At 40.6% G+C, this 71,438-nt stretch overlaps 6 protein-coding genes, 1 long non-coding RNA gene and 2 pseudogenes across 8 annotated transcripts in view; 3 read left to right on the top strand and 6 right to left on the bottom strand.

Annotated features, from left to right (window-relative positions):
• Nucleotides 1–8,685: 8,685 nt before the first annotated feature.
• LOC137769886 (interferon alpha-1-like) lies at nt 8,686–9,255 on the bottom strand. The gene has a single exon (XM_068551971.1). The coding sequence runs from the start codon at nt 9,253–9,255 to the stop codon at nt 8,686–8,688; it is 570 nt and encodes a 189-aa protein (XP_068408072.1).
• Nucleotides 9,256–16,003: 6,748 nt separating this feature from the next.
• LOC137770957 (interferon omega-2-like) lies at nt 16,004–16,971 on the bottom strand (annotated as a pseudogene).
• Nucleotides 16,972–20,979: 4,008 nt separating this feature from the next.
• On the bottom strand, nt 20,980–21,549 carry LOC137769898 (interferon alpha-1-like). The gene has a single exon (XM_068551995.1). The coding sequence runs from the start codon at nt 21,547–21,549 to the stop codon at nt 20,980–20,982; it is 570 nt and encodes a 189-aa protein (XP_068408096.1).
• Nucleotides 21,550–24,467: 2,918 nt separating this feature from the next.
• Nucleotides 24,468–24,680, top strand: LOC137770732 (NADH dehydrogenase [ubiquinone] 1 alpha subcomplex subunit 1-like). The gene has a single exon (XM_068553604.1). The coding sequence runs from the start codon at nt 24,468–24,470 to the stop codon at nt 24,678–24,680; it is 213 nt and encodes a 70-aa protein (XP_068409705.1).
• A 5,675-nt stretch (nt 24,681–30,355) lies between these two features.
• Nucleotides 30,356–30,866, bottom strand: LOC137770956 (interferon alpha-H-like; annotated as a pseudogene).
• Nucleotides 30,867–39,112: 8,246 nt separating this feature from the next.
• LOC137769899 (interferon alpha-1-like) lies at nt 39,113–39,682 on the bottom strand. The gene has a single exon (XM_068551996.1). It carries the CDS (start codon nt 39,680–39,682, stop codon nt 39,113–39,115), a length of 570 nt encoding a protein of 189 aa, XP_068408097.1.
• Nucleotides 39,683–44,685: 5,003 nt separating this feature from the next.
• LOC137770477 (interferon alpha-13-like) lies at nt 44,686–45,198 on the bottom strand. The gene has a single exon (XM_068553185.1). The coding sequence runs from the start codon at nt 45,196–45,198 to the stop codon at nt 44,686–44,688; it is 513 nt and encodes a 170-aa protein (XP_068409286.1).
• A 5,465-nt stretch (nt 45,199–50,663) lies between these two features.
• On the top strand, nt 50,664–60,034 carry LOC137770361 (uncharacterized). Its single transcript, XR_011075164.1, has 4 exons — nt 50,664–50,731; nt 51,378–51,463; nt 59,009–59,085; nt 59,928–60,034. It is a non-coding gene; the product is annotated as an uncharacterized lncRNA (long non-coding RNA).
• An 8,374-nt stretch (nt 60,035–68,408) lies between these two features.
• The window catches only part of KLHL9 (kelch like family member 9), a 19,361-nt gene continuing 16,331 nt past the window's right edge, over nt 68,409–71,438 (top strand). For both annotated transcript variants that reach the window (XM_068553006.1, XM_068553005.1), the window contains exon 1: nt 68,409–70,898. In XM_068553006.1, the coding sequence (XP_068409107.1) occupies nt 68,945–70,798 (1,854 nt within the window). In that variant the 5' untranslated portion in view covers nt 68,409–68,944 and the 3' untranslated portion in view covers nt 70,799–70,898. The remainder of the gene's footprint in view (nt 70,899–71,438) is intronic.

Here is a 71,438-nt window from a genome sequence, read left to right as displayed (position 1 = left end):
GAGGAAATTGGTGGCCAGAACCATAAAGGAACAGGAAACAGCTGTATGAATGGCTTGTGCAGGTGAAGGAGGAGTGAATGAGGGGAGCATACTGCGAATTTCTACATTGGAGAGGAAGTACAGGCATACTTTGCTTTATCGCACTTCACAGATAATTGCACTTTTTACTAATTGAAGGTTTATGACAACCCTATGTCAAGCAAGTCTATCAGTGCCATTTTCTAACGGCTTTTGCATACTCCATGTCTCTGTGTCACATCGCCTTAATTTTCAGGATTGTTCCAACCTTCACCGGCAAAAAAATTCTGACTTGCTGAAGGCCCAGATGACCATTAGTAGTTTATAGCAATAAAGTGTTTTTTAAATTAACGTATGTATGTGTGTGGTCAGGCCACTCAAGATGGCTGCTCTCTTGCTCTCTGTACATCCCCTGCCCCACCAGTGCCTGCTTCTTCACCTACACCCTATGCACATGACTGACCTTCTTATGTACTTGCACCAGGCCCCAGCTAGTTAGTTATCAAAGGGGCGGTGAGGGGCGTGCCCCTCTACTGGTTTCCCTGGTAACTAATGAGCCCACCTGATGTCAATTCCCCTAGAACTGGCAATCTCCCCTTTGTTAGGGGAACCACTGACCAAAACTGCCCACCCTGGCCAGGCAAGATAGTAGCCACTTGCATGAGTTATCTTACAACAGCAGGTCCTGGTAAGGAATGTGGAACTAACAAGCTACGACCAGCCAGAAGATTTTCGGAAAGGTCAAAAAGAGAGAGGAAACGCCAGTCCATATGTCCTACCGACCTCCCAGAATCCTTCTTACTGGAATCCATCTTGGCTGAACGATGGGCGCGCCACCAGGAAGGACCCTGAGTCAGAATGATTGCTCAGAGACAACCTGGAAACTAACCCCGTTACCATAAAACCTGAGACTGTGAGCCACGTGGCAGTTCTCCTGGGTTCCCTTACCCTGCTGCTCTCCTTCCGAGCACCCCTCCCCAATAAAGTCTCTTGCTTTGTCAGCACGTGTGTCTCCTTGGACAATTCACTTCCAAGCGTTAGACAAGAGCCCACTCTCAGGCCCTGGAAGGGGTCCCCCTTCCTGGAACACCTTCCCCCCACAGGATCGAAGACTGCCACCAAGTCTGGCCCACTGCGCACCGCACACGGTGGAGTGTCACTCCAGGACCTTGCTTCAGACGTGTAAGCTTCCCCGTCCATTAAACCATAGATGTCTCTGTTGCTGACTCTGGGCTCTTCAGTCTTGAAGCTGGACAAGCACAGGACTTGTAGGCCTGTGGGGTGCAGCCCAACAATTGGCAGACCAGCCAGGAGCCGGAGGAAACTGCCATGAGCACAGAGATGTTGGAAAATACAGGAAGGGTAATGGAAAGTTGCAGAGGCTGTCCACTAGCATGCGGGGCCCGAAAGTTGCAGGGGTAATCCTGTGCTGGCTGTCTACTAGTTTGTGGTGGCTGTCCTTGGTTAATGGGGGCTGCCAAGAGATCTGGAGAACAATGGTCTCTAATGGCTCCGCTGTTGTATCTAAGTGAGCCTTTTGTAATTGGTTAAGCCAGCTTTCTAGAAGGAATTGGTATTTCTCTTATGCCTCTGAGATGTAAATGATCTACCTGGGATCTCTAATCTTCTAATCTCTCTAATCATCTGTGATCTCTAAGAGTAAAGGAGAAAGAAGAGCTTTTAGGTAAACTCTGTAGAAATAAATTATGTTTGGGGAATGTCTATCTAAAATAGTCTCTCCAGATTTTGGTAACTTGAAACTAAACGAAGTTGAATGAAGAGAATTCATTGACTATCTAGGTCATTTCAAATAGGATAAAATATTGAAACATTAATTGCTGGGCGGGCCTAAGTTTACCTACCCTTGCCTTCTTAGGAGAGAAAGACTAAAGTGTAAGTTTCCAATCAGGAAATGCACAATTACTTGCTTCTTGGTTTTTGCCAAAGATTAAGATTTTTAAGGGTTAAGATTATAATCGGTTATAATTCTAGTTATTGTAACCAAGTTTCTTTATGGATTACATTGTAACCAGGTGCTTAACCATGCCTTTTTAAGTCCTCTGTCATTTATAGACAATGTTTGTTGTACTCTGATGCGTTTGCAAAAGTGCTTCATCTTCAAGAAGATTCATAGGAAGGACCTTTTGACAATAACAGGTCTCTGATAAATGTCAGATTATACTGCTGAACAGGGTAAGAAATTAAGGTATCCTAATGGAAAACCTGATGGCTTCATAAAAAGAAAACAAAAAGATTGGTTACTGAGTGAACTGGTGAATATGGTTATAATTTTTATGGGTTTTGTCTGGAAAGTTACTAGTTTTTATGTGTGTTTTCCAGATAGAGGGAAGCCCTTCCCCTCAAGTTGGTTATGATTTACAGCAATTTTGGTGAACTACACCTGTGGGTAGAATTAAAACATTTTTCTTTTCTCTCTGCCCGGTCCCTCCAGAAATTGGGGACTCTTGGGTTCTGAGCAGACTTATCAGGTGAATGGGAAAGACTGTCTCCTGGCATGTGCAAGAATCTCAATATTTTGAGGACTAAGAAATCCACTGAGGCAGAGCCTGATGGCAGGCCTTGGGCATGACTTTCCTGGCGTTGAGAAGCCTGTTGGGAATTCAGTCTGAGACTCCTTCTGAGGAGTTCTACCTCAGCCAGTTTGGAGGAGCCTATATGATCAATTGACCAGACTTGTTTTGCAGACAAATTAGTCTTGATTTGGCTGTGTTTAGTGGAGATGAGGGTAATTTTAGAGAGAAAAATATATGTTTCAGTGGATGTTAAATTCTAGTTCTGCTAATTGAGGTCTAGATAGATTTATTGTGGTGGTCTGGAACTGAACCTACAATACCCTGAGCTATGCCTGTAAGTAACTGTGGTATGTATGAAAATAAAAGAATGTGATTCAGAAAAGCAAGGAGGGGAGGGCAAAAGGAGCCAGATATCAAAATCTGCAAATTAATACTATACATATTTCACTTCAGTTTAGAAAACTAACTTCTCTTCCAGATATTTATGCCGCCATTTAGGAACTGAAAATATAAATGTTACTGTGGCTATAAATGTGGCTACTATCTTGCCTGGCCAGGGTGGGCAGTTTTGGTCAGTGGTTCCCCTAACAAAGGGGAGATTGCCAGTTCTAGGGGAATTGACATCAGGTGGGCTCATTTAGGCCGCCATTTTGGAACTGAAAATATAAATGTTACCTTTGATGTGAAGAGTGACTATATTTTAGTCTTCTCCAGAACACTTCACAGAATTCCATTTTTCAGACTGTCATGTTTTTGCAGGTATTGAGAAAGAGGTGGGAGACTTCACTATTCTGATAGATATCTATATGAAAAAATAAGAAAATAGTTACCATATTTAAGCCCTAACTCTGTGGAAAATAGCCTACGAAGTGTTTTAAAATGTGTTAGTTTAGTACAATAATTCTTAGAATATTTTCACCTTATTGTACGTTTGAGAAAACTGAGACTCAGAGAAGTTAGGTGAATTTTCTAGGATCACACATAATTGCTGGCAGAATCAAGATTCAATACAGAACTCTATATTGCATATTATAGGCAATTGAAAAAGTTTCATGTTTTAGAATTCTATTAAGTTTTAAAATATGCTTTGATCCCAAAATTAAATAAACGTCTTGCTTCCTTGTTTTCTTTTTATTGGTACATACTATTTTATTTCTTTTTTGCTGGTTTCCACCTGTTCTTTACCTTAGATATTGTGGAAGAGAACTTCCTTGATCCAGTTTCAGTCTTCCATCTTATAAAGGAATTGTCCCAGGCTATTATACTCATTGCAGTTTGGTTATCTGTGCATCCCCAGGAGCCTGTGATTTTCATAAAATTGATGCTCCACATTGAGGATGAAATATAAATTTAATCAGGGAGAATGCAAATAATGTTAAAGAATAGAAGAATTCTTAGCATACCTATCTTTTCTAGAAAATGAAATGAGGTTATAGTAATAATACTAAAAACAGTGTGATAAAGAGAGGAATTAGGTAAACAGATTATTTCAATTCTGAAATTGAATTATCAGTATTAATTAGATTTAAGATAAAAGGTATTTCTGATGTTAACATGATGGAAAAACATTTCAATAAATGGTTCTAGGATGATTAGTTAGCAATCTAGGAAGAAATCAAAATAAAATCTCATCCCATACCATATGTGATAGTAAAATCCTGATGGAATGGAGAATTGACAGTAAGATTAGATTTAAAAAGGAGAGAGGAGGCCCACGGTAACCTTGTAAGCTCATGAGAAATAGCTAACCTATAAAAAAAGGTGGTTATTTTTTAATATATACAAAATTTTAACTTCAGATGAAACAGGACATGGCTACAGAGACTTGCCTGGCAAGGTGGCTGAATGAAGCCTGATCTCAGAATTTCCTCGCCTAGAAGCCAACAAAATAAGGAAAATTAAGTAAAATATACAAAATACATAAGCAGCCATCAAAGAATGGAAGAGGAATAATATTTGAAAAGTGTTAAGACATGAATTAGGGAGGAACAATGTAATAGTTCATTTTATATGTCAACTTGGCTAGACCATGGTACTCAGATACTTGGTCAAACACTATTCTAGATGTTTCTGTGAAGGTAGGTTTTACATGAGATTATAGGAATTTGACATTTAAATCAGTAGACTTTAAGTAAAGCATATTACCCTCCATATTACAGGCGGCCCTCATCCAATCAGTTGAAGGCCTTAATAGAAAAAGACTGACCCTCCCAGGAATAAGAAGGAATTCTGCCAGATACTGCCTTTGGACTTGAACAGCAACTCTTCCCTGGGTTTCCAGCCTGCAGCCTACCCTGCAGATTTTGGACTTGCCAAGCCTCTGCAATCACCTAAGCAAATTCCTTAAAATATCAATATCTCTCTTTCTCTGGTTCCTGCTGGTTCTGTTTCTGGAAAACCCTGACCGATACAGGCTGGGAAGCCAAATGTTTCCAAGCCTTCTCCATCTGCTGAATGTTTCCATCTGCCCCTCCTCCAGAGGGGAGAACAAGACAGCAAAGGACAAAAGTCTGTTGAAATTTTACTAAGGCCCTGGCCAACTCCAAGTTGGAGAACAGCAAATCCAAATGTTGAGTGAGTAACCTCAGGAAAAGATTGGAGACACACACACAGTTGCAGGACCTCCCTGCTACCTCAGCAATTCACACATACTCCCCAGTGAAATACCTCAATGAAAATATTGATTACAGAAATTCCCCTCAACTTATACCAAAATTGATACATTTGAATTTTTAAAAATGTCACTAAGCTCTCAGATACTATTCATTCACACTTCTTAGCTTCTCTCTTTTGCTACCTAGGCAGAATTTTTACTACTGAGTACAATAGATGTCAAGATTGTTATTCAGAGTGACAATGAGAATATTTTTCTATTTAATAATAGTTGAAGTCTCATATTTGGAATAAATCTGTGAAACTAAAATTTTATTGTTGAGAGTTGTTTAATGCATTATAAACCTGAGGTTTTCCTGGTTATCATTGAATTCCATGTCCAGATTGGCAGCTCTGCCTGTTTTGTTGTACATGGAAGGAGTAATTCAAAGGGAGGCTCTGGTCTGCATAGTGGGTTGTAGGCAGGGGACACATCTTTGTCCCTTTGCCTGATCCCAAAGAGTCCATGCCCTGCCTGAAGCCAGAGACTCTGGAGACTCTTTCTCTTTGTAACAAAGAGTAAAGAAACAAGTTTATGACAGCATTAGAATTAATTGGTGCCAAGAAGAAGCCTTTTTGTAGCATGAAGGGACATCCCCAGGAAGTGGTAGGATTTCTGCATAGATCAGAGGCCTGTCCTCCAGTCTTGGTTGCTGCTCTTGTTGCACTTAGCCACCTGAGGGCTGTCTTCCCTGAGGGAGTTTCATCTTCCCACGCATAAGCTGGATCCTGCTTTGTTTCCTTTTAGCTACAGCTACTATTACATCATACTCAGCTGAAATTAAGGAAAGCCTCTCTTGCAGACGTTTCTGCAAAGCGTAGAAGTTTTATTTAACTTTTGCTTTCTTCTTGTGTTGTTCTGCTTTTTAGGAAAACCATTAAGCTGAAAAAACAGCAGAAGGGAGTTGTATGAATGGTGAAGAGGTAAAAAGTGAATAAGAAGGATGGTGTGAGAATTTCTACCTTGGAGGGGAAGGAAATATTGTGATATGGGAGTGTATCCTGGAATGCTGAGAGGGAGGGAATGTGCCAGGTGCCAGAAGCATTAAATAGACAGCATGTTCTTCTGCCCTTTATCTAAATATTTATTCCCGTCTCTCAGATATCAATACAAGCCACCATTTCATCTCTGAATGTAAACAAGACACTTCTTTGAAATGAGGAACGAAATGACAATTTTTCATCCTTCTGTAAAATTCATGACAGAATTCTGTTTTTTTTAGGCTGCCTCCTTTGGAGGTCAGTTACTGAAAAGTAGGTCACAGTTCCTGAGAATTTTATGGAAAGAGACATATAATATTCTCATATACAACTGTCTGAAGGAAAACAGGAAAATACCTAGTATATTTTAATTCCTTATTCTAATATATGATGCTAAATGCTTTAAAACGCATGAGTTCATTTAGTATTCATTAAAAAATCTATAAATATTTTGAACCCATTTTATTTATGGAAAAACTGAGGCTTAGATTATGTGGGTTTCGCGACATAACACGTGTACAAGCAGAATGGAATTTCAATGAAAAATTTTTCATTGTGAGTTACGGGTGATTATTTGAGCTTTGTATTCTGGATTTCTGTTATCATTGTTAAATCTGTTTTTACTCCTGAATTATACGCAACACTCTCTTGCTCTATGGATTTCCATGGTTCATGTTATATTTTCAGACGGTTTTGACTATTTTTTTTCCTTTACATTAAGTATTGAGAAAGAGGTTGCCTGATCCAGTTTCCCACTTCCCTTTTTGAAGGAAGTCTGTCAGTCTTTATGTTCAGTATAATTTTTGTTATTTTGGAATCCACAGAAGATTGTGATATTCATAAAATTAGGAAAAATTACCAAGTAGTAATATAAAAGAATTCTTTTCATATCTAGCTGTAATATAAAATGAAATGTGTGTAAAGTTGCTGTAGTAACCAGTGTCACAATGATGAAAGTTAAGTAATGTAACTAATAAAGCCAATAATTCCAGGAAACATTACATTATCAGTAGTAATTAGATTTTTTGATGAGGGATTGAATTAGTTAACTATTCCTGCCTAATGAATTTTTTTAAATGGTGAGCAGCTTACTGATATACAAAGTAGTATTAACTTAGATAAATTATCATTGTAAGTAATTAAGTCATGATTTAAAATAAATACAATATTAAACACATTAATATGCTTTGCCAGTACCTCGATTACATAAAATCATTTAGAAAAAAGATATACTACGTAAAAAGGAAAACTATGCACGGAAAAACTAACCGACATTATTTACCAGATCCCACACTATTTCCTTCTCCACCTCAGAGTCACTAACTTCTCTGATTTACGCTTCTGCCTACTCCATTGTGGTTTCCGCTTATTCACTCCACCAAGCCAAATCTCATTAAGGTTGCCAATGCCATCTGTATTCCTGGTGTACTGTGTAGTTTCAATCCACATCTTCCATGAATCCACTGATTTCTTCTAAGCACTTTATTTTCTTAAATACACTCTTATCACTGTTGTCTGTTATTGTCCTTGTAATGTATGGCCATTCCACCTCTGTTTCCTTTGTGGCTCTTCTCTCCCCTCCCTTTAAAGGTGAAAGATCCTCAGAATCAATTTTCAGTCTTTTTCTCACTCTTCACTATCTCCCCACACAACTACCTCCGTTTCCGGCTTTCATTTGCCAGATAAGGTACCTCCAGCTACAGCATTCCTTTTAAATTATAAACTCACATATCCAACTTGCAAATGACATTTGCACTTAAATGTCTTCCAGTCAACTAGAGAGGATATCTACTGCTTTTATTTTTATTTCCTGACATTCTCCACTCTTGCTTCTGGTGAGAGAATTCATTTGTTTTTCCGTCTTCTCATTATAGCATTAAGTATGGTTATTATTTTTAGATTTCTTTCCCTTCAAAAATCAAAGAAACCAGAGACCAAGAGCTATATTTGTTGTGTTCACTTTTATATCCTGAGGGCAACATCCAACCTGGCTTACAGAAAGTCAGTTGTTACTTTTAATTTGAATATAATGTGATGGGTAAATGAATTGTGACATCCATTTCTTTAATCAAGTTGCACAATCAGGCTTGGTGTTTCTTTTTAAAGAATAAACAAATACAAGAAGTTATCTATAATAAAAATTTAATAAACAAGACAAAATAAACTAATTATAAAGAACATATTATATTACACAAGGTAAAGGTACTCAAAATATTATAAAAATAAAAATACTTTAAATCTTATAAATAGTTAAATAAATATTAAAATAGATAAATAAATATTTAATGGATAAATAAATAGATCAGCATGGGCATCTGTGAGGGACTAGTGCCTGTAGAGTAGAACATCATGTTGCTTAATATTACTGAAAACACTTGACAAATTAATTCAATTTAGGGCGTGATGAGAGCAGAAATGAGAGTCTTTGACATGGCAGCACAGGTGGAAGTGTGGTCTTGTTAGGCAGTGAGAATCATTTCCGTGTTGAAGCAGGTGTGTGTCATTCCTTTCTCCTGAGTCTTTCTTGCAAGTTTGTTGATGAAGAGAAGGATCTCATAACTTCTCCTCTGACAATCTCCCAGGCACAAGGGCTGTATTTCTTCTCTTGCAGATAGACAGTGATTCTGTGGAAGTATTTCCTCACAGCCAGGATGGAGTCCTCCTTCAGCAGGGGAGTCCCTTCCAGCCCCGCCTCCTGCATCACACAGGCTTGCAGGTCAGTGAGCTGCTGAGAAAGTGCAGTGCAGAACTTGTCCAGGAGGGTCTCATCCCAAGCGGCAGCCGAGCCCTCCGTGCTGAAGAGCCGGAAGGTCTGCTGGATCGTCTCATGGACGACAGTGATGGCTTGAGCCTTCTGGAACTGGTTGCCTCCAAACGCCTCCTGGGGGAATCCAAAGTCATTTCTGTCCTTCAGGCAGGAGAAGGGGGAGATTCTCCTCATTTGTTGCAGGAGCATCAGGTTCCTCCTGCTAGCCAGGCTGTGGGTCTGAGGCAGGTCGCAGCCCAGAGAGCAGGAGGAGTTGCAGCTGAGCAGCACCAGGGCCAGGAGTAAGGACAAGGTTGGGGCCATCAGGGACCTTGTAGATGCTGCTGGCCTGGCTGAGGTGTGAACCCTTCTCTCTAGGTTCTCTGAAGACCTTCCTTCAGGCCTGGGTCTTAAATAGGGACATATTCATTTCCATTTTCTGAATGTTTCTTCTTACTTTCTACTTCTGTTTTTAGTTTTCATTTTGCACTCTCCAAATGGGTTAGAGCAGTGTTTCTCAACCATTTTTTTCCATTATTGACTCCTCCCCTACCCACAGAGCCTTTTTAGATATTATTTCCTAATTGCCCCCCCCATGAAATTTTGATAACATGTATATCCTGTGTATGTAGTTATGTACTCCATGGATATCTCTATTCTGTACATAGGAAAAGGAAGTGCAAAGTTTACTCTTTTTATTCAATGCAGGATTAAGAATGACTAAATAAAAATGTTAAGCTACAAGTTAAATTTAAAAACTATTGGCACAACTTTATAACTAAATTTGCTGAGTGACTTACAAGTTTGTTTAATTATATAAATTGTAATATAGAAAATTACATATGCAAGTTAACAGTTTCTAAAAATACATAGTAATTTTAATGTTATGAAATATTTTAAATTATTTAAAACTGCTAAGAGCAATTGAAAATTAAATTATTTTTAAATTTATTTTGGTATTTAACTTTTAATTTTAACTCATATGAGAAAATAATTAATTTCACCAGCTGCTAGATATTCATCAAGATATTGTCAACATTTTTTATCTGTTTAGCACTAGACATAATGATTGATGTGTTGAATAACTTTAATAGAATTAAATCATGGAATAGAAACTATTTGTATTTCATTCCCAAGGCCCACATCACACTCAGCAGTGATGAGGATTAAACGTAAACAACGTCCACAAGACAGCCAATGGCAGCAAGAAGTATGCACAGCCCACCTCTCACAGTACGACTAAGATGCAGGAAAGGATGGAGAGAAAGCCTCCAGTCACAGCCATCTGTTAGCTATAGGTTTGTAGCCCTGATCTTGCATATATTTTGTGTATCTCACAAGACAATGAGAGAAAAGAAATACTAAATAAGGTTTTAGACAAGGTTGAACTTTGGAGCTCCCCAAACCATTGTAATGTCTAAGATGTGTTCACACCCCCAAGAACTAATTTTCACACTCTTGGAAGCAGTGTTAACAAATGTTCCATCTGGTGAGGAATGTTGATGATGGGGTGACTATGCATATATAGGAGCAGGGAATATATGGGAAATCTCTCTACCTTCTGCTCAACCTGGCTGTGAACCTAACCACTCTTTTTTTTAAAAAAGTATATTTAAAAAAATATCTACTGCTTATATGTGGAATCTTTAAAAATGATACAAATGAACCTATTTACAGAACAGAAATAGAGTCACAGATGTAGAAAACAAACTTACGGTTACCAAGGGGAAGGTGGGGTAGGGATAAATTGGGAGATTGGGATTGACATATACACGCTACTATATATAAAATAGATAACTAATAAGAACCTACTGTACAGCACAGGGAACTCTACTCAATACTCTGTAATGACCTATATGGGAAAAGATTCTAAAAAAGAGTGGATATATGTATATGTATAACTGATTCACTTTTCTGTACAGCAGAAACTAATGCAACATTGTAAATCAACTATACTACAATAAAAATTTTTTTAAAAAGATCCATCATCAAAAATGTATATATTTAAAGGCTAACGAAGCAGGCTTCTTAGACTGATGGAGACAGTTCTTTCCAAGAAAAAGCGTTTCTAGCTCTGAAGAAAAATCTCCTGCTAGAGGACTAGACTTTGGCATAGAACAGAAGCCAGGTCTTCAGATTGGCTGCTGTCATTGTCCATCCTGGCCAATAGGGGGCACTCCTCCTTCATAAATATTTTAATAGCCCACAGAATGAAATGGATCCTGCTTTCTATTTCCTTTTCGCTACAGCTACTGTTACATCATTGTAACGGGGGCATTCGCTCATTTCCAAAAATATTCACCAGGAGAAAAAAAAAAGAAAAAGTCCTCTCATATAGGAGTTTCCAAGAAACCTAGAACTTCACACAACTTTTGCTTTCAATTGGTGGTTTTATACTCAAGTAAAATTGACAGCAAGAAACCACAAGGGAATAGGAAACAGCTGTATGAATGGGCATTACAGGTTAATGCAAAGTGAGTGAGGACAGCACACTGGGCATTTCTTCACTGGGAAGAAGGAAATGATTATGATATGGGAGTGAAAGAATGGGGTCCAGGAAAGTAGGGAGGAAAGGGGAAGTGTGCCAGGTATCAGAATCAGCAAATATCATATATATTTTTAATATGTTCTATACAATAATACATGCCATCATACATTATATACTATATATTATTCAAATATATATAATTTTTTCAACTTTCCTTTGGAGACTGATCTCTGTACCAGATATTTACAGGCCACCAATTTCTGATTGCATATACTTCAGACTTATCCCTGATATTAAGAGTGTCTAATTTCTTCAGGATACTTCCTAAATATGTTGTTTAGACTGTCAGTGTTTTGCAGTCAGTTACAGAGAGAGGGGTAGGAGATTTCACTACTCTCGTGTAGATCTATATGAAAACATAATAGCCACCATCTGTTAAGCTCTCACTCCGTGGAAGATACTCTGCTAAATGCTTTTAAATGTTCTTGTTTAATACTCAAAACAACTCTAGGAATATTTCCACCCTACTTTACATTTGGGAAAACTGATGGTCAGAGAAGTTAAATGAATTCCTCAAAACCAAACATCTCAATTCCTAACAGAATCTAGGTGTGATGCATAATCCTATTATCACATCATAAATAATTACTTACATTTTATATCTTGAAATTCTCATACATTTTCATGCCAAAATTACACACTTTCTTGCTCTCTGTATTTTGTTGATGGATGTTATTGTGTTTTTTCCTGGCTTTCACCTAATTTTGCTCTTTACTTTGGATATTGAGGTAGAGAAATTTTCAGTTTAATTTTTTCATCCTATGAAGAAAGTGTCTCTGACTATTATATTCATTGCAAATTGACTACTTATTAATCCCTTAAGAGCTTGTGAGTTTCCTGAAGTCATTGCCCTACATATAAATCAAATCTTAATTTAATCAGAAAGAAAGGAAGCAATAGAGTAGAAGTCTTGGCTATCAATCTCTACACAAAAAGAAGATGTGTTTTATAATAACAGAAAAAGCAATGTAACAAAGGGAAAAATTAGGTAGCCAGATTACTAAAACACATAAATTCTAAGACTCTTATATTGTTAGTAACAATTAGATTTAGGATAAAGGATGTATCTGATGTTCAAATGGTGGAATTAACTTTCAGTAAAATGATTCCAGAATGATTACCTGGCAATCTAAGCAGAAATCAGTGTAAACTCTTACGCTATATGATAGATGAAAATAAAATCCTGATGGAATACAGAATTGACATAAAATTAGATTTGTTAAAGGGAATTAGGACAGTTCAAGTTCCATTCATGATGTATAAGAAGGCTTGAACATGTCCTACTACCATCAACATCTAGAAAACTGGCTGTGATGCTGAGACAAGAAAAATATCTCCTTGAGCTATCTTGTCAACAGTTATCTTGACTCTCTTCCTGGAAGTATAGAGAAGTAAAGAAATGGAAGATACAAATAAAAACCAATATGAACTTTTAGAAATGAAAAACATAATAACTGAAATGAAAATTCAAGTACAGATGTAAAGATCAGTAACCTTAAAGACACAACAGTAGAATCTGTCCAAAAGGAAGCATGGAATGAGATAAGAGCTTCAGATGTTTGGAATGCCAGAAGGAAAAGAATGAGAAGAGTCAACCAAAATATCAGAAGAAATAATGGCAGATAATCTTTTGAATTAGATTAAAACAACAAATGTATGGATACAAGAAGCTCAGTGAATCCCCAGCAGCACACACACACACACACACACACACACACAGCCACAGCAAAGCACATTATAAAATTGCTGACAACAAGTAATAAAGAAAAAAATTTTAAAGCAGTTACGTATCAAAAGCGCATTACATTGCAAAGAAAGAAAAATAAGAATACTTTTGGATAGCTTATCAGAAATTATGCAAGGTAGATGTCAATTAAAAGACATATTTAACGGCAGAAGGGGAAAAAATAAACAACCTGGAATTTTAAATCCAGAAAATATATCCTTCCAACTGAGGCTAAAATAAAGACTTTTTCAGGGAAACAGAAGCTGAGAGAGTTCATCATGATCAGACCTGTCCTATAAGAATTGTTAAAGGACATTCTTCAAAGGAGAAAATGATACCAGATGGAAACTTTGAGCTACACAAAATAAGAAAAAGTGTTAGACAGTTTACTGCAAAAATAATAAAAATGTATCCAGCAGTTCAAAACACATGTAGCAGTAATAGGTATGGCAGAGTAGCCTAGGAGAGAAGGGTGACAAATGAAGCATACTAAAGATTCTTACAATATATGGAAAGCTCCACAAAAGGTAGAGTTTGATAACTTGAAATAATACATGGTAAACAGTATAGAGAAAACTAAAATTGAAACAGAAAGGAATAGTTATTAAGCCAATAATGGAGATAAAACAGAAAATAGAATCATATGAGAAAGGTCAATTAATCCAAGAGAAGACAGGGAATTAAGAAAGGAACAGTCACAAGAACAGTTAGACATAAAATAAATAGAAGGAAACAATAAGGAGAATAGCAAAAATCAAGGAAATAGAAAATCTATGAAGAAAATAAAAGAAACCAAGAATTTGTTTTAAAAGTTTAGTAATTTTATAGAACTCTAGCAAGACTGATCTAGGTAAAAAGAGGGAGGAAAAAATTTACCACACTACCATTATTCATCCTTCAGTCTACACCAGTCTGGTTTCTGGCCTACTTTTCTACCAAACCAGATCTTACTAAAATCACCAAAGACATCTGTGTTTCCAGATCCACTGGATAGTTTAGCCCTATCCTTCCCTAAATGTACTGCTCAATCTTTACACCCTTTGTTTTCTTCTTCAATACTTTCTGAAGATCATTCTTCCCTGATTGTCTCCTGACTGCACTGGCTACTCCATCTTTGTGGTCTTTGCAGCCTCTCCTTGTCTTTTAGCCTTAAAAGTTAAACATCTTCATAAGCTTTAGGTCGTCTTCTCATTCTACACTCATCAGTAAACACATCAATTATCATGCCCTGATTTGCAAATTTGCAACAAACAATTGCAAATTAATAACAACAATGTACATTTTTGGAGATTCCAGATCAACAGATTCATCTACCAATGGGATGTCTGCCTTTAGATACTTCTCAGGCACTTATAGAATACATCTACTTTTTCCTCCTTCTTGATATCCCTCATTCAAGATTCTGGTGAAAGAATCCCTTGTCTTTTACCTCTCACTGTAGGATGATAGAAAATTGAAATTCATTAAGCATGATTAATGTTTTATTTCTCCTTCTCTTCAAAATTGAAAGTTCCAAGAGAATGAATTTTTGCAATTGCTTTATTTTCCTCTGTATCCCCAGAATAACCACATAATGTGGCATAGAAATATGCAGTTCTAAATATAAGCAACTGGAAAAAATGAATGAGTAATTTGAATTCATCATCCATTCTTCAATATGGGTTGCAAATTTATGCCTTTTTTTTCAAAAATAAACAATTCCAAGAAGTCATCAGGGAAAGAATTTCATAAATCAAACAAGAAAACAATTTCACAAAAAAGAGTATATTTTTGTTGTATTTTAATATATTATAAAGGTAAACATGGTATTATGTGAACAAACCTATTTTAACTACGATACATAGTATGACATAGATAAAGTAGATGAATGAATAAATGAACGAGTATATGAATACATTGGAGCCCTCAGCATATTAATGGTAGTTATTTTAAATTCCTGGTAGGATAATTCCAAAATCTCTGCCATATCTGAGTCTACTTCTGATGCTTGCTTTGTCTCCTCAGACTGTGTCTTTTGCCTTTTAGTGTGCCTTGAAAGTTTTTGTTGAAAGCTGAACATGATGTACTGGGTAAAAGGAACTGAGGTAAATTGACCTTTAGAATGAGGTTTTGCATTTATCTTGCTAGGACATGCCCTGTGTTTACTGTTTGCTCTAGCTGTAGATGTCAGAGACTAAAATTTCTTCTTTTGTCCATGCTTTTTTCTCCCCTTTTGTCTTTGGATTTCCCTAGAGATTTGTTCTTAAATAAAGTCTGATATTTGCAGTTCTTTTCAGTCTTAATCCCCTATAGTACAGGACCCAGTTGATGTGATGATACGTATGGGGAAGGGTGAAGTTTTATATAATCCTACGATTATATCTCAGTGTTTTAGTGAGTCTGTGCTCCTGGGCTGTGATCTTCACAGGTGCTTCTCAGATTTTTTTTACCACCCTATTTCCTGCCCCTATGAGACACGAAAAGTGGTAGGGGGTTGAAGTTGGGTATTTCCCTTCCCCGAGGTGGGTTAGTCTCTGGTAAAATAGCTTTCCTTGAGGACAGGCCTTTGTTAAGGGGAACAGAACACTGAGAGTGCTTCAAAATGATCTCCTTTTTCCTACCTCCGCTGGAAGCACCAGGAGGTTCTTCTTTGACCTTCACAGTGAGCACCTGGTGAGGTCCTGAAGGTAAGACTCACAAACGTGTAGGGCCCTCAAAAACTGGGCATCCTGCAGTCAGTTTTTAAATCTCAAGTTCATCCATGTGGATGCTCCAGTAATTCTTCAATTACAGTTTAAGTGTTCCTACCAGTACTAGTTTCAGCTCTGGTTCCTGTCCAGCAGTTCTGCTCCAAGTAAGCCATGATCTCTGCATCCTCCTCTCTCCACAGTTATAAGGGCAGCAGCTTGCACTGTGACCTCAGTTCTCTGACGCATCTAAGAAGAGTTGTTGTTTTTCAGTTTGTCCTGCATTTTTGTTGTTGTTGATATGAGGTGGGGAATGATGACTTCCAAGCTGGTTACATGTTGAGTAGGAAACCAGAATTTCCCCCAATACATTAATACATACATAGCATCATTGTAGGTATCTCTCGAGGAATGATGCCCTTAGAGATAATCATTTAAGAACAACATTTTAACACAATTTTGAGCAATTTAACCCAACGCATTCTAAGACTAAAGGAGAAATAAGATTCTGTAAAATGACTGAACACGTGGGAATGTGACTTAGTATATTAAAGAGTATCATCTCCAGGTCCCTTACCTTACTTCTTAATCTTCCTTGAAAATTTGAATATGAAGAGAATGAGCACATAATTTCCACTCTGACAATTTCCCAGGCAAGATCGCTGTCTTTTTTCTTTTTCAGGTAGAGATGGATTCCCTGGAAGTACCTCTTCACGGCCAGTGTAGGGCCCGTCACTCCCAGGGCAGATTCTTCCTCTCCCATCGCCTGCACCAAGCAGGCGTCCAGGTCCTCCAGCTGCTGATGCAGTCCAGTGCGGAGTTTGTCCAGGAGGGAGGTGTCCCAGGCGGCAGAGGAGCGCTCTGTGTGGAAGAGGCGGAAGATCTGCTGGAGCATCTCGTGGAGGACAGAGGTGGCCTGGGCCTTCGGGAGCTGGCTGCCATCCACTGTCTCCCAGAGATGTCCTTCACTCAGGAGATTAGAGAGATCCTCCTCATTTGTCTCAGAAGCATCAGGTCTTCCTGTGAACCAATCCATGCCTCTGAGACAGGTTACAGCCCAGGGAACATGTGCTGCTACAGCTAACCACCAAGTGGGCCATCAGACAGGGTGGGCATTGAGGATCTTGGGGATGCTGATAGCCTGGATGAGGTGTGTGTCTGTGTGAATCCTGGCCCCTAGTTTCTCTGAAGTCCTTTCTATAAATGTCTCTTAAATATAATATTGTAATGTTTCATTTTCTGGGTGTTTCTGGATGTTTATTCTTTTTTTTTTTTTCTTTCCTTTATGTATGCTCTAAATAGATTGGAATAGATTAGAAGACATCAATCATTTAGATTATTGTTTTCACCATTTCTGTTTAATTTGCCGAAAATCTTCAGATGTTTGAATGTAAATGAATTGAAAGCTTTCAAATGAGAAAAGTCTCTTGGTTAAAATCAAAAGTATGCAAACAGTTCTCCTTGCTAAGAACAAAATTTTACCTCTGATCCTGGGCTCTGGTTTTGCCCTCTTTATTTCCTTTGTCAGCCAAGCTGCCTCAGTCCTCTGGATTTATCCTCTTAAGAAAGGACTTACTTGGGAATTCCCTGGTGGTCCAGTGGTTAGGACTCTGCGCTCTCAACTGCCAAGGGCCTGGGTTTGATGCCTGGTCGTGGAACTAAGATCCCACATGCCCTGTAGTGCGGCCAAAAGCAAAAGAAAGGATTTACTAGACCTGTTGGACAAGTAACTCCCTTAGGAGAAAGGTCTATGTCTTGTTCACAATTTTATCATTATCTAGGGTCCACATTAATTACTCAAGACAAAATTATTAATGAATAATACACTCAGATTTTGTGTACAGAAAGTATGACCAGGTGGCAGTGCTTCACTAGGGCCTCAAGACCAGAAATGCAACTGGCATTTTCCACTCTTTTAACATGTTCCTACTAATGACTCTTCAGGTTGTTCTCCATATCCATGGCTGGTTTCTTCTTTTTTTTAGCTGCACGTGGGCATTTCAGTTCTAATTCCAAGCCCCACAACATGTTTATCCTTCACGGTACCACCTCCCCTCACCCATTAGCACATGTTTAATCTCACCTTCTGGCTCAGTGTGCACACAAGCCACACATTGTCCAATTGACTCTCACTAACTCACTCTTTAAATGAGCTGCCATTGAGTCAGCTCATCACACTTTCAACTTTTAGCAAAACTTTACTGGAGGGTAATTGCTTTTGTCCCCAAAACAATCAACTGCCCTAGACCCAACAGTGTTTCTGTGAAAAATCCCTCTTCTTTTCATTGGGTACTCAGGTGTCAAATATTTCCATAGCTTCCAGATGACACAAGCCAAACATTATGCACTCGTGTGTGTGTGTGTGTGTGTGTGTGTGTGTGCAAGGAGCATGGGTTTGGGTAAGTCATCCTTTTTTTTTTTTTCACCTTTACCTTAAATGAATTTTACTTTGCTAAATGTTGATTTCTGTATTGAATTTAATTCATTAAACTCTTGAATACTCATTATGTTCTTAAGTTTCTGAGCTGGCCACAGGAATTCAATGATGATTTACCGTTAGAAGCTTATATTGAAGTATTTAATTACTGTCCCTAGATTATTCAGTGACTACATTTCTGCTGAACTTCTTTACTCATCATTTTTTGTCTCACAGTGAAAATGCAGGGCAGTGAGGCAAGTACATGATGCTAGAGAAAACTAGCCATCTTTGCCTTACTAGTTTCAGAGTCTTTAAATTTTTATATGTTCATTTTAATTTAGTATTTTTCTGGGCAGCGGTTGTCTTGCTCTTCTGAATTACTTTCTGTTTTATCTTGAGGTTAGTCCCAAAATAAGGAGGTAAAATGGAAACATAAAGGGCCTGTACCATTATTTTCCATAATGTTCAATACTTCATTGGTTTCCTTCTCCATTCAACTTTCTTAGAAAGCTGTCATTGCACTTGGATGCACTGAGGCAAAAGGAAAACAAATGTAAATATAACTATGATGAGAGTAAGAGAAGTAAAGTGATTCCCAGGGTGAAACAATTACAATGGGAGTTCTTCTCTTGTCACCCTTCCACCTACTCCATTATGGTTTATGCTGATTAATTCCATCAAATCACCTCTCATCTGTTTCCCCAAGTAGTGGATGGTTTCAATCCACAGAGCAGCTGACTGACATTCGACATCCTATTAATCAAAAGAATGATAATTATCATTGTAAGTAATTAAATGTCATGATTTAAAATAAATAAAATATTAGACATATTAATATGATTTGCCAATATATCAAACCCATGAAATCTATCCAGAGATTAATATACTTTAAAAAGAGAAAATTATGCAGAAAAAAATCCACAATTGTTTCTAGTTCCCACTTTATTTCTCTCCTGCGTTTCAGAAGGCAGATCTCCCAGATGATATATATATTGTCACTAACTTCTCTTCTCTTATTCACCCTTCCTCCAGTGTGGTTTCTGGTGATTAATTCTCCAAACCAGCTCTCATTAAGATCTCCAATGACATCTATTTTCCCGATGTACTGAGCAGTTTCAATCCACGTTTGGAATGATGCAATTCTGAAAGCAGTTTTAGTCTTTTAAATAGGCTCTTATCACCGTTCCCTTTTATCCTATTAACTTATGGCCATTCTACCTCTGTCTCTCTGGTGGCTCTTTCCTCCTTTTACTAGTTGAAGGTTCTATGAGTCAATTTTAAGTCCTTTTCTCATTCTATTCACTCTTCACACATAACTACTTCTGTTCCTTGGCTTTCAGTTCATGGAATTGCTTGTAAATTGCAGGCTCAAAAATCCATTTTCCAAAGGACATTTGCACTTGGATGTTGGCCCCTCAAATGTAGAGGATATTGACTGCTTTTGTTATTATTTCCTGACATACCTTGCTCCAGCTACTGCTGAGAAATTCATTTTTTTCTACTTCTTCTCAGTATAACATTTATATAACTAATATTAATTATGATTATTGTTTTTAGTCTGGTTTCTCTACAGAAATCAACAATACAAGAAAGTACAGTTGAATTTGTTACATTCACCTCTGTGTCCTGAGAGCAGCATAAAACCTGGCTTAGAGGAAGTCTCTTTTTACTTATAACTTGAATAACATAGTAATGGGTAGTGAACTGTACTGTGCATTCTTTAATCAGGTTACAATCAGATGTGTTTTTTTCTTCTTTTCAGGAAAGCTAAACGTTTTAACTTTCTTTTTTTGTTTGCTTGTTTATTGAAGGATAGTTGATTTACAATATTTTATTAATTTCTGGTGTACAGCAAGGTGATTCAGTTATACATATATATATTCTTTTTCATATTCTTTTCCATTGTGGTTTATTAAAAGGTACTGAATATACTTCCCTATGCTATACAGTAGGACCTTGTTGTTTATCTATTTTATATATAGTAGTTTATACCTGCTAATCCCAAACTCCTAATTTATCCCTTCTCCCCTTTCCCCTGTGGTAACCATGAGTTTGTTTTTTATGTCTGTGACTCTGTTTCTGTTTTGTAAATAAGTTCATTTGTATCATATTTTAAATTCCGCATATAAGTGATATGTATTTGTCTTTCTCTGACTTACTTCACTTAGTATGATAGTCTCTAGGTCCATCCGTGTTGCTGCAAATGACATTATTTCATTCTTTTTTATGGCTGAGTAGTATTCATTGTGTGTGTGTGTGTGTGTGTGTGTGTGTGTGTACACCAAGATGTAATTTTTTTAAAATAATAAACATACAAGAAGTTTTCTATAGCAAAAATAATTTAATGAACAAAGAAAATAATAAGGTGACTAAATACAAAGAATATTTTTTCTCTGAAACTACAGTGTAAATGTGCACATAATATATGAACAAAAATAATTTTAATATTTGTAAATAGTTAAATAAATAAATACTTAAATAGATAAATAGATCAGCATGGGCATCTTTGAGGAACTAGTGCCTGTAGAGTAGAACACCATGTTGCTTAATATTCCTGAAGACATTTGACAAATTAATTCAATTCAGGGCATGATGAGAGCAGAAATGAGAGTCTTTGACATGGCAGCACAGGTGGAAGTGTGGTCTTGTTAGGCAGTGAGAATCATTTCCGTGTTGAAGCAGGTGTGTGTCATTCCTTCCCCCTGAGTCTTTCTTGCAACTTTGTTGATGAAGAGAAGGATCTCATGACTTCTGCTCTGACAATCTCCCAGGCACAAGGGCTGTATTTCTTCTCTTGCAGATAGACAGTGATTCTGTGGAAGTATTTCCTCACAGCCAGGATGGAGTCCTCCTTCAGCAGGGGAGTCCCTTCCAGCCCCGCCTCCTGCATCACACAGGCTTGCAGGTCAGTGAGCTGCTGAGAAAGTGCAGTGCAGAACTTGTCCAGGAGGGTCTCATCCCAAGCGGCAGCCGAGCCCTCCGTGCTGAAGAGCCGGAAGGTCTGCTGGATCGTCTCATGGACGACAGCGATGGCTTGAGCCTTCTGGAACTGGTTGCCACCAAACGCCTCCTGGGGGAATCCAAAGTCATTTCTGTCCTTCAGGCAGGAGAAGGGGGAGATTCTCCTCATTTGTTGCAGGAGCATCAGGGCCCTCGTGTTAGCCAGGCTGTGGGTCTGAGGCAGGTCGCAGCCCAGAGAGCAGGTGGAGTTGCAGCTGAGCAGCACCAGGACCAGGAGGAAGGACAAGGTTGGGGCCATTGGGGACCTTGTAGATGCTGCTGGCCTGGCTGAGGTGGGGACTCTGTGAACCCTGCTCTCTAGGTTCTCTGAAGACCTTCCTTCAGGCCTGGGTCTTAAATAGGGACATATTCATTTCCATTTTCTGAATGTTTCTTCTTACTTTCTACTTCTGTTTTTGCTATTCATTTTGCACTCTCCAAATGGGTTGGGGCAACGTTTCTCAGCCATTATTTTTTCCATTATTGCCTCCTCTTCCCCTGCCCACAGAGCCTTTTTAGATAGTTTTTTCCTAATTGCCCCCCCATGAAAGTTTGAAAACACATATGTACTGGGTATCTATTTATATACTCCATGAATATCTGTATACATAAAAAAGAAAGTGAAAATTTTACTGTTTTTATTCAATGGAGGGTTAAGAATGAAAAAAATTTGCACTAAAAATTGTATTTAAAAGCTATTGAGAACTAGGGACTTCCCTGGTGGTCCAGTGGTTAAGAATCCACGCTTCCACTGCAGGGGGCATGGGTTTGATCCCTGGTCGGGAACTAAGATCCCACATGCTACGCAGTGTGGCCAAAAAGAAAAAAAATGTTATTGACAACTAATTTAACTTTATAACTAAGTTTGCAGAGTAATGTTTTTTTTAGTCAAAAGATATATTTGAAGAAGCTTACTGATTTTCTAAATTAAGCTTTATATTATAAACATTTTCTTATGCCATTAAAAATTACTCAGGGACTTCCCTGGTGGCGCAGTGGTTAGGAATCTGCCTGCCAATGCAGGGACACGGGTTCGAGCCCTGGTCTGGGAAGATCCCACATGCCGTGGAGCAACTAAGCCCGTGTGCCACAACTACAGAGTCTGTGCTCTGGAGCCCGCGAGCCACAACTACTGAACCCCGTGCGCCTAGAACCTGTGCTCTGCAACAAGAGAAACCACTGCAATGAGAAACCCGGGCACCGCAACAAAGAGTGGCCCCCGCTCGCCGCAACTAGAGAAAGCCCACGCGCAGCAACAAAGACCTAATGCAGCCAAATATAAATAAACAAATTAATTAATTAATTTTTTTTAAAAAGACAGATTCAGATAAAAGACAACTTAAGAAAGAAAAAAAGAATCCACCTGCCAGTGCAGGGGACACGAGTTTGATCCCTGGTCCGGGAAGATCTCACATGCCACAGAACAACTAAGCCCATGCGCCACAACTACTGAGCCTGCGCTCTAGAGCCTGTGAGCCACAACTACTGAGTCCGTGTGCCACAACTACTGAAGTCCACACGCCTAGAGCCCGTGCTGCACAACAAGAGAAGCCACCGCAATGAGAAGCCCACGCACCACAATGAAAAGTAGCCCCTGCTCACCGCAACTAGAGAAAGCCTGTGCACAGCAACAAAGACCCAACACAGCCAAAAATAAATAAATAAATGAACTTAAAAATATTACTCAAATAAAACATCTACAATGCCTGTATAATGTTCTAGTCTATGGATGTAGCCTTGTTTAACATTTTAGTTTTTTTAGATTAAGAATATTTCAAAAGGGCTTCCCTGGTGGCACAGTGGTTGAGAATCTGCCTGCTAATGCAGGGGACACGGGTTCGAGCCCTGGTCTGGGAAGATCCCACATGCCGCGGAGCAACTAGGCCCGTGAGCCACAACTGCTGAGCCTGCGTGTCTGGAGCCTGTGCTCCGCAACAAGACAGGCCGCGATAGTGAGAGGCCCGCGCACCGCGATGAAGAGTGGCCCCCACTTGCCGCAACTAGAGAAAGCCCTGGCACAGAAACGAAGACCCAACACAGCCAAAAATACATAAATAAATAATTAATTAATTTTTTAAAAAAAATTTCAAAATTTCACAATTACCAATCATGTTGGGAGAATGTCCTTGGGTATAAAATTGTACCCAATGATGAATATTTCCTAGGATAGATTTAACAAAGTATAATTATGAAATCAAAAGATATCACCATTTGTAAGGTTCTTGAGACCTAAAACTAATTTGTTTTCCAGGGAGTTGCTGAAATTTATGCTAGGACTGTGGTAATGTCCATTTTATTGCTCACTTGCTAATTTTTTTCCAGTTCAATAAAAATCTGATACTGGTTTTATTTTGCATTTGTATAGGGTATTTGATATAGAGTGAAATTTACCTAATTATGCAGAGTAACTTTTAATGTAATATATTTACTTATATAAATAGTAATGTATCAAATTATAATTTCAAATAAAAATTTATATAAATATTTCATAATAGTACCAATGTATGGATATATTTTAAATAAAATCATCAGAATTGCTAAAACCACTGAAAATTTAAATTATTTACTTAGCATATATTTTTAGGTAATTAACTATTAATTTTGATTCATATCATAAAATTTTTAACTTCACTAGCTGCTAGGTATTCATCTAGATATTGTCAACAGTTTTCTGTTTAGAACTAGGCATAACTAGTGATGTGCTAAATAACTTTAGTAGAATTAAATAATAAAATATAACCTATTCGTGCTTAATTCCCAAAGCCCAAATCACACCAAGGCTCAAACATAAGCAACATCCACAAGACAGCCAATGGCAGCTCATAAGTAAGTAAAGGGCACTCCTCACATTATGACTTTGAGATCAAGCAAATGATGGTGAGAAAGTCCTGTAATGAACAGTTAAGTCACCATAGGTTGTAGCACTGATCCTGCATAACATTTGTTTATATTCCATGAACTCAGTGTCAATGCTTCTCACATCATATACAAGAAAACCTGAAGAGCAAAATGAATACAAAGGAATAAGACTTTGTTGGATAAGGTTGACCTTTGAACACCAAAGCCATTGTAATGGCTGAGATTTGTTCATACCCCAGAAAACTAATGTTTGCACCCATGGGAGCATCCCCAATGAGAATGCATAATTTAGGCAACATCAAAAATTGAATTGTCGCGATGTGGTTCGAGATTCTCCCCAGGATCGCAGTCATGGCCACGTGCTTGTCCATCCTGGGAATGGCCACTGCACGCATCCACAGGTTCACTAACGGGGGCAAGGAAGAAAGGGTTGCCCGTTATTCATATCAGTGGAATTTGATAGAAAGAGATAGGTGCATCTCTGCAGTTAATCGTTACTATGTGTCAAATGGTTTGGTGAACACTGATTAAGGAAGCATTTTCCTGATTGATGAAAAATAACTAAGTTATGCTTGTCTACCCCTGCTAGAAGGTTATGCAGTGTATTGTGTAGCATGCAGTGTATTTTGTAGTGTGTAATAAAAATAAAACAAAAAAGTAAAAAAAAAAAAAATTGAATCATTCTCCATATTTTTGCATTAATGTTCAAATTTCCCTAAGGACCTCCAGAAGTTCCAATCCAAGTCTGTTCTTTTAAACGGAATGAATACATCTTTGTATTTGACTCATAACTGGATAAATATTGATTATTATCATGGAAAGAATTAACTTTCATCTCCCATCTTGAATTCTTTTATTTTGCGTAGGAAGTCATGTGGCCTCAGCCCTCTACATTCCTGCTCTTTACATGGTAGGTATGTGATAATCTTTGGCAAATTAGCTCTTTAGTAACTGGACTCTATCCATTCCCTGTATTATCCTTGGCAGCAAGTCCAGTGTAATCACACCACAAGTAATTTTTTGTAATAGACTCATCTATGTATTTTATTTTATTTTATTTTCATTGAAGTATAGTTGATTCCAATGTTTGTTAGTTTTTCTGGTGTATAGCAAAGAGATTCAGATATAGATATATATATATATTCTTTTTCAGATTCTTTTCCATTATAGTTTACTAGAAGATACTGAACATAATTTCCTGTGTTATACAGTAGGACCTTGTTGTTTTTCTATTTTATATATAGTAGTTTGTATCTGCTAATCTCAAACTCCATTTATCCCTCTCCCCCCTTTCCCTTTGGTAACCATAAGTTTATTTTCTATGTCTGTGAGTCAGTGTCTGTTTTGTAAATAAGTTCATTTGTATCATTTTTTGATTCCACATATAAGTGATATCATGTGATATTTGTCTTTGTCTTACTTCACTTAGTATGATAATCTCTAGGTCCATCCATGTTGTTGCAAATGGCATTATTTCATTCTTTTATATGGCTGAGTAGTAGTCCATTGTATATATATATATACCACACCTTCTCTTTCCATTCATCTGTCGATGAACATTCAGGTTCATTCCATGTCTTGGCTATTGTGAATAGTTCTGCTATAAACATTGAAGTGCATGTATCTTTTCGAATTAGAGTTTTCTCCAGATATATGCCCAGGAGTGGGATTGCTGGATCATATGGTAACTTTAGTTTTCTTTTTTTAAGGAACCTCCATCCTGTTTTCCATAGTGGCTGCACCAATTTACATTCCCACCAACAGTGTAGGAGGATTCCCTTTTCTCCAAATCCTCTCCAGCATTTATTGTTTGTAGACTTTTTGATGATGGCCATTGTGACCGGTGTGAGGTGATACTTCATTGTAGTTTTGATTTGCATTTCTCTAATAATCAGCAATTTTGAGCATCTTATCATGTGCTTATTGGCCATCTGTATGTCTTCTTTGGAGAAATGTCTATTCAGTTCTTCAGCCCTTTTTTTTTTTTTTTTTAATGTATATGCTTTCATATACATTTTTTTTTTTTTTTTATGGCTGTGTTGGGTCTTCGTTTCTGTGCAAGGGCTTTCTCTAGTTGCGGCAAGCAGGGGCCACCCTTCATCGCGGTGCGTGGGCCTCTCACTATCGCGGCCTCTCTTGTTGCGGAGCACAGGCTCCAGACGCACAGGCTCAGTAGTTGTGGCTCACGGGCCCAGTTGCTCCGCGGCATGTGGGATCTTCCCAGACCAGGGCTTGAACCCGTGTCCCCTGCATTGGCAGGCAGACTCTCAACCACTGCGCCACCAGGGAAGCCCCAGCCCATTTTTTGATTGGGTTGTTTATTTCTATGTTATTGAGCTGTATAAGTTGTTTGTATATTTTGGGAATTAAGCCCTTGTCAGTTGCATAGCTAGCAAATATTTCCTGCCACTCCATAGCTTGTCTTTTCATTTTGTTAATGGTTTCCTTTGCTATGCAGAAGCTTATAAGTTTGATTAGGTCCCATTTGTTTATTTTTGCTTTTATTTCTATGCCTTGGGAAACTGACTTAAGAAAATATTGCTACGATTTATGTCAGAGAATATTTTGCCTATGTTTTCTTCTAGGAGTTGTATGGTGTCACATCTTATATTTAAGTCTTTAAGCCATTTTGAGTTTATGTTTGTGTATGGTGTGAGGAAGTGTTCTAACTTAATTGATTTAATTATAGCTGTCCAACTTCCCCAAAACCACTTGCTGAAGAGACTGTCTTTTCTCCATTGTACATTCTTGCCCCCTTTGTCGAAGATTCATTGACTGTAGGTGTGTGGGTTTATTTCTGGGCTCTGTATTCTGTTCCACTGATCCGTAGGTCTGGTTTTGTGCCAATACCATGCTGTTTTGATTTCTCTAGCTTTGTAGCATTGTCTGAAGTCTGGAAGGGTTATACCTCCAGCTTTGTTCTTTCTCCTAAGGATTGCTTTGGCAATTCTGGGTCTTTTGTGGTTCCATATAGATTTTAGGATTATTTGTTCTAGTTCTGTGAAAGATGTCATGGGTAATTTGATAGGGATCGCACTGAATCTGTAGATTGCTTTGTGTAGTATGGCCATTAATTCTTCCCATCCAGGCCCATAGGATAACTATCCATTCCTTTGAATCATCTTCAATTTCCTTTATCAATGTTGTATAGTTCTTAGTTATAAGTATTTCATCTCCTTGGTCAGTTTTATTCTTAAGTATTTTATTATTTTTTTATGAGATTTTAAAAGGGATTGTTTTTTTACTTTTTCCTTTGATATTTCATCATTAGTGTAAAGAAATGCAACAGATTTCTGTATGTTAATCTTGTATTCTGTTACCTTGCTTAATTCGTTCATAAGTTCTAGTAGTTTTTGACTCAACAAGTAATTTTACTAAAGCACTTTCTGAGATTTTCTCCTCCTACTGGCAGACATTTATGAATGACCAATCTATTTTGCTTCCTCACAGCCATATTTACTGCGATTATAACAGACAATGGCTAACATTTCCACTCTACTCCTGCTGATATCAATAATACCTACTGAGTTTATTGCTAAAATCACTTGGATTCTCTTTCCTTTAAGGTGCATATGGCTGGGGATTCAAGTTGCAAGAGCAGCACAATTTTCAGCCTGTGCCCGGAACTATATTAAACACACAAGGATGGCCTTGTCTCTAATTTGTCCACTAGTATGTCACAATAGAAAATAACCAGACTGGTGTCATATACGGAGCCGAGGATCTAAACTCAAACTCTCTCTGATCCTCATAGCTCACAGCAGCCAGACATTTACCATATTACTCTTTCGTGGATCTTTACTAATGTGATAATTATTACCTTTATCCTGAGATTTTGTGGAGACTCCTTACAAAAAATGATGAATATCATTTTCATCCTGTATTTTCATTCCATCCCATGAGACAGTGGGCTCCTTTTCAGTTTGATTTCCAATATTTGACATATAATAATTAAAGCATTATGGCTGGTTGTAAATCGAGAGTTTGGATTCTGAGTCCTTGGTCTACTCTTTTTGCCTGCTAACCTGCTCATTCTTTTTTACTCAGTATGACTATATTCTTACTTCTAGATGCATGTAACCTTTAAAGACCTTTAAATTCATATATTGATGGCCTAACCACCAAAGTGATGATATCAGGTGGCGGACCCTTTGGAACATGATTATGCTGTGAAGATGGAGACCTCACAAATGGAATTAGGGCAGTTATAAAACAGGTCAAGATAAATCCCTCCCTCTTCTGCCCTGTGCTGATATAAGGAGAACTCTGCAGTGTGAGACCTGAAGCAGCCTCTCACCAGAACTGGACCAGGCTGACACCCAGATCTTGGATTTCCAGACTCTAGAACTGTGAGCAATACATTTCTGCTCTTTACAAACTACCCAGTCTATGCTCTTTTGTTGAAGAAGCCCAAATAGTAAGACATGACCTGACCTATTGTATCCTCAGAATATCTTCCAGGAGTCTGTAAAATACCTAAAGCGAGAGACACCATCTTACCCAACCCCGTTTCCTAGACAGCTAGTCCAGTCCCTATGATTTCAGGAGCTCAATCAATATTCATGTAACATCAATCCACAATGGTGGTAATGATAGGAGAAAGAATTATACCAACATATACTAGATAGATACGATGTGAGAAGACAATAATCTAAAGATACTTTAAAGATTCTTCATGGTTCTACAGGGGAAGTGATAATGGAATATTGTGTGAGTTTTTTTTGTTTGTTTTTTGGGGCTGCGTTGGGTCTTCATTGCTGTGTGTGGGCTTTCTCTAGTTGTGGATAGCGGGAGCTACTCCTCATTGAGGTGCGCAGGCTTCTCATTGCGGTGGCTTCTCTTGTTGCGGAGCATGGGCTCTAGGTGCGTGGGCTTCAGTAGTTGTGGCACATGGGCTCAGTAGTTGTGGCTCGTGGGCTCTAGAGCACAGGCTCAGTAGTTGTGGCGCATGGGCTTAGTTGCCCCGTGGCATGTGGGATCTTCCCGGACTAGGGCCTGAACCCGTGTCCCCTGCATTGGCAGATGGATTCTTAACCACTGTGCCACCAGGGAAGCCCGTGTGAGGTATTTTTTTAAAGATTGTTTGCAGGAATATTTTCTTCAAGTTTGCATTTCTAATATTTGGAAGATCTGGTGAGTGGAAGACTCACTCTCCACTCAGTGATTCTTAAGTACTTGCAAGGAGCTGCCTGATCATTCTTTTCTTGTCTCCCTCAGGAAATAAGGAAACAACTTGTAATGTGTCTACACTTGTGGGTATTTTCCTCATAGGCTATGCCTTTGGGCATCAACTTGAATGTTTCTTTCAAATAGTCTATGATACTGTGAACTCTGAGTCACATCCATATCATCTTCCCCAAGCTGAAACTGTGGAATAAGAATTTGTGTCAGATTGTTTTTAATGAACTGTGTGCAAGCAAGAACATTAGTTGTTCTTCTCCACCCCACCCAGAACTTCACTAGGACAAATAGTGTAAAAATGAAAAGTGGTCTCATGCCCTGAACTTGTCTCCTCATCCATTAGTCATCCAGTAATTTCCCAACTTCTTTGCAATTAGATTACCATGAGGATAAATTCAGGCCATGTAATATGAGCAGAAGTGCTCTTACCCTGTATAGTTCTGGCCCTTGAAAACATCCATGTGGTCCGCCAGACTTTTTCCCTTTACCACTGAGTGGAATAGACTCAAGTACTACAGACAAATTTGGAGTCACCTGTTGATGATGGAAAAGTCCACACAACAGTGGGTACCCATGTCCTCGAATCCCTCTTTGGGGCAGAGCCAACCAGAATATTCACCTGATCAGGAAGGCCTGCATTGTGCCCTTAAAAGAAGAAAAGATAAATTTCTATTATGATCAAATTCCTGACAGTTTGCTGTTTACCTGTTACAGCAGCCAGCATTAAGTTAACTGACAAATACCTTTAACAACATACTATCCTAAAAACTTTTCCACAAAAAGAAAATAAACTTCATAGGTTGAAAATAGCAATACCCCCAAAAAACCTAAACAGATCTTTTATTATTATGAAATTGTTTATTTAAGAAAAGAGATTGTGTTCTTCTGTCTAAATATATTTTTGTAAAAGTATGATTTTCATTTCAGACATTTATCAGCTTGTGAGGAAATATGAGTCGAGATTGCTTTGGAACACTAAGCAAACACTAATCTGATTAGAGAGTGTCACAAATATAATTTTCATTTTATTTGTTGACATTTCTTTGAGGATTCTTACATGAAGGAAAGGACCTTTCAGTTTCCACTCTGACAACCTCCCAGGCACAAGGGCTGTATTCCTTTGCCTTCAGGTAGAGATGGATTCCGTGGAAATACTCCCGGGCAGCAAGTCCCAAATCGCGACAATCTAGATTGCCTTTTTTCAGCTGCTCCAGTCGGTCCAGCCTCTGATCAAGGCTGGAGAGAAGTTTATCGAGGAGGGTGTTGTTCCAGGCAGCATGGCTGTCCTCTGTGGTGAAGAGGTTGAAGTTCTGTTGGAGCATCAGTTGGCAATAAACGGGTGCCTTGAGTCGTCTGGATTGGGGTGATATTCTCTCTTTTCCAAGGAAATTTGAAGTCGGTTCTGTCCTCTAGGCACGACTGAGAGGGGATCCTTTTCATCTGTCTTAAATGTATGAAGATTTCTTTGTTGCCAAGAGAGCAAGCAGGGATGGAGCAGAGCATCACTCCTGCAACTAGCAAATAGATCTGGGCCATTGAGAATTTCAGTGAGCCACAGGGCGGCGGGCGGGCACCGCTAAACAATCAGCAAAAGGTTCCTTCCCTGGGTCCTGGGACAGCGCACTTCTCTAGGCGGCCGCAAGAGGGCGCAAGATGTCTTTTTTATCGATTTTGTTAGGGAAACATCGATTTCTGAGAGTCTGCAGTTTTCAGCGGGTCTGGCAGCTCGAGAGAAAAGGCGTTGAAGCCTCAGAGACCAACTTTGTGCTGCTTTAATAGTGCGAGAAAAACATTCATTTCGGAAGCCCAGAGGGCTGAGGAAGGAACTTTGTCGCGGCCTCGCCAGCGACATTTTTGTCTGATTGGAAGCTGGAACCTTGCATTTTCGGGGCTGCCCCTGAGTTTTGTGCTTTATTTTCGCACAGAAACTTGAGCGAGTCCATTTTGGAGAATCAAGCCGTTTTCTGAGGGGTTTGAAGCTGGGAATCAGAGCGAGTTGGGGCCGATTTTACAGATTCGGGCTCGTTTCTGGCGCGAGGCAGCGAAGGCTCAGAGAAAAGGGAACGCGGCGGCGGCGATGGGAGGCCAGGACGATGTTGGGGCCGCCCTGCGGGTGAGTCGGAGCGCGGCCACCACCGGGGCCGAGGACGCGGGAGCTGAGCGCCCCTGTAGATGCTCTGGGACTTCATGGTGTCTTTCAAGGATACAGCGTTAAAGTGAGGGAGAAAGTACTGAATATCTGAAAAGTAGGACTATTAAAACACTCACAGCATTTTATTTGTTATACTTTAAAATTAATTTTATATTTAACTTAATTCATATCATATTTAAATTAAATACTTTAAATGTTTCATATTTTTATAATAAATTTATGTTAAAATATTTTCAATATTAAGCATAGAATATTAAAATATATTTTCATATTAAAATAGAGCATTTTATTAAACTTTATTTAAACTATTGTCTTTATACTAAAGTATTTAATGTAATTAATTATTTGTTTATTTTAGGCTGGGTTTATTTATTTTAGGCTGGGTTTATTTGTTTTAGGCTGGGTTCAGTCTTTGTTGCGGTGCGCGGGCTTCTCATTGCGGTGGCTTCTCTTGTTGAGGAGCACGGGCTCTGGGCGCGCAGGCTCAGTAGTTACGGCTCGCGGGCTCCAGAGCACAGACTCAGTAGCAGCAGCACATGGACTTAGTTGCTCCAAGGCATGTGGGACCTTCCTAGACCAGGGATCGAACCCGTGTGCCCTGCGTAGGCAGGTGGATTCTTAACCACTGTGCCACCAGGGAAATCCCAAGTATTTAATGCAGTTTTACTTTTCTACCTTTAATGGAAGCCAACTCATTAATATTTTCAAGATTACTTTCTCACTTGTTTTTAATTGAGGGAATTACCATGTTTGACAATTTCTAATGACCCCGTGATAGTCTTAACTGATTTTTAACTCATGTTCCTGAAATGTCTTTCCCAGGACCTCACCTTGACTATATGGTTAGAAAGAAGGGTTGGTGTGTACAAGCAACTGAGGACATTTAGCAGGTCAGACTTTTTCATTTTTCTTTAGTAAGAATTTTATACACTAAGTGGAATTTGCCCAAATTTCATTTACATCATGAAGGCTAACTTTGTAAGACTGTCAGGGCCATGCAAATGGAGGTCAACTTCATTTCTTTACTTAAAATTTTTATATTTTTGTTCCTCGTGCATATTTTGGTATTAATTTTCATTTTAAAACATTGCATTAAAACATCCTTTATCTTGATGACTTAGATTTGGTGTCTTCTTACCATTCGTGCTTAAGAGAAGTACCAGCTTAACATTGCCCTAATGCTAACCCAGGAAATAGCTTTTGAATTAGCGTATTGTGCTGTTCCATGGCTGAAAATCTAGGAATGCTTTACTTCTCATCACTCTCTCCCCCATATATATATTTCTAACCATTTTCCTGGTCTCTACAACATTATTTTAATGTCTTTTTTTTAAGGAAGAAAAAACCCTTTTGACTGCCTTCATCTGATTTTCTCAACTCACACCCCCTTGGCTATGGTAACCACAAATCTGATCTCTTTTTCTCTGAGGTTGTGTGTTTGTTTTTAAAGTATAATTTAATCTGTGTCTTAAAAATTAACACCAGAGGTGGTCTGAAACAAAATAAGGTGAGGAAAAGGTCTATTTATCTCATTTATACTAGTCACAAAGTAGCCTTTTTTTTTTTTTTTTTTTCCTTTTTTGTGGGGAGGAGGTCAAAACACTTTCTTAGATGCTGCAAAGAGCTTCAGATGCCGTAGGAGTTCTCCTTAATGTACCGGGCCCTGCTCTAAGGGTAGAGACTAGGTCTCTACTCCTTCGCAGGCCGACAGGCAATCCCTCTCCTAGAGTTTGCATTTGGGGGCCTCAACATGCAGACCCCTGAGTGTTAAGGAACCTGTAGTCAGAGCTTCTCTTGGCTGGGCTGAGGGTGGACTATACAGGTTACCATTTGTTATATTAATACAAAAGGCTGCTATCATTCACTCTGTTCAAATTCTCAGCCTATACTTGGCAAACTTTATTTTATTTGATCTAGGCAATGTCTTGTGTGACCACAACTAAAGTTGTCTCCATTTTTTAAAAGAGGAAATGAAAATCTGATGTCATTTAAATTCAGGAGCCCCAGAGTTTTGTCAGAGTGGAGCTTTCTGCTGCTCCCAGGCCCTCCTCTTCATCAGCTCTGAGCACTGGCCCTCAGCTGCACTGAGCACGCGGTGCTGCCTTCATCCTAATCCTGCCTCTGAAGTCTGTCCTCCCTGCTCCCTGGAGGGCAGTCACCATCCCTGCCTTACTTTCCTGGAATCCACATTGCCAAGCGCATTGTCACATATATGTGCAGTCAGAACATTTCTGGTGACAGAATGAAGAGAACTGCGTGAATTCACCCTTGCTGTTCATTTTTAGGTCACCATTATCTGTAAACTGTCAGAAAATGTGAGCTATGGTCCTGTAAAGAAATGTGGAAGAATTTATATCTAACGTATCAGTCCCTTTAGAGGAAAATGCAGAGAGGTGAGGCTAGTTGTATTTTGGTGCAATTTAAGAAGTGGCAAAATAGAGTACAGGGTCAAACCTCTAAGTATTCTTATCAGAATTGAAAAAGAGATATATTGAGACTCAGGTTTTTATTTCAACCTTGGGTCTCATTTAGATGAATATATCCTATTGGATTGATACTCTTTCATGTTCCAGGAGTATGTTTAATTTCCAGTGTAATAAAAGAAGAATTGAAGTTGTGACGTTCTATGTTGCCCATAAATGGAAGACAAATTGCAAAAACGTGGAAACAATACTGGGATAAGTAGAGAAATGACAATCCTGGCCTATTTAAGAATCTCATTTGCAGGCAGGTACTCAGAGCAGCTGGATACAGGCTCCCACAGCCAGACACCTGCATCACCAGGCTCACCGGGGCCTGCCACCCTCCTCACTGATGACACCCAGGATGATGTTCTCCAGCCCTGTCTGCACCCTTAGCTGTGACCGGCCCCGAACCACGGCCTGCCAAAGCAGGAGACCCTCACAGTCCTGCCCCTAACAGGGAGAATCTTCTTTGTTTTCCTGCCTGAAGGACAAGAAGGTTTTCAGGTTGCATCAGCACCAGCTGGCTGACAGCCAGTTCCAAAACGCTCAGGCCGCCTCATTCTCCATGAGACGATACAGCACTTCTCCTTCGTCTTCAGCACAAACAGCTGAAATTCCTCACTGGGCTTGATCAACAGTGGGAAGATCTGGAGACTCGTTTGGTGCAGGAGATGGGGAGGAAAAGACCCTCCTGGTCAATGAGGACTCCAGCCTGACTTTGAAGAACTCCTTCCAAAGGACCAGGCTCGATCTGAAAAGAAAGTCCATAGCTGCTGTGCCCAGGACAATATGAGAGTGGAAGTTAAGGCGTGAAAATCAGAGTGTGCTTTCCCTGTATGTTCAACCTCAGAGAACCCAGGAGTAGGAAAAGGAGACCTGGACCCAGTCTTCTACAACGGAGTCTTCTCTGCTTAGAGGTGGCCTCAAGCGCGTCAATATTCGCTCAGTTCAATGACTTTTCTTCTGATTCAGTTGTAAATGCATTCAGTCATCTCAGCACATTATTTTCAATAGTAAGTGGAAACAATACTTCTGAATGGAGAGAAAATTTATTTTTAATTTGTAATAATTAGAATTTATTTCTCTATGATGATTGTTATATTTACCAAGTTTATTCTTCATATTATGATATGGTCAGCTTTGTGTCTTATTTTCCTTTGCTTTGGGGGTGCAAAAGGTATATTTTAAGTGTTAGGTTTAACTCATACTCTTAAAGAAAAGCAGAGTGTCCTTCAACCTTTAATCTGCCTTAAAATCCAAAAGGAACATAAATAGTTTTATTCATTTCACTGGTTCTTAAAATATTTTGAAGTATCTCTGCTTTCTGGATTTTACTGGTGTTTTTTAATATATTGGTAGATAAAACAAAGATATTACTTTCTTAATGGAGCACTCTGTCAGAGAAGACAGGCCTTAAAGAGTAAAAAATTAGCTTGAAACCCTTTTGAAGGAGATGCACAAGGCATTATGACAGGTTATAGCAGCTGGAGCTATTCTCTTTTACTTGTTCTTTCTCGGAGAAAGCATGTCTAATGGTTGCTGATTCAGTTTCAGCAGTTGCATGATCAATAAACTGTGAAATATATTATAGAATCATGGAATTTAAACTTCAACAAAGAAGTGTAAATATCCCTTGTATTGTTGGCACTGTGGTGGGTGCCAGGTACAATGAAAATAGTAGACACGTTGACTGCTATCACAGAGCTTGCAGTCTGGTGGAGATATGGGTAACTAGGTGTTCAATTAAAGGAATGCTAATGCTGTGACAGGGAAAGTACAGGTTCATGGGAGTATGGGGGCTTGCATGGATCAGGGAAAGCTTCTGCAAGAGCAGTTGGTAAGCTGACATCCCAGGGGTCTGCAGGAGTTTGCCGGGTAATTGCATGATGGTCAGTTTTGGCCACGTATGGAGATCATCTAGGGTAGCAGGTAAATATGAGGGTTTGGAGCTAATGACATTTGTTTGGAGATGTGAACCTGGGTAAAGACATGCATATGGAAGTCAACAGTCATAGAGATGACGTTTGGAACTATTTGGGAGGTTGAGACTATATGTGCAGAGAGGATGAAGGGTGGGACTAGCATAGATCTTTGAGGAACACCTATTCCCTAAGGTGAGAGTGTGGAGTCAACAAAGAAAGGAGAGGAGGAGGAGCAGAAAAGCAGACGATGGTGGTGACACAGAGACCAGATGAAGGTCAGACTTTAAAATGGCGGGTGTAATAACAAGTATCTGATGCTTCGGACATGTCAGCCAAGGCTGCTTCACATTGATCTCTAACCTCAGTAAGATGCAGCTTATTGGCAATATCTTATGACCTAGTAAGTATTTTAAGAAATTAATCTCAATTTTCAAAATATTTCTTTCCTCTCATTTGTTTTAAGCAAGGGTCTTAGAAGACCCTTAAGGCTTAATAGACCCTTAAGGCTTAATAGACTAAGCATTTAGCTTTATATATATAATCAGGGTTTTTCATTGGAGAGTTTTATTCACTTCTTCAAAATGTCATTTTATATGGATAAGTTGCATAAAAATTTGTAATCTGTTTGCATCGAAATGCTTTTAATTTCAGCATGATGTAAATTTAAACTTAATATATTACTTTCTACTTAATATTGATAAATATCTCTGTGCCAATGCACTGATTGCATTTTGTTTTGATGCCCACTAGAGATCCATAGGTATTTGTAATCTAGTGTTTGGTACATCCGTGAGAATATTTCATTTGCTAGTAGAATTTAAAAATTTGTGTGTGTGCTTTGCACAATACTTAAAAAGATGATCCTATTTTAATTCACAGAGGTAGAATTTTTGTATAACAAAATGATGAGCTCACTAAGGCACAAATATGGCATTATATCAATATCTTTTGGGGACTTCCCTGGCAGTCCAGTGGTTAAGACTTCGCCTTCCAATGCAGGGGGTGTGGGTTCGATCCCTCGTTGGGGAGCTAAGATCCCACATGCCTCAGGGCCAAAAAACCAAAACATAAAAAAAACAGAAGCAATATTGTAACAAATTCAATAAAGACTTTAAAAATGGTCCACATCAGAAAAAAAATCTTAAAAAAATATGTATCTTTTGAGTGGGCATGAAATAATGGCTTTCACTCCTTTGTGCATACCTGTCACAATAACAACTATCATTGCTATGTTTAATATGTCCCTGGTGCTTTAAATAATCTGCTCACTTAAGATAACTTTATGACTTATTATATTCTCATTATATAGAGCACATAACATGCGATGGTATGTTGAATGGAATATAGTAGTCTCATTATCCCTATTGTAAAGCTGAGAAAACTGTACTATAGGAAAAAGAAAACAATTGCCCTAAATCATGCATGAAGTTGAAGGAAGACTAAGGAGATGCCGAGCTAACAAATTTACTGGTCACATGAGAAGACAAGAGTAACCCACAAGAGAAGATGCAGCAAGACTGTCATTTTCAGACAGTTTTACTGGCGTAAGTATTTCAGCTTATTACATTTATCCCTTTTATTAACAACTCTGAGGACCAATGATGTCCCTAACAGTGTGCAGGATACTGGGTGGGAATAAGAAGTGTAGCTGGAGAGTGAGCTGAGTACGGTACCTGATGCAGATGGAGATCCCTTTCCTAAGCCTGATGAGACTATGCTGTTCCACTCCCAGGTTTGCTAAGACCCTATACTGCTCTGCCTCCCCTTTGGCCTCCTCTTGTCCCTGCTTGCTCAACCACAAACATGGCCAGGAGTTCTGCGTCCCTGCTACTCCAGAGCCTGTCCCATGAGAAAGGAAAGGCAAAAAGTCCTCAGTTGTACACTTTCATTAAGGCTAAATTGAGAACTGGGGAGCTGAGCTGCTTTGCCCAGCTTTCATCAGGATGCAACAAGGCCTTGGAGTTAGATGAAAGTTATTCTCCATCAAAATATTTGGGGTCCTCTGGTTTGTTCCATTTCTTTCTGAACTTGAGACCTCAGGAATGCCAAATTCCAGTGCTGTTTTGGGGAGTATGTGAAGTTTCTTGTCTCTGTTCCTAGAGGCTGATTGGGACATTTGGGAATCTATGTGCCTGTGCAACCCCAAACATTCCAACCCACGGCTGTTTACAGATCAATATCATGATGGAGAAGGGGAAGGCCTGGGAAGTCCAGTTCCTGAGACTCGTTCTTTAATGGATTTTCTCAATTTGTAAAGCCCCTCAGTATTTGTCAAGTTCCTATGCTTTTGTATTTGCTTTGTGAAGGGCTGTATTCATCCTGACACAAATGAAGGCGGCTGAGATGGTAGAGGGTGTGCAAGGCCACTGTCAGACTCCCTCCCTAACCTTCCTTTGCCTCAAACACTCAAAGTCAGCTCTCAATCAGAATTGGAGAACCTCTTCTTTTCTCTCAACCCAGTTCCCAGACTACTGCATGTGGGCTCTTCGTTGCGGCATGCAGGATCTAGTTCCCTGACCAGGGATGGAAGCCGGGCCCCCTGTATTGGGAGAGCAGAGTCTTAACCACTGGACCACCAGGGAAGTCCCTGTATTAACTGATGATGGTTTTTAGGTTACTTTCCTCTAAAAAAAAAAAAAAAAATCAAAGTTACCCGAAGCAGAATTGGATTAGTTATGTTCACCTCTAGGTCCTGAGGGCAACACACGACCTGGCTAGAGGAAGTCTATTTTTATTTTTAACGTGAAAATCGTAATGATGGGTCAAGGAATTGTAACATACATTCTTTAATCAGGTTGCACGTTCAGTCTTGGTGTTTCTTTTTTAAAGAAAAAAAGCAAAACAGGAAGTTTTCTATAGTAAGAATTTAATGAATGAAGAAAAATGATAAACTGACTAAATACAAAGTATGTATTTTTTCTCTTAACCACAATGTATACATGCACATAATATTATATGAACAAAAATAATTTAAATCTTTATAAATAGTGAAATAAGTATTAAACTTGATAAATAAATATTTAAGTAGATAAATAAATAGATAGATCAGCATGGGCATCTGTGATGGACTAGTGCCTGTAGAGTAGAACATCATGTTGCTTAATATTCCTGAAAACACTTGACAAATTAATTCAATTCAGGGCGTGATGAGAGCAGAAACGAGAGTCTTTGACATGGCAGCACAGGTGGAAGTGTGGTCTTGTTAGGCAGTGAGAATCATTTCCGTGTTGAAGCAGGTGTGTGTCACTCCTTCCTCCTGAGTCTTTCTTGCAAGTTTGTTGATGAAGAGAAGGATCTCATGACTTCTGCTCTGACAATCTCCCAGGCACAAGGGCTGTATTTCTTCTCTTGCAGATAGACAGTGATTCTGTGGAAGTATTTCCTCACAGCCAGGATGGAGTCCTCCTTCAGCAGGGGAGTCCCTTCCAGCCCCGCCTCCTGCATCACACAGGCTTGCAGGTCAGTGAGCTGCTGAGAAAGTGCAGTGCAGAACTTGTCCAGGAGGGTCTCATCCCAAGCGGCAGCCGAGCCCTCCGTGCTGAAGAGCCGGAAGGTCTGCTGGATCGTCTCATGGACGACAGCGATGGCTTGAGCCTTCTGGAACTGGTTGCCACCAAACGCCTCCTGGGGGAATCCAAAGTCATTTCTGTCCTTCAGGCAGGAGAAGGGGGAGATTCTCCTCATTTGTTGCAGGAGCATCAGGGCCCTCGTGTTAGCCAGGCTGTGGGTCTGAGGCAGGTCGCAGCCCAGAGAGCAGGTGGAGTTGCAGCTGAGCAGCACCAGGGCCAGGAGTAAGGACAAGGTTGGGGCCATCGGGGTCCTTGTAGATGCTGCTGGCCTGGCTGAGATGGGAACTCTGTGAACCCTGCTCTCTAGGTTCTCTGAAGACCTTCCTTCAGGCCTGGGTCTTAAATGGGAATGAATTTGTTTCCACTTTCTGAATGTTCCCTCTTACTTTCTACTTCTGTTTTTGCTTTTCAATTTGGACTCTCCAGATAGGTTAGGGCAGCGTTTCTCAACCACTGTTTTTCATCCTTGCCTCCCCTTCTCCTGCCCACAGAGCCTTTTTAGATATTATTTTTCCATATGGCCCCCCTATGAAATTTTGATACACAGATATACTGTGTCCATCGATATGTACTCCATGCATATCTTTACTTTATAAATAGAAAAAGAAAGTGAAATTTTATTCTTTTTATTCGATGCAGGGGTGAGTATGACAAAAAAAATTTAGGCTAAAAATTAACTGTAAAAGCTACTGCAATTAATTTAACATTTTGGTTAATTGTGCAGAATGACTTTTAATGTAATACATTTACTTAATAAATAGGAATGTATCAAATTACATATTCAATAAAAATTTATACAAATACTTCATAAGAATACCAATGTATAGATATATTTAAAAATCTATCAAAACTGCTAAAACCATTGAAAATTTAAATGATTTTCTTAACATTTATTTTTAGGTAATTATTACTTTTGATTCATATCATAAAATGATTTCTAACTTCACTAGCTGTTAGATATTCATCTAGATATTGTCAACAACTTTTTCTCTTTAGGACTAGACATAATTATTGATCTCCTAGGTAACTTTTTTAGAATTAAATAATAAAATACAACCTATTTGTGTTTAATTCCCGATGCCCACATCACACTGAGGCTCAAACATAAGCAAAATCCACAAGAGAGACAAGGACAGCTCGTAAGTAAGCAAAGGCCACCTCTCACATTATGACTTTGAGTTCAAGCATATGATGGAGAGAAAGTCCTCTAATGAAACATCAAGCCACCAGAGCTTGTAGCAGTGATCCTGCATATTGTGTATCTTCCATGTACTCAATGTCAATGCCTCTCATCTCATACACCAGAAAACCCAAAGAGAACAATGAATACAAAGGAATGAGATTTTGCTGGATAGAGTTGAGCTTTGGAGTGCCACCCACCATTGTAGTAGCTGAGATTTGTTCGCACCCCTAAGAACTAATGTTTGCACCCATGGGAGCAATCTGCTCCCCAATGAGAATGCATGATCTAGGAATCATCATCAATTTGAATCTTTCTCTGTATTTTTGCACTGAATTTCAGATTCCCCAAAGGACTGTCCAAGGTTCCAATCCAAGCCTATTCTTTTCAAACAAAAGAAACCATCTTTGTAATTAATTGAGAACTGGATAAATATTGATTGGTATCATGGAAAGAATTAACTTTCAACTCTGATCCTGAATTCTTTTATTTTGCAGTGGATGTTCTGTGGCCTCAGCCCTCTCCAATTCCGATCTTTCAATAAATAATAGGTATGTGACCATCTTTGGCAAATCAGCTCTGTAGCAACTGGGCTCTGTCGTATTCTCTGTGGTATCCTCGGCACCAGGCCCAGTGTAATCACGCCACAAGTCATTTTAACCAAAGCAGTTTCTCAGATGTTTTCCTTCTAATGGAAGGCAGTTACGAATGACCAAGCTATTTTCATTTATCACGGTCATATTTGCCATGATTATAATAGACAGTGGATAGTAGTTCCACTCTATTCCTACTGGTATCAGTCATGCCTACTGAGTTTGTTGCTAAAACCACTAGGATTCTCTTCCCTTTAAGGTGCATATGGCCCTGGGGATTCAAGTTGTAAGAGCAGCACAATTTTCAGCCTTTGCCCGGCACTCTATTAAACTCAGGAGGATGGCCTCGTCGCTAATTTGTCCTCTACTAGGTCCTGACAGAATATAACCAGCTTGGTGTCACATACAGAGCCACGTATCTGAACTCACACTCTCCCTGATTCACACAGGTCACAGCAACCAGACAATTAACCACGTTACTCTTCGGTGGATCTTTACAGATGTGGCAATGACTACCTATATACTGAGATTCTTTGGAGACTCCTCACAAAGACTGATGAACGATCATTTTCATCCTGTGTCTTCATTCCCTTCCAAGGGACGATGGGGTCCATTTCAGTTTGATTTCCAAATTTTGACACATAATAATTAAAGCATTACTGCAGGTTGAAAATCAAGAGTTTGGATTCTGAGTCCTCGGTCTGCTCTTTTGGCCTGATAAATTGCTCATTCTTCTTTATTTACATGAATATATTCTCTCTTCTGGATGCCAAGACATGTAGCCTTCAATGCCCTTTCTGGTCTGAATGTTTCCGTCCTCACAAAATTCGTATTTGGAAGTCCTAACCCCCAAAGTGATGGTATCAGGTGGCGGGCCCTTTAGGACTTGATTAGGGTGTGAAGATGGAGGCCTCACGAATGGAATTAGTGCCCTTATCAAAGAGGTCAGAGATAAATGCCTCCCTCTCCTGCTGTATGATGATACAAGGAGAACTCTGCAGTGTGAGACGTGAAGCAGGCTCTCACCAGAACTGGACCACGCTGACAGCCCGATCTTGGATTTCCAGACTCTGGAGCTTTGAGCAATACATTTCTGCTCTTTACAAACTACCCAGTCTATGCTCTTTTGTTGAAGAAGCCCAAATAGTAAGACATGACCTGACTTACTGTGTCCTCAGAATACCTCCCAGGAGTCTGTAAAATACCTAAAGCGAGAGACACCATCTTACCCAACCCCGTTTCCTAGACAGCTAGTCCAGTCCCTATCATTTCCAGAGCTCAATCCATACTCATGAAGGGACCAATGATAATAGTAATAGGAGAAGGAACAATACCAACATATATTAGATAGATATGATATGAGAGGACGATAATCTACAGAGACTTTGTAAATTCTTCATGGTTCTACAACAGAAGTGATAATGGAATATTGTGTGAGATATTTTTTTAAAGATCATTTGCAGGAATATTTTCTTCTTCAAGTTTGCATTTTCAATACTTAGAAGAGCAGGATGAGAATCACGGGCCTGGACGCAAACGGGAGAGTCGCTCTCCCCTTTTTCTTCAGTCATCCTCAAGTACTTGCAAGGAGCTGCCTGATCATACTTTTCTCGTCTACCTCAGGCAATAATGAAACAACTTGTGTCTACATTCGTGGATATTTTCCTCATAGGCTATGCCTTTGGGCATCAACTTGAATGCTTCTTTCAAACAGTCTATGGTGCTGTGAACTCTGAGTGACATCCGTGTCATCTTCCCCAAGCTGAACTTGTGGAATAAGAATTTGGCTCTGATTGTGGGTGTGTTGTTTTTTAGTTTTCTTTATTTCAGCAAATGAACAATAAAAATACATGAAATCATAATACCACTGAGTCTGAGAATAAACATCCAAACTTGACTGTTTTCTTTCTGTTAAGGCAGAACTAGAGGATGAGAGTTTTTTTGACTTTTTATTTCATACTGGAGTATATCTGATTAACAATGCTGTGCTAGCCTCAGGTGTACAGCAAAGTGATTCAGCCACACGCATACATGCATCCATTCTTTCTCAAACTCCCCTCCCATCTAGGTTGCCACATAATACTGAGCAGAGTTCCCTGTGCTACACAGTAGGTCCCTGTTGGCCATCTATCCCAAATATAGCAGTGTGTTTATGTCAATCCCAAACTCCCCAACTATCCCTCCCACACACCCTTCTCCCCGGTAACCATAAGTTTGTTCTGTTAGTCTGTGAGTCCGTTTCTGTTTTGTAAATAAGTTCATTTGTATCATTTTTTTTAGATTCCACATATAAACGATATTTCTCTTTCTCTGTGGGTCAGATTGTTTTTTAACGAAGTGTGTGCAAGCGAGAACATTAGTTGTTCCTCTCCACCCACACCCAGAACTTCATTAGGACAAATAGTGTAAAGATGAAAAGTGGTCTTATGCACTGAACTTGTCTCCTCGTCCATTAATCATCCAATAATTTCCCAACGTCTTTGCAGTGTGATTTCCACAAGGATAAATCCAGGCCATGTAATGTGAGCAGAAGTGCTCTTGCCCTGTATAGTCCTGGCCCTTGAAAACCTCCCATGTGATGCACCAGACATTTTTCCCTTTACCACTGAGTGGAATAGACTCAAGTACTGCAGAAAAATTTGGAGTCACCTGTTGATGATGGAAAAATCCACAAAACAGGGGGTACCCATGTCCCCGAATCACTCTTTGGAGAGCAACTTAGAACATCCATCTGATCAGGAATGCCTGCCTTGTGTTCTTATACCAGGGAAAGATAAGACTCTATTATGATCAAATTCCTGACAGCATTCTGTTTACCTGTTACAGCAGTCAGCATTAAGTTAACTGACAAATATCTCTTAACACCGCACTATCCAAAAAACCTTTCTATACTTCATATGTTGGAAATAGCAAATACCCCTCCCAAAACTTAAAGTGATCTTTTAAATTACGTTATTAAATTATTGATACAAGAAAAGAGATTGGGGCTTCCCTGGTGGCGCAGTGGTTGAGAATCTGCCTGCTAATGCAGGTGACAGGGGTTCGAGCCCTGGTCTGGGAAGATCCCACATGCCGCGGAGCAACTAGGCCCGTGAGCCACAATTGCTGAGCCTGCGCGTCTGGAGCCTGTGCTCCGCAGCGGGAGAGGCCGCGATAATGAGAGGCCCACGCACCGCGATGAAGAGTGGCCCCCACTTGCCACAACTAGAGAGAAAGCCCTCGCACAGAAACGAAGACCCAACACAGCCATAAATAAATAAATTAATTTAATTAAATAAATATTTAAAAAAGAAAAGAGATTGTGTTCTTCTGTCAAAACCTTTTTTAAAATCATGATTTTCATTTCAGACATTTTTCAGCCTGTGAGGAAACACAAGTCGAGGTTGCTTTGGACTTGAACACTAATGTAATTGAATGAAAAGTGTCACGAGTATAAAAAATATTCTGTATTTGTTGACATTTCTTTGAGGATTCTTACATAAGGGAAAGGCACCTTTCAATTTCCACTCTGACAACCTCCCAGGCACAGGGGCTGTATTCCTTTGCCTTCAGGTAGACATGGATTCCGTGGAAATACTCCCGGGCAGCCAGTCCCAAATCTCGACAATCTAGATTGTCTTTTTTCAGCTGCTCCAGTCGGTGCAGCCTCAGATGAAGGCTGGAGAGAAGTTTATCGAGGAGGGTGTTGTTCCAGGCAGCACGGCTGTCCTCCGTGGCGAAGAGGTTGAAGATCTGCTGGAGCATCAGATGGTGGTGACAGGTGCCTTGAGTCATCTGGATTGGGGTGATATTCTCTCTTTTCCAAGGACATTTGAAGTCGGTTCTGTCCTTTAGGCACCAGTGAGAGGGGATCCTTTGCATCTGTTCCAAATGTTGGAAGACTTCCTTGTTTTCCTGGCTATGGCTTCTAGGCAAGTTCCAGCCAAGAGAGCAAGCAGGGATGGAGCAGAGCGTCACTCCTGCCACTAGCAAATAGATCTGGGCCATTGAGAATGAGTGATTCACTAGATGGCCGCCAGGGGGCGCGCGGGCACCGCCAAACAATTAGTGGGCAGCTTCCTTCCCTGGAACGGTGGACAGCGTCCTTCCCTAGGCGGCCGGTAGAGGGCGCAGGGTTTGTTTGGGAAACGCCGACTCCTGAGTTTGCAGTCTGCGGCTGTCTTCCTGCGGTTCGAGAGACAGGGCGAAACGTAGTCTCTGAGGCTGCTTTAATAGTCAGCATAGCGCGCGAAACACCTTGGTTTACTCGGTGCCGAGTGTTGAAGAGGAAGCCTTGTCGCGGCCTGGCCAGCGACATTTTTGTCTGGTTGGGAACCGGAACCTTGCATTTTCGGGGCTTCCCCTGAGTTTTGCGCTTTATTTTCTCACAGAAACCGGAGCGAGGCAATTTTGGGGAAAGAAGCCTTTTTCTGAGCGGTCTGAGGTGGGGAATCAGAGCGATTCCCAGCCTCAGAGAAAGGGGAGCCGAGTTTACAGATTCGGGCTCGTTTCTGGCGCGAGGCAGCGAAGGCTCAGAGAAAAGGGAACGCGGCGGCGGCGATGGGAGGCCAGGACGATGTTGGGGCCGCCCTGCGGGTGAGTCGGAGCGCGGCCACCACCGGGGCCGAGGACGCGGGAGCTGAGCGCCCCTGTAGATGCTCTGGGACTTCATGGTGTCTTTCAAGAATACAGCGTTACATAGCACAGGGAGATCAGCTCGGTGCTTTGTGACCACCTAGAGGGGTGGGATGGGGAGGGTGGGAGGGAGGGAGGGAGATGCAAGAGGGAAGAGATATGGGAACATATTGTATATGTATAACTGATTCACTTTGTTATAAAGCAGAAGCTAACACACCATTGTAAGGCAATTATACTTAAATAAAGATGTTTAAAAAAAAAAAAGAATACAGCGTAAACGTGGGGGAGGAAGTACTGAATAACTGAAAAGTGGGAATATTTTAAAACTCACAGCATTTTATTTTGAAAATTTTAAATTAAATTTATATTTAATTTAATTTATATTATGTGTAACTTAAATATTTTTAATTTTTTTATATTTTGAAATATTTTTATGAAAATATTTTAAATTTAGATATAGGATATTAAAATATATATATCAAAACACAGCATTTTATTAAACTCTATTTAAACTATAGTTTCTTTATACTAAAACAAGAATATAATTTTACTCTCTTAGCAAATGGAAGCAAACTCATTAATATATTCAAGATCACTTCTATACTTGACAATTTCTCGTGACTCTGTGACAGTCTTAAATAATTTTTATTTAACCCGGGTTTCTGAAACACCTCTCCCAGGACCCCATCTTGATTGCATTGTAGAAAGAAGAGGACAGTGGTTAAGACTCTGTGCTTCTAATGCAAGGGGTGTGGGTTCGATCCCTGGTGGGGGAACTAAGATCCCGCATGGAGTGTGGCCCACCCAAAAAAGAAGAAAGAAAGAGAGAGAGAAAAAAAAAAGAAAGAAAGAAGGAAGGAAGGAAGGAAAGAAAAAAAAGAGGGAGGAAGGAAGGAAGGAACAAAGAAGAGTTAGTGTCCTGTACCAAGCGTTGAGGACATTTACCAGGTCTGATCTTTTCATTTTCTTTGGTAAGAATTTCGTAGATTAAAGGAAAATTGCCCAGATTTCATTGGCAACGTGAAACCTTCCTTTGTAAGACACTCACAGTCGTGCAAATGCAGGGTCATTTCTTGTCTTTATTTAAAATTTTGATGTTTTGTTCAGCAGGCATGTTTTGTCATTTTCATTTTTCAATATTGAATTAAAATATTATTTATCTTGACATCTTAGATTTGGTGCCTTCTTACATTCCATGCTTAAAGAAAGTCCTTTTCACTTAACCCTAAAACTAACCTAGGAAATAGCTTTTGAAGTACTGTTGAGAAAGTACTTCCCTGGATGAAAGTATAAGAAAGTATAGGTGAAAGTCCTGTCACCCTCTCCCCCATCTACATTTTATAACCAATTTCCTGGTCTCTTTAACTTTTAAAACAATCTTTGTCTTAAAATAATATCACCAGAGGTGATCTGAGACTAACTAAGGATGAGGTACTATTCATTTATACTATTCACAGAGCAGTCATTTTTTGTGTGTGTGAGACAATTTTCCTAGATCCTTGTTCTCTGCAAAATTATTCAAGGGCTGTTAAGATTTCTGTCCATAATGTACCAGGCACTGCTCTAAGACTGGAATCTTGGGCTCTGCTGCTTCACAGTCCTGTGGGCAATCCCTCTCCTAGAGTTTGCATTTGGGGGACTCAACATGCAGACCATATATATACATTTTAACCATTTTCCTTCTCTCTAAATCTTCTTTTTAAAAATCTGTGTCTCTTTATTTTTTAAGAAAAAAAATACCTTAGACTGCCTTCATCTGATTTCCTATCTCCCCACCCCCTGCCCTTTGGTAACCACAAATCTGATTTCTTTTTCTATGAGTTTTTGAAGTATAATTTAATCTGTGTCTTAAAAATTAGCATCAGAGGTGGTCTGAAACTAACTCAGGATGAGGAAAGGGACTGCTTATCTCATTTACAGTATTCACAGAGCAGCTATGTTTTATCAGACAACTTTCCTAGATGCTGGTTCTCTGCAAAGAGCTTCAATTGCTGTAAGATTTCTCTCCATAATGTACCAGGTACTGCTCTAAGGGTGGAAACTTGGGCTCTGCTCCTTCACGGTCCTGCAGGCAATCCTTCTCCTAGAGTTTCCACTTGGGGCCTCAACGTGCAGACCCCTGACAGTGTTAAGGGACCTGCAGTCAGAGCTTCTCTTGGCTGGGCTGAGGGTGGACTATACAGGTTACCATTTGTTGTATTAATACAAAAGCCTGCTATCATTCACTCTTCGGATTCTCAGCCTGTAACTTGCAAACTTTATTTTATTTGATCTAGGCAATGTCCTGTGTGACCACTAGTAAAGATGACTCAACTTTTTAAAAGAGGAAGTGAAAGTCTGATGTCTTTTAAATTCAGAAGCCACAGACCTTTGTCAGAGTGGAGCTTTCTGCTGCTCCCAGGCCCTCCTCTTCATCAGCTCTGAGCACTGGCCCTCAGCTGCACTGAGCACGCGGTGCTGCCTTCATCCTAATCCTGCCTCTGAAGTCTGTCCTCCCTGCTCCCTGGAGGGCAGTCACCATCCCTGCCTTACTTTCCTGGAATCCACATTGCCAAGCACATAGTCACATATATGTGCAGTCAGAACATTTTCGGTGGCAGAATGAAGAGGACTGTATGAATTAACCCTTGTTGTTCAGTATTATGCCACCATTACCTGCAGACTATGTCAGAAAACGAGAGCTACAGTTCTGTAAATAATTGTGGAAGAATTCAAATCTTATGTATTAGACCCTTAAAAAAGAAATGCAGAGAGGTGTGGCTGGATATATTTTGGTGCAATTTAAGAAGTGTCAAAATAGAGTACAGGGTCAGACCTCTAAGTTCTCTTATTAGACTTAAAAAACGGAGTTAGATTGAGTGTCAGGTTTTTATTTCAACCTGAGTTGACTCACTTAGATGACTACATCCTGTTGGATTGAGTCTTCTGTCATTTTCCATGAATATATTTAATTTCCAGTGTAATAATACAAAAACAGCATTGAAGATGTGACATTCTCTGACGCCCAAAATAGAAGAGAATTTTTTTTTAAGTGAGGAAACAAAATTGAGATAAGTACAGAAAATGACAATTCTGGCTTAATTAAGAATCTCATTTCCGGGAAGATTTTCAGCACAGCTGGATAAAGGCCGCCACAGCCAGACATCTGCAGCATCACCAAGCTCACCAGAGGCCTGCCAACCTCTTCACTGATGACACCGAGGATGATGTTCTTCAGCTCTGTAAAATGTGATGGATGGAGCTGATCATCACCATTGCCGTCCTCTGAGAGACCAGGAATCCGCAAATTCAGCGTTTCAGTGAAACAGCGCCAGGGCTACAGCTCAACAACGCGCAAAGCTCCTTTCCCTGCGCCGCAGCGGCCAGGAGCGGCGCCCGAACTCGCAGTAAGGGACCGACCGGCACCGCCCACCCAGTGGGACCCGCCTCCGGGTCCAGTACCGCGGACTCGAGCGCTGCATACACGGGGAGAACCCGGCCGTTGCCGTGGGCAGGAGCCCAGGCCCGGGCGAGGCGCCGCCGGGGCCCAGGGAGCGAGTGGGGCTGCGAGGGCAGTGAGTAAACTTTCCTTGGTGCTGCCCTCACTCTTTATGACACATTAATCCTGAATTGATTACTAATTAAATGTTACAATGCTACTGTGAACATGATTACCAAAGACCTACCAGACAAATTACACAGACTTTTAGTCTTTATCAAAAATGATATGACAGCAACTACAAATTCCGTAGCCCTTATAAGGGACTCACTTAATCTTTCCAACATAGTTGATGAGTGTTAATATTCTCATTTCCAAAGAGCCACCTGCTAAGGCTTTATGTGAATAAAACAATCTGATAAGTAAATGGCAAATCCAGGTTTCAAAACCTAATATGTCAGATTCCAAACTCCACTTCCCTATCCACACCATAGACACCTGTGCAAACTGCATGTGTTGAACTATCCCTTATTTTCTGGAAAGCCCTATACTTTTCTTGTAACACATTGATATTCCTTTGTTGTCTCATACCTCGCTGTTACAAATTCTTTATATTTTCATTAATTTTTGTCCACCTACAAATTTCTAGATGAGTTGAACAAATTACAAAGTATCCTGATTATTTTACATAATAAGCAAAGTAAAGTGATCAACTGGCAATTATTTCTGAGAGCCTAAATGTGATCAACAAAATTAATAATTCTAAAAATTATAAAATAATCATATTTAATTGTCCAAGATGATTCATATATATTGTTCAATTAATTCTCACCATAAATTTATGAGCTGCGTGCTAGACAAGACCCTTGAGAGTTTTGACCCCTGCACCAGATTGGATTACAAACATTTCAAGGAGTCCTCTGTAGACAACACCAAAGCTCTAGTGGATTCAGGCAACAAATACTTAACGCTCCCCACTTACATGAATATGGGAAATGATTGGAAGAATATAAGACGATGTATACTAACGGGTAAAATGTGAGGGATGGAGCAGAGCATCCCCACGGCCATCAGCAGCGAGATCAGGAGTCCAGAAATTCAGCACTTCACCTGGACCACCGTGAAAGGGAGCTCAGGTCCTCCACTAGGCAAAGCCCTCAAAGCTACCTTCGCTGCGCCCCAGCGGCCGGGAGGGGGCGCCCGAACTCGCCCCAACGGACCGACGGGCACCGCCCACCCAGCGGGACCCGCCTCCGGGTCCAGCTCCGCGAACTCGGGCGCAGCGCCCACGGGAAGAACCCGCGCGTCGCCGTCTGCAGGAGCCCCGGCCCAGGAAAGGCGCCGCCGGGGCCCAGTGAGCGCGTGGGGCCGCGAGAGCGAGAGGAAACTTCCTTTTCGGGCCTGACTGCGGAGGGGAGCTTTGCCGCGGCTTCGCACAGTCTTTCATTTTCTGCACCTGCCTCTGCGTCCATCCTTCCCTTCCTGGTAGGAGCTTTTAGCCAGACCGGTTGACGCCGGTGCCCATTTACGCAGGGATTGACGGCTCGAAATCAGAGCGTGTCGTGGTATGTGTTCAGATTTCAGGGCTGTTTCTGGGAAGAAAGTCGAATTCAGGAAAAGGAGAAACGCACCTACAATCTGGACACGAATTTTATTACAATGATTTTATTAAACTTTAATGGTTCATTTTTTATACAACGTTATAGTAGTTTAAAAGTATTGAAAAGTGGGTGTATTAAAATTCAGATTATTGTAGCTGTGAACATTTTACTTATACCAAAACCACAATTTGTTAAAATGTACTGGGCTTTTGAAAGCAAATTTCAACAATAATTTTGTCAGAATTACTTCTTATCTCATTTTCATTTGAGAGAATTACCATCTTAATTTAATTTTAGCTTACTGAAACAGTTTTTGAGAAACAGCATATACATTTCTGATTTATATTAATTCTTTTCTCCATCTCATCCCTAATGCATTTCCAAATTATAGGGGATATTCTTCCTGTCCCACAGTTTGAAAATATGATTCTGTGGCAGGCCAATATTTTGATATTTCTTCTTTGATTGACAACAATGACAACCACCTTGTTGGCACATTTTTATGGGGCTATCTCCTTCTCTTTTGACAGAATCAAAATGTTCATCAAGTGCTTCTGTATGTATTGAGACTGAAAAGTGACCAAAACTTTTCACTATAAAAGCTTCAGTATCACAGGTAAACACATCACACCCCTTTTTAGCAGTGTTGTGTGAAGGGTGTCCAGATATTTAGCAAGTAAGTACATTTAGGTTTCTTTGGTGAGAAATGTATAGAATGCATGGAATTTGTCAAACTTTAACTTTATGCTAGAAGCCCTTCCTCCTCCCCCACTTGTACAGCTCTTAGGCTTTTGTGATTGTGGTGCCAGATTTTGTCTTCATTTATAATTTTTATATGTTCATCAAGGGTTTTTTATCATTAATTCTAATTTTTTAAACCATTGCAATAATATATTACTTTTCCATATTACTAAGTCACTTGGCACCCCTTTTCTATTTGCATCTGAGGCAAGTTTCTAGCTTGCCTAAATCTAATCCCTACACTGGAAAGAGTTTTCGATATGAAATGTTGTGATTTTCCTTGGGTGAAAATTATGTCTGAAAATCAGGGAACATCCCCTTCCCCATCCCTCACTTTATTGGTTTTTTTACAAGTTATCTTTGTCTTTGTAACATTGTTTTACCTATACCTTAAACACTATCACCAGAGGTAGTCTGAAACTAAGTGAAATGAGAGTCGTGATTATTTATATCATTTATTTATACATTTCACAGAGTAGCTATGATCTGCCAAACAACTTGCTAGGATTCAGGTGCTCCAGAGAGAGCTTCAGGTGTGCTGTATGATTTCTCCTCTGTGCTAGGCACAGCCTTAGCAACGTAGCCTGGGCTCTGCTCCTTCGCATTTCTGCAGACAACCCTTTGTCCAGGAGTTCCCATTTGGGAGGTGCTAACTTCTCTGATCCTTAAGTTTAAAAACACCTGAAAAAATTGTCAAGTAGTCAGTTAAACTATGTCACACCCCAAATACAAAATTAGGTCAGTCTATGTGAACTACCCTGGAAAGATTTCCATGATAAATATTATATAGAAATAAACTGTACAGTGATGTCTTTGGTATAATTATATAAAAGCATATCCAAAAAGAACATTGGTCCTGTAGAGAGTTTGAGATGCCAACCCCTCAACTTTAGTGGAAAGGGGCCACCTTGAGGTCTCACTGAGGCAGTCTTGATATTTCTAAGGCACTGGGACTCTGGGGGGCTCTGGACAGTGTTATTTGCCAAGTCCATGTGGCAACTCTAACAAGGCCAGGCCTTACGTTTGTATAAAGTGCTTACTTGTTTATTCTGTCCTTCATGACTATGTTATTAAAATAGATGAATATTCTCCAGTTAGTAGATGAGATTTGGAGATTAAATATGCAGTTTTCTGTATTAAACATCATAATTGTTACTACCGCTGTTATCTTCATGGAGCTGCAGCAGAGAAGGGAGGTCCTGACTCCAGCAGGCCCAGACCACGAGCAGCCCTTGGAAGACATTCTGAGGCCGAGGCTGTGCCTAGGGGATCTGAGGTTCCAAGCTTCTCCTGGCTGGAGCAGCCTCAGAGGCCCCCAGAGCTGAGCCCTGCCTGCTGAACACTGATAGAGGAGCTGGCAGAAGAATCCCTCTGGCAGGGGCACTGAAGTGTTCCCAACATGTCCAGAAAGCTGTGCCAGAACCTCATATGTGAGGCTAAATCTCCAGCTCTTGTCTTCCAGAAGCCACGGGGGCAGAGCCAGCTTCCTGAGGCGAAACCTATGGTGGTTCCCAATAGACAGCCTGAGGGGGGCATCCCTCAGACTCCTGTCCTTTCTGGTGGCTCTGTCCTAGGACATGCTGTAGGCGCCCTCTCTCCAGCTAGCTCTCTCATTTCCCAAATGGCTCTTGAGTACCAACTAAATCCTAAGCTCCTAAGGCTAGTGATGGAGCAGCGAATACCTGTTCTGGAAGAAAATAGATAATTAAGCCAAAAGTCACCACATAGACTAAAATGTATGCCTGGGGAAGTAAAGGCACCTTTCCCAGCTGTAGAAGTCAAAGAAGGATTACCCCCTGGGAAACTTTTTTCACTGTAACAGGAAGGAAGGAGGAAGGGTGGTAAATGTTTTTGAGTTTGGTAACAAAAAGTTCTCTTCTAATGGCTTTTACGTCCTCTGTGAAGTGGCATCCAGCACATCTGCTGAGGCTGGGGGACAGAAGTTTGTCAAAGTGGAGAATGTTTGAAATCGTTTCGTTAAGCATAAGAGAGTTGACGGTGGAACCAGTGATATAAGCTCCAAAAATCAGGGAGCTTTGTCACTTTTGTTCACTTATGTATCCTAAGTGCACATAGAAGGAACTTACCAAATATATAGGATGAATGGAAGTATGAATTCCATGCAGTGTTGGAGATGCCCATTAGTTGTAGACCATAGAACTATGGTAGCATAGTATACTCGTTTGTGTGATTTTATCTAGTGGGTCTCCACCACTTACCAGAGGTCAGGCGTGGAAGAGGCAGAGAGTTTGGACTTTAGCCGGACAGGAATGATGAAACAAGAATGACGTGAGGGTGTTTAGAATGTTGCTTAGCTGATGAACCATGAAGACCACTCTGTTAGTTTGCTAGAACTGCCCTAACAAAATGCTGCAGGTTGGGTGGCTTAAACAACAGAAATTTATTTTCTCATAGTTCTGGAGGCTAAAAGTCCAAGATCAAGGTGTATGCAGATTTGGTTTCTCCTGAGGCCTCTCTTCTTGCCTTGCAGATGGCTGCCTTCTTGCTGTGTCCTCACATGGCCTTTCTCCATGTGTGCCCATCCTGGTATCTCTTCCTTTTATAAGGACACCAGTGGGACTTCCCTGGCGATCCAGTGGTTAAGACTCCATGCTTCCACTGCAGGGGACATGGGTTCGATCCCTGGTCGGGGAACTAAGATTCCCCATGATGCGGCACGGCAAAAAATAAAAAAGACACCAGTCATACTGGATTAGGACCCCACCCTGAGGGCCTCATTTTAACTTAATCACCTCTTTAAAGACCTTACCTCCAAATACCACTACATTCTTAGGTACTGGGGGTCAGGACTTTCATATATGAATTTGTGTGGAGGACACAATTCAGCCCATAACATCTGTGGAGAGAGAGAGAACAGACCAGAGGCTGTTGATGGAGAAGGAGAAACCGTCAGGACCAATGAACTGTAATTCCTTGACTAATTGGCCAGTGGAGGACAATTTGGAAACTGAAGGTGGAGATCAGAGGGTGGAATGCTAGACTGTATTGCTTTATTACTTCAGAGTGCAGAGCAGCTCCTAGTGAAAAGCGAAGATCTGTGAATCAGGTGTAACTTGTCATGTGACCCATGGCCAGTCATTGGCACTTCTAAACCACTACCTCTCTGGATGAGTAGTCTTTGTCCGTGGGAGCATAAGGAAGGTCACCGTCTTTAGAGTCACCTTCTAACTCTAGAGAAATAGAGTTCTCTAGTCCTGGATTTTCTACTTGTGTGGTTACTCATCCTATCTGAACTTCAAGTTAGGAGAATCACATTTTTTAAATGAGTGAGCAGTGTTATTAATTATATAATAAAAAGCAGATAGTAATTTTCCCCAGGCTTTACTTGCTGTGTAAGTGTGGACTTATCTGTAGGAGATAAAGGTTGATGCTCAGGGCCTGGATATGGGAGTCAAGGCAGCTGAAAAACCGGTGTGGCTCCATTGACCCTAACCTCCTCTCTCCTCCAGGTGCAAATGGCACAACAGGTGGCTCAGTGGCTCCTTTCTCTATTTCATGGGGACTCCTCCTTTTACGTGACTCCACTTCTTTGTGGCTCTTCTTTTTCAGCCGTCACTCCACTCTGCCCTTTATTTATTTATTTTTAAAATTTATTTACTTTATTTATTTTTGGCTGTGTTGGGTCTTTGTTGCTGCGTGTGGGCTTTCTCTAGTTGTGGAGAGCGGGGGCTACTCTTCGTTGCAGTGCGTGGGCTTCTCATTGCGGTGGCTTCTCTTCTTGCGGAGCACAGGCTCTAGGCACGTGCGCTTCAGTAGTTGTGGCATGCGGGCTCTAGAGCGCAGGCTCAGTAGTTGTGGCACACGGGATTAGTTGCTCTGCGGCACGTGGGATCTTCCTGGACCAGGACTCGAACCCGTGTTCCCTGCATTGGCAAGCAGATTCTTAACCACTGCGCCACGAGGGAAGTGCCACGAGGGAAGCCCCACTCTGCCCTTTAATGGCGTTAACCAAAGCCATTTGGATGAGGAGGGATACGGAAAATCTTTAGAATGTTTGGCCACCTTGGCTTCAGTGGGCTGAGTAGTGGTCCAAAGTGAGCCCAGAAAAACTGCACCCTTGTCATAAATTGCAGAACCACCTGTGGTGCATGTGCTTTGTGTATCCTGAAGAAGATATCCCATGACTGTAACAAGCATATAACTAACAACCACAGAGGATACCTCAACCCTGATAGGCCACCTGTTTGCACTGAGTACAAGATCCTGCACAATGTCAGAAAGAATAGCTGTAAGGAAGGCCAAAAAGGAGTTTGGCAGGCCTCAGAACATCCCTGAAGGCATCATTGTTTTTGTGCTCAAAGACAAGCTCTCCCTCTCCACTACTTGTCCCAAGGACACACATACACACACTCTTGACAGGATGGCACCAAGTCCATCTTACTTTGTCAGTGTTCTCGTCAGTCACCAGCAGGTGGCGCCCGAGTCAGGTAGTTGGGGAGTGAGGCAGGGAGTGGGAGTAGCTTGGTTAGTGATTAGTGATAGACACTCCTGTTCCTTCCCACCCACTGGGTCATTCTTTCCCCTCTGTTAGTTTCCCTCCTTTCCACACATTCAGTCCTGACCTTTTCCTCATTCTCTCCTCATTCTTCCGCAGGCCCTGTGTGGCCGTACTGTGAACATTCCCATCATTGGGGGCCATGTGACCCACTTGCCTTGCACTGATGTCATTGAGTCAGGCAACATGCAGTCTCAGTGAGGAGTTAAATCCCTGTGCAGGGTGACCAGCCAGCAGGGAGAATTTATTTATTTTGAGTTCAACGTTTGTTTCAAAACAGATGAATATCACAGCTATAGCAGATCTTTAAGTAGCACCTACCGTAGTATTAGGCCTTAGCATGTCCGTCTCAGTATCCAAGCACAGCAACATCCCTGTCTCCACCCAGTTCTGCATCCACTGTACAGTGGATACTTCTCTAATATCTAAAAAAGCCACTTTTAAGAGGGAACTCATCCTGTTTCTGAACCCCTTCAGAGCTGGACTGCCTGGAGGGCAGAAGGTGGGGTGACCCAGCTCACGGGTCCATTTTCAGGTCCCTAGCTTTGATTCCAGTTCCCCTCCAGTGGCTAGAGAGTGATGGGGGTGTTACTTGAACGTACATGGAGATTTCCTCCCCAAGCCTGGACACAGTGTATTCTCCTTCCCCTCCAGCTCTGCTGAGGCCTTTCACGGCTCTCCCTTACCTTTAGCCGCCTCCTGTCGGGAGGGGCAAGAGCAGAGGGTTCATCCTGCTTTAGCAGCGCCCCCATACCCTGGGTCCACAGTGCCCCACAGTCAGAGAGTTGTGGTGACTGCACACAGACGGGCCCTTGTACCACCCACTCAGGGCTTCCTACCGCCCCTCTGGGGTGGAGGTAGGAAAGAAAGGCAGGTAATCTGTGAACACTTTTCACGGGAGCAGGGAGGTGAGCCAACACCCACGGCAGCCTTGCTGAGAGCTCCAATCCCTGCCAACACCACCTCCCAAAATACAGAGCCAGGGGTTCTGTGTCCCCTACTGGTATGTCCTCCTATATTCCATCCAGCGCAGGTCACATGGGGAGAGGAGAGGAGATGTGGTGTGATCAGCTGTATGTTTTCCTCAAGGTTGAGAAGGGAGTAAGAGCGCCCAGCACTGCAGCTTTCTTCAGGAAGGATGTAGGGTCTTTGGTGCAGATGGAAGCTATGGCCCACCATAGATTCATGGTCATAGATTTTTTTTTTCCTCACACTTCTGAGCTCAGGGGCTCACTGCTCTAAAATCTTGAGTTCCACTTTGGGGATGTGTGAAGTTTATTTTCTCTTACTATTCCTAGATGCTCAATGGGGAATCTTTGGCCCCGTGAGGCATGTATAACCTGATTCACTCCATGCCATGACTATGTAATGCTCAGGGTAATGAGGAAGCAAAGGAGAGGACTGATGGGTCCAGATACTGTGCTGTGGTCTTTGTTACAGTTTCTCACTTTTATAAGCATCGAATGATTGCTGAGTAGTTACTTGTTTTTCTAATAAGAGTATTATGGAAAAAGTAATGAATTTTTAAAGTGGGCTATCTTCACAAATACAAATGAAGGAAACCAGGATGGTGGTGTGTCAGCAACGCCATCGTCAACTTCTCTCCCTAACCTTTGTCTCATTTTATAAGCCAAAGCCCGCTCTCAATAAAAGCTGAAGGGACCCCTTCCTTTCCCTAAATCCAAGCTCATAGGATATTCTGTTTCCCCCTAAACACAGCAGAGACAGATGGCACCATTCTCCTTTAGGAAAAAAACAGGCATATATGGGGGAATAATAATTATCCTTGCTGACGAGAAATAGAGACCATCCTTACCAGAGGATGTGATATAGGAGCTAATTGATGTTCTCTAAATGTAATAAAACATCTTTGTGAGGGAAAATTTCCTCTAAGGAGATCATTGGAGAGCACTATCGGGCTAATTGGAAGTGTCACCACCCCCCCATAGACAAAGCCTAAGGCAGAGTTAAGGACATCCAGGGACCTGGCATCGTGGCCCAGGCGGGGGGGACACAGACTCCCTGGGAAGCATTCAAATGCAGATCAGTTAGAGGGGGTGAAGCATAGTACTCGCTTCCACATAGCGCTTTGCAGATGGTTTCACAGTATTCTTTGAGTTTTATCCACTTTCTTGTAGCTCAGAAAGGCGTGGAGAGGCATGAGGGCCAAGAAGGGAGGGGACTTGCTCAAGGGCCACAGCTGGTAAGGAGCAGAGTCAGATTTGAGCACAAGACAGATTGGGGACCATTATTTTCTTCTCCATTTCATAGATGGCAGGAGATAACTGAGGCCGGGTGGGTCGTATAAGTTAAAGTCCCTTCCCTCCAGTGGGTCTGGCTCACCCCTTTGCAGGTAGTTGGCGCTAAACCTGTATGAAGCCCTAGACTGGCCTTGACTCGGCACTGAATATTTAGAGGCTACTTGAACCCTGAGACTCCTCAAGGGAACCTGAGATCTTACTGTACTCATGCTGGTGATAGATTAGCTAGTTACCCAGGCAGATAATGTAATAGGATGAGAGGAGAATTAGGAGTGAGACATAGGGTGATCAGGGCAGGGGCTGTCTGTGAACCCAGGTTCTAGAAGGGGTGACTTGCTGTTCCTGTGACCCAAACAAAACTCAACTTTCAACAAATATGTGGAATCCCAGAGACTGTCCACCCATGTTTTTAAGTGGAGTCCCCAGGATTATGGAGATATAGGCCCTCGGTATTTCACCTTCCACCCCGCTTGGAAAAAATGTTGAGCACACACCTCCAATGTATTTATTTTATTGATAATATACCTAGGTACTACAGTTATAAAATACTGTGCATATAATACAGTATACATTTGTAATAGAAATTTTTAAATGGATAATCTATGATAAAACATTTTAAAATTGTATCTTTTCATTATTAAAGGGACATCATGACATCCTCAAAAAATACACACACACTTCTAAGAAGATGTGACAATCTGCACTGATATGAGCTGCAAGGTAATTTTTCCAGGAATACTGTGATAGCTCACAGAATTCAAGTAGAAGTTAAACGATAAAACCTGAGAAGAGGTAAGAACTGTATAAACTCCAGCAACCTTAGAACATTCTCATTCTCATGTGACTCAACTCCTGAGTCTCAGGTTCTGGCTTTCTTGAGTCAGATTCTTAAGATTAGCTTTCTGATTGGCTCACACTGGTTTTATCATTCATAGCTTCCAGGTCCAGATATCAGGGCTGGAGGGCAGTTCTTAGGAAAGGGCTGTGAAGACAGATAACGTGTCCTCCTGCATTCCATCCTTGGTTTCCCGGTATCTACATCCTTCGCATTCACAGGGAGGGTGCCCAATCCAGGTACCCCATCTGCTATTTTAATGCCCTCAGGTAGAGACAACAAATATCACATCCATAAACTGCTTATAATAAACATCAGAGGGTCACTGTTTTCAGAGTATACTTTGTCCATCACAATCTTGTTAGACATTTTTGCAAATTATGGACCCAGCTGAAAATTTGAGTATGACCATACAAAAGAAGAAAAAGGAAGAGAAAAAAAAACAAAGCAAACAAACAAAAAACCCCCCAAAACTTCTTTATAAAAAAGACATTTATAATAGACATCTGATGCACCATTCACAGCTCCCTTTAAGACCTGAGAACTTACTCCCTTTAGCTGCTGATAGAGCTTCATGCTGACAGCATGCAGGTCTTCTCTGGAAACTGTTCTTGGCTAAAGTGACTCATTTAGCCCAAAGTTATTTCCCGCTCCTGGGTCAGCCTGCATCCAATTGCCTGTCAATGTGGGGATATAAAGGCCTGGCCCCTTCTCTCTACCTCCACAGGGTCATCCCAGAGTCAGAGCTCCCTTGGGATTGGCTAAAGCCCTGCTGTGACTGCACTGCAGCTCAACTTCTGCTCAAATTCTCTTTGCCACAATGACTGATCCACGCATTCTCCAGTAAACTCCTTGCGTGCTTATCTCTGTCTCAGAGTCTGCTTTCCCAGGTATCTGACCTACAATAGCATAATATATGAGATCTTCTATTTTAACCCCCCAGACATTAAAAATAATGAATGAACCCCACTCATATGGTTCTGCTAAGAGATTAAGCTATTTTTTTATTTTTTAGCCTTTCCACTCTTCCCAGATGGACCATTTGGATCAGCTATTTCTTGGAGTAAAAAATGAAGTATTTCTCTTTCTCTGACGAAAAGTTAGTTTATATCATTAGATAGTAAGGGCACAATAACATAATGACCAGATAGATAGGGCAGAAGACCAGGTGGGGTTTCTCTTCTGATTGATTGTTCTGGTCTACTTAGACAACCATTTCTGAATACACCCTTTTTTTGCGTTTGGTCCCAGTCAAGTTTGTGGGGCTGCTTGTGTCTTCAACTGACGGATAATATAGGCACCACTGGCACTACCTTAAGTGGCTACAATGGGACACATTTTAACTTATTAAAAACATAATCTTTTGGGGGCTTCCCTGGTGGCACAGCGGTTGAGAATCTGCGTGCCAATGCAGGAGACACGGGTTTGAATCCTGGTCTGGGAAGATCCCACATGCCGCGGAGCAACTGGGCCTGTGAGCCACAACTACTGAGCCTGTGTGTCTGGAGCCTGTGCTCTGCAACAAGAGAGGCCATGATAGTGAGAGGCCCGCGCACCACGATGAAGAGTGGCCCCCACTTGCCGCAACTAGAGAAAGCCCTCGCACAGAAACGGAGACCCAACACAGCCAAAAATTAATTAATTAATTAATTAATTTAAAAAAAAAAGTCACAGGCTGGCAATACTGCACTCCAGCAATATTTAAAAAAAAAAATCTTTTGAAAAGTATACAAAACAAATACATGTATAAGGTGTAAATGATTCAATTTATGGTCTTATAAAGTGTAGCACTCTTTCCACTGGTCTAGTCCAAGATCACTTGTCTTTTCATTGGGTAGCATGGAAGCTCACTGGACTAGTCTTTCTATGATGAACAGTATTAAATTTTTGTGGCAGTTTTCCTCATTTTTTTGTATTGTATACTTGAAACATTGCAGGTTGGCAGAAGACAGCCAGCATGTAGCAAGTGTATTTAAGGTTAAATATAACCAGTATGCAGGGAATCAGCCAAAAGGCAAAAAAAGTTCATGAGTCTACCTTCAGTACAAGAAGAATCCAGTTTCATAGACGTGTGGAAGTTTTTAGGCAGCAAAGGTAAAGGTGTGTACCTCTTGGAAAGCATGTAGTGAAGTTTGGGTAGAACAAATGGCATGGATGGTCGGTGCACTTGGGCCCTCACACCTGCTTGAAGGCTGCAGGATGTGACACTCAGCCCTTACCTTCCTTTGGGGGAGGAGGGGCCCTGCCATCACAGGAATTTCTATCTTTGGACTCTGTTGGTCCTTGAGTTCCTCCATGGGTGGACTGTCTTTTCTTTCCTTAATTCATGCATAAGCCTCAGTTTCTTCTCTAGGATCTGGCCAGTATCTGACTTGTTCTTCTGAGTCTCACTACCCACTTTATCCATAAACACTGCTCTAATTTCTAGTAGGTTTAGGCTCTCAACAGAGGCTGACATCACTGTGGATTTGTGCTGTGGATCTTCCTGTACCTTCCCAGTTTTCTGTGGATGAAGCATCTGACACAAACACTTCATCCGGTTTTTAAAGTTATTCTTTCATGGAGCCTGTAGCACGAACTGGGGAGACTTGCTCACAGGGATCTCTGCTAATTCCCTGTCCTGGGCAAGGGAACTAATCTGTTATGTGGAGGGACCCAAATTCTTGCATCTCCTCTTTAATACTCTCCTTCTAAGAATCTCCTAGGGTATGCTCCGTCCTGAGTAGATTATAGATTCTTGTCCTGTTTGCGATCCTTCCCACTCTGAGGGACTAATTCTGCAAGCCTATGAGAAGAATTAGAGCAGGCCCCTCTCATGGTCATCTGGCCTTCCTTTGCCACAGGTGAGGGTGAAGGGAAAGAGCTATCCAGGCTGGGGACTGAATTTCTTTTCCCTAATCTGCTTGAGGGTTTCTTCCAAGGAGCTTTGCAACCTTGGCCATGGAGTTAGTCTTTGAAACATGGGTGACGGAAGAGGGAAAGATGGACTTGGGAAGTGTAGGTCAAGTGAGGAGGTGGTGTTGAAAGAAAAAGTGGGCAATAGGTTCCAGTATCTTTGCATGCTCTGTGGGTTGAAAGTAAAAGGCAAGTGGTGAGGAAAAAATGATCCTTGAGTATTGTGGCATCCAGTGATAAAAAGGGATTTGGAGGCTGGCATGGAAGACTGCGACCTTTTACTACTGTGTCAGGGGTAGAAGGGGCTGTTGCAGTCCTTATGCAAAGTTACAATGAACATATTTTTCTAATGATAAAGTTAAAAGATCCGTTATAAAAAATGAATTTGTGAAACTGGGAATTTACTGTTAATAGAGAAATTTAGTGCACCCTCAAATATGAGATTGTACTCAGATACACTGTTGTGGTTTTTACCCTGAGATTTTCAGGGCCTACCCTCCTCCCAGTGTCAGTATGTGGATCAGATCATTAACCAGGAGCCCTGGGTCTGCCCAGCAGGTTGGAGGAGGGAAACTCCTTTTGGCTCCTTTTTCTCTCACCATACCTGCTCCTAGATCAAAGGAGCCACGCCCTGTCTGAAGTTGAAGACTTGTTTTCTTCATAACAAAGACTATGGCAAGAGGCTTATTCCAATATCAGGGTCAGTTCCTGCCAGGAAAGAACCTCTGATCAGCTCTGGAGGAAAATTCCCTAAAAGGAGCACGTCTGCACAGACCAGAAGACTGCCAGACTTGGTCTCTGGCCCTGTCACACTTGGCCAGCAGGGGCTTCTTTTCCTGGGAGGGCTTTGTAGCCCACCCAGTTACTGGACCCTGCTTTCTGCTTCCTTTGAACTATGTGGGCCCTCATGTTTCAAAAGTATTCAACATAAAAAAGGAAGACTTCTCTTATATGTGTTTCTACAAAATCTGAAAATATCATTCAACTTTTACTTTCTATTTGTGTCCATCTGGGAAAACTTAAACCAGAAATCACAACAGAACAGGAAGTAGCTGTGCAAGTAGGAGAGGGCAGTGCAAGGAAAGGGAGTGAAGGAGGAGGGCTCCCTGGAAATTTCAGCCCTGAAGGAGAAGGAAAGTACTGTGATATGGAAACCAAAGAATAGGTCCAGGAAAGCAGGGAGAGGTGCCAGGCGCCAGAATCAGCAAAAGAATACAGTATATTTTTCCCATTCCAGCCTAGGAGGTTCCCTTCAATTTCAGATATTGATTTAAGCCATTGTGCTGACTGAATATAAATCAAACATGTCTTTGATATGATCATACCTATCTTTCACTCTTCTAGGTTCTCACCAATTCAGCTGACTTTGTCAGTCAGCTATCAAGAGTGAGATGGTACAGTTTCAAACCAGTTTATAGAAAAAGACACGTAATATTCTCATATAGGTTTATGTGGAGAAAATGAAGAAAAGAGTTACCACTTATGGTTAACCCCGAGGAAAGAGCTATTCTAAAGAGCTTTTTATTTTCAGCTGCGCTGCCTCGGCATGTGGGATCTTGGGATCCAACCTGCGCCCGCTACAGTGGAAGCTCAGAGTCTTAACCACTGGACCGCCAGAGAAGTCCCTCTAAGAGCTTTAAAATGTATTTACATCAGCTCTACAAATATTTTTCATTCCATTTTCCATTTGAGAAAACCAAGACTCAGGGAAGTTGAGTTGCCTCCAAGCAGAATAAGGGTTCCATGCAGAACCTCACATAGTGAGTTATGAGTGATTCTTTAAGCAATATGTTGGATTTCTGTGGGGTTTTTTTAATCTAATTATTTTTACTTGCAGAATTATTCTTTTTCTTTTTGCCTGGGCTTCTCTTTTTGGTGGCTACATTTTTACTTTCTGATGATTTTAATGTATTTTTTGTTCTTTACCTTAGATTTTTATGGAAGAGAAATTGTCCTATCCAGTTTCATTTTTCCATCTGATGAAGGAAATTCCTCAGAATTTTATATCCACTGCAGTATGGTTATTATTTTTTTTAATAAATTTATTTATTTATTTATTTTTGGCTGCGTTGGGTCTTCGTTGCTGCGTGCGGGCTTTCTCTAGTTGCGGCGAGCGGGGGCTAATCTTCGTTGCGGTGTGCGGGCTTCTCCTTGCGGTGGCTTCTCTTATTGCAGAGCACAGGTTCTAGGCACATGGGCTTCAGTAGTTGTGGTACATGGGCTCAGTAGTTGTGGCACACGGGCTCTAGAGCACAGGCTCAGTAGTTGTGGCGCACGGACGGGCTTAGTTGGTCCACGGCATGCGGGATCTTCCCGGACCAGGGATCGAACCTATGTCCCCTGCATTGGCAGGCAGATTCTTAAGTATGGTTATTTTTGAGTCCACAAAATTTCATTATTTTTATAAACCCAATGCTGACTTCTGTAGAACAATTCAAAAGTTAATTAAGAAAGATCACCAAGCAAAAATATCAAAGTATAGAAGAGGAAAAATTCTTACATATATAGCTTTACCAGAAAATGAACTGTATTATAAAGCAGCAACAGTATAAATACAGTGACAGTAAGGAGTTAGGTGATCAGAGTAATAAAGAAAATAAAACCCAGGAGAGTTACCTGGTGGTCCAGTGGTTAGGACTCCAAGCTTTCACTCCTGTGGCCCGGGTTCAATCCCTGGTCAGGGAAATAAGATCCTGCAAGCCACATTGGTGCAGCAAAAATAAAAAAAAAAGAAAAGAAAAGAAATCCCAGAAATTGTTATATAATCTGTAGTAATTAAGTAAAGTAAAGGCTATCTTAGACGTTAATGTGGAAGAAAAAAAGTTTCAGTAAATGGTAACAGGATAAATGCCTGGCAACCTAGACAGAAATCAATTTAGATTCTCATCTTGTATTATAGATGAAAAAAAAATCCTAATGTACTATAAAAAATACATGTGAAAGATTTAAAACATAAAAGGGAATTGATAATCCATAAGATCAACAGAGGAGTGAAAATGGGAGAGGATTGGTTCTACATGTTCAACATTCTGGCATTAGGAGAAAATGTAAAGAAAATGAGCTATTATTTGTAAACATAAAATTGACAAATAGTTGCATCATAGGAATATAGCTACCATCTGCATAAATGGTTTATATGTACTTTTAAGACTTAAGGATACATAAAAACAATTCACAAGGGCAGTACGAAACTAGTTAATGTCATAAACTGAAACACAAATAAAAGAACTAAAAATAGCAAACAGAGCATATGAAAAGGCATTCCAGCCTACTAGTATTTAGAAATGATTTAACAATGATGCTTGACATTTTAGGCTGTTATGTAAGCAGTTATTTAAAAAAAAATAAAATATTGATTTTTATGTGCTTTGTGCTACTACATACATTTCTTGAAATCTGTCCCCCAAAAATGTTTGTAAAAATTTTTAAAAATTATATCCAGTAATATAAACACACACTTTTATTCTCCAGGCGCTACCCTAGTTCTCTTCTTCCTTTCACAGATAAACTTCTCAAAAGAAGTTTCTATTCATTCTGTCTCCAAAACCTTTTCTCTTATTTAACCTTAGTCAGTGTATTCCAATCCAGATTCTGTGGAATTAACTCTGCCAAACCAGCCCTCATTTTCCCTGAACATAAGATATCATGTTTTAAATGTATTTCTTCCTTGAAACATCCTCTCATCACCACTGTCTCCTGGTTGTTCTGCTATTGTGTTGCATACCATTCCAGTGTCCTTTTCAGGCTCCTTATTCTCTTCTCTTTATTAAAATATGAAGGTCCCTAAGGTTCAGTTTTTGGTCCTCCTATTCTCTATTTCTAAAAGACCTCATTCCTTCCTGGGCCTTCAGAGACCAGGGTAACCCAGCTCCTAGGTTAACACTTCTAGCCATAGCACTCTGAAAGTTCTAGAACTGTACATCCAGCATCAAGTCTTAGAATCTCTGCATCCTCCAGTTTCTGGTGACAGAAGCCGCTTTTCTTTTGCCTATGGTGTTAGTATATAATGTAGTTGAAATGAATTAATTGATTGATTAATATTTTATGTTTCCTTCTGGCAAAAAGGGAAGTTTCAAGAGGGCTGGCACTTCATTTTCTTTCTTCACTTTTTTAATCCTATGAAGGCAGTCATAGAACCTGTGATTTAGATACATAACTTTAATTAAATGAATGAACGAACTGCAGTTCCATCCTTTAATTGAGGTTGCAAAATCAGTCTTGGTATTACTTTCTTAAAAATAAACAAATGCAAAAAGATTTGAAAGTAAAACTTTAAATAACTTAAAAATATAAAGATGAACACGTGTAATTAGCACAAATACAAGCAAAAATACTGAAATATAATATAGTAAAATAGATATTTAAGTACATAAGTACATTAATAAAGTTATCTGTGATGGTCTGGTGCCCCCTATGAACTAGATGCTTTTACTTATAGTTGCTTAATACTACCAATAAATGTTTTGACAAATTAAATCCATTTATTTTATGATGAAGGCAGAAAAAACAAGTCTTTTGAAATTACTAAACATGTGGGAGTACGACGAGTTGTACCTGTCCATAATTGTTTCTTTATGAGCATACCTCTAGTTCCTTAGCTCTTAATCTTTCTTGCAAGCTTGATAATAAAGAGAAGGATTTCATGATTTCTTGCTCTGACAACTACCCAGGTGTAGCAGCTCTGTTCTTTCTTTTCCAGAGAAAAACTGTTCGCTTGGAAGTGCTTTTTCACAGCCATTATGGGGTCTTCACAGCTCAGGGGCGTCCTTCCATACCCAACTACTGCGCCAAACCGGTCTCCAGGACTTGCCAATGCTGATGAAGTCCAGTGAAGAACTTCTCCAGGCCAGTCTCATTCCAACCAACCTCTTATGCTGAACAGTTTGAAGATTTGCTGAAGCATCTGATGGAGGACAGCAGTGATTTGAGCCTTCTGGACCTTGCTGCCATCTACCAGAAACAACAGAAGACCATTGGAACCAGCTAAATGTCCATCGGTAGGGGACTAATCAAATAATGTAGGACACACCCATTCAATGGGAAACAGTACAGCTATTTAAAAAGATAAAGCAGTTATCTATATATGAATGAGAAGATCTCCAAGTTAAAAAAGATAGGTGCAGAACAGTGAGTATAGTATGCTATCTTTTATATTAAAAAAGGGGGAGAGTGTAATAAAAGAATGTACCTATATTCTCATCAGTTGGCATATACATAAAGAAACTGGAAGGATTTAAAAGACAGTAATAACTTCAAACTGTGGAAAATGTTGGAAGCAGCTGTGTCAAAGTATACATTTATTCATATGCGCAAATTCCAATTTACTAGTAATTTTAAAAATGTAAGTTAGTAAAATATCCATAAAGGGAAAGGTCAGTAGCAGGGAAATACACACTCAAACATTGCTGGTGACAGTATTTTGGAAAAAAAAAATTTGTCTTCAATCAGCATTCTGCCCTTAGGATTTATCCAAAAACAGGTAAAAGTTTTGTGCTCAGATTCTATAAAACAGTGGAGAACAAGAAAGTATATATTCAGGAACAAATGATGGGCAAGGAAACTATAGTATGTGTAGTTATTAGACAATTGTGTATCCATTTACAAATTTGTGAGTGGAAAACAAAAGCATGAAAAATTTACTGATGATGGAATTCCATTGCGTGGCAAAAATTCAGGCTAAATTACATAGCATAGTCACAATTTGGTATTTTAAAAGAGGCAAATGACATGTTTTAAATGATTAAAATTTGAAACTATGAACCAAAGTTATAACTGAAGTGTCTATTGTGTGGGATAAGTTTTTTTTTTTTTTGGCTGCGTGACTCGTGGGATCTTGGTTCCCGGATCAGGGATTGAACCCGGGCCACAGCAGTGAAAGCGCCGAGTCCTAACCACTGGACCACCAGGGTATTCCCCTATGGTATTAAGAATTTTAAAGTTTTTTTTATAGAGGAAAAACTTTAAGCATTTTCCCCCATGCTGCCTTTCAATTTCTACAAAAGCCGCATTTCATTGTCACTCGGAAGTAACAAAAGGAAGAAGCCAGGAAGTGTAAATTTCAAAGTATGCATTTAGGGGGACAGCTCAGCTGCCGTGAAAGGTTTAGGTCAAGCATAATATACATGCACCCATTCCAGCCCATTTAATGCCACATACAAAGTACCCCAAGAGGCCCCGCGGGCCCATCCTGCACAGCCCCGCCTTGCCCAAACCCCGCCCTTCCAGTTCCCCGCCCACTTCCTCCCATCCCCCACACGACCGCCCACTGGCGAGGTCAGGCGGCCGCGCAGCCGCAGTAGCTGCCACGGCCGCTCCTAGCCCGGGGGATCCTGGGAGCAGGCCTTTCCGGAAGGACCGGTTTGGCGTCGGGGCCTCGGCCCGTGTTGCAGCCCTGTGTTCCAGGCCCTTGCTCCAGGACGGGCCCGTAGCAGCGGCGACGTTCTAAGGACAGCGGAGGGCGCGGCGGGCCGCTCGCTGAGGTACCCGGCTTCGCCGCCGAGCGAGCCACGGGGCCGCAGGACGTGGCGGCACCTCCCCCTTGGCCCGGAGCGGAACTGCGGGAGGAGCGGCAACGCAGGCCGGACGAGGTGAACCGGGTCACTAAACTGCCTTCAGGTGATGAATCATCTACATAATAAACAGATTTGAGGTCCACAGCCCTCTGTGGTCCTGCTGTAGAACAATTTTCAGAGAGTGACTGGTGTGTTCTGAGGTGTGCCACAGTGACTGTTTGCCCTTGATAAGGAAAGCAAGCTCTCTTGCTCTTGGGACATCCTCGTTTCCTTTAAAGCTTTCAGGTCATAACCTCTTTGGCCGGCATACATCTTTGTGCAAGAGGAAGGCTTTCACATGAAAGTGTCTCTTGGTAACGGTGAAATGGGCGTCTCCGCCCATTTACAGCCTTGCAAGGCAGGAACCACACGTTTTTTTACCAGCAATACTCACAGTTCGGTGGTTTTGCAAGGCTTTGATCAGCTTAGAATAGAAGGATTGCTTTGTGACGTGACCCTGGTACCAGGTGATGGAGATGAAATCTTCCCTGTTCATAGAGCTATGATGGCATCTGCTAGTGATTATTTCAAGGCTATGTTCACAGGTGGAATGAAAGAACAAGATTTAATGTGCATTAAGCTTCATGGGGTGAACAAAGTTGGTCTGAAGAAAATAATTGATTTTATTTATACTGCAAAACTTTCTCTTAATATGGACAATCTTCAGGACACACTTGAAGCTGCCAGCTTTTTGCAAATTTTACCTGTTTTAGACTTCTGTAAAGTGTTCCTTATTTCAGGAGTCTCTTTAGATAACTGTGTTGAAGTTGGACGAATTGCTAACACCTACAATCTTATAGAAGTAGATAAATATGTCAATAATTTCATCCTGAAGAATTTTCCTGCATTATTGAGTACTGGGGAGTTTCTGAAACTCCCTTTTGAACGGCTTGCCTTTGTGCTTTCCAGCAATAGTCTTAAGCACTGTACTGAACTTGAGCTTTTCAAGGCTGCCTGTCGCTGGCTAAGGTTGGAAGACCCTCGGATGGATTATGCTGCAAAATTAATGAAGAATATTCGATTTCCACTGATGACACCACAGGATCTCATCAATTATGTGCAGACAGTAGATTTCATGAGAACAGACAATACCTGTGTGAATTTGCTTTTGGAAGCTAGCAATTACCAAATGATGCCATATATGCAGCCAGTGATGCAGTCAGATAGAACTGCCATTAGATCTGACTCAACCCACTTGGTTACATTAGGAGGAGTTTTGAGGCAGCAGCTGGTTGTCAGTAAAGAATTACGGATGTATGATGAAAGGGCGCAAGAGTGGAGATCTTTAGCCCCCATGGATGCTCCTCGTTACCAGCATGGCATTGCTGTCATTGGAAACTTTCTTTATGTAGTTGGTGGTCAAAGTAATTATGATACAAAAGGAAAAACTGCCGTTGATACCGTTTTCAGATTTGATCCTCGGTATAATAAATGGATGCAGGTTGCTTCATTAAATGAAAAGCGCACATTTTTCCACTTGAGTGCTCTCAAAGGACATTTGTATGCCGTTGGTGGGCGAAGTGCAGCTGGTGAGCTGGCCACAGTAGAATGTTACAATCCAAGAATGAATGAGTGGAGCTATGTTGCAAAAATGAGTGAACCCCACTATGGCCATGCTGGAACAGTTTATGGAGGCTTAATGTATATTTCAGGAGGAATTACTCATGATACTTTCCAAAACGAGCTCATGTGTTTTGACCCTGATACAGACAAATGGACACAGAAGGCTCCAATGACTACAGTCAGAGGTCTGCATTGCATGTGTACAGTTGGAGACAAGCTCTATGTCATTGGTGGCAATCACTTCAGAGGAACAAGTGATTATGATGATGTTCTAAGCTGTGAATACTATTCACCAACCCTTGACCAGTGGACACCAATTGCTGCCATGTTAAGAGGTCAAAGTGATGTTGGAGTTGCCGTCTTTGAAAATAAAATTTATGTCGTAGGTGGATATTCTTGGAATAATCGTTGTATGGTAGAAATTGTCCAGAAATATGACCCAGAAAAGGATGAGTGGCATAAAGTTTTTGACCTTCCAGAGTCACTTGGTGGCATTCGAGCTTGTACTCTCACAGTTTTTCCACCTGAAGAAAACCCTGGGTCACCTTCCAGAGAATCACCTCTTTCAGCACCTTCAGATCATTCTTAGGACCAAGGTGTAATACCTTTGCAGTGCATCATGGATGATCCCATACTTCCCCTTCAGTTGTATCTTCTTACATTGATTGGTACAGTTATTAGATAAAAAGGTAATTGATGTTATTTGTATTGCTTGGCTTAGTATGTTTATCAAATGGTTAACAAATGCATTCTGAAAACGTATTTAACATAGCCAGTTTAACAAATGTAAAAAGATAAGTAGAAAAATGTGTGTTAGATGTCTTTTTGTGGTGTTGTGTAAGTCAAAGTGTAGGTGATTGTAGTAAATGTATAATTATGTTCATTATGCTTTGAAGTTGAAAGTTTTCATCTTTGACTACAAAACATCAAAGGGAGGCTGCCTGCTCTAACCTAAAATAATAAACAAGGTCTCCAAGCCTTATTAGCTGCCTCCCTTTTTTCATAGAGTTTTTGACATAGCTGCCAACTCACCAGATTGTGTGGGTACATTCAGAATATGTGACGATTCTTAGGCAGACCAGAGAAATAATAAATTCAAAAATATTAACTCAAAAAATAGTATAACCCTAAGTCAGGATTTCATATCTTTCTGGGGAGAGGGAGAGAGAAAATACACACACACACACACACACACACACACACACACACACACAATATATACATATGTA

This window comes from Eschrichtius robustus, chromosome 10, assembly GCF_028021215.1.
Source record: "Eschrichtius robustus isolate mEscRob2 chromosome 10, mEscRob2.pri, whole genome shotgun sequence".
In the NCBI taxonomy this organism is placed as follows: Eukaryota; Metazoa; Chordata; class Mammalia; order Artiodactyla; family Eschrichtiidae; genus Eschrichtius; species Eschrichtius robustus.
Note: the sequence above shows the minus strand (reverse complement) of the source record. Positions and strands in the feature narration are given on the sequence as shown.

Coding starts and splice junctions, on each gene's coding strand:
- LOC137769886 (XM_068551971.1), bottom strand. CDS start 9,255: ATGGCCCCAACCTTGTCCTTACTCCTGGCCCTGGTGCTGCTCAGCTGC.
- LOC137770477 (XM_068553185.1), bottom strand. CDS start 45,198: ATGGCCCAGATCTATTTGCTAGTGGCAGGAGTGACGCTCTGCTCCATC.
- LOC137769898 (XM_068551995.1), bottom strand. CDS start 21,549: ATGGCCCCAACCTTGTCCTTCCTCCTGGTCCTGGTGCTGCTCAGCTGC.
- LOC137769899 (XM_068551996.1), bottom strand. CDS start 39,682: ATGGCCCCAACCTTGTCCTTACTCCTGGCCCTGGTGCTGCTCAGCTGC.
- LOC137770732 (XM_068553604.1), top strand. CDS start 24,468: ATGTGGTTCGAGATTCTCCCCAGGATCGCAGTCATGGCCACGTGCTTG.